This window comes from Arachis ipaensis, chromosome B4, assembly GCF_059453495.1.
Source record: "Arachis ipaensis isolate K30076 ecotype BB chromosome B4, ASM5945349v1, whole genome shotgun sequence".
Taxonomy (NCBI): Eukaryota; Viridiplantae; Streptophyta; class Magnoliopsida; order Fabales; family Fabaceae; genus Arachis; species Arachis ipaensis.
Genome location: NC_142439.1, coordinates 142,841,413 through 142,895,835, shown reverse-complemented (window position 1 = coordinate 142,895,835; position 54,423 = coordinate 142,841,413). Strand labels below are relative to the sequence as shown.

Sequence of the window (54,423 nt, the reverse complement as noted above, 5' to 3'; positions counted from 1 at the left end):
AAGGCATTCAGTTGCAAAAATTGTAGAAGCTTTGTTGAAATGATATAATCCTGATATATTCAGTTTAAATAAAATAGCTAGGCCAGTTGTTGAACCTCTATATGCAATGTATGCTGTCAAGGAAAACACCATAATTTGTCATTCTCTGAGTCCAAATTAGTATATGGTGCACCATTGGAACTTGTATTTTCGGATATTTGAGGACCTGCCCCACTGACAAGCAGCTCTGGGTTCCGTTACTATGTTGTGTTTATTGATGCCAAAACTAAATACACCTGTCTTTTCCTTCTCCAAAACAAATCTCAAGCTCTTTAAGCATTTATCCAATACAAATTGTTGACGGAAAACAAGACTAATCATTGTATCAAAACCCTTCAAACAGGCAATGGAAAAGAATTCTTATCCCATAACTTCACCAAGTTCTTGATAGAAAATGGCATAGCACACAGATTAAGCTGCCTGTACACACACCAGCAAAATGGAAGTGCCGAACGAAAATACCAACACATCACCGAAATATGATTCACCCCCTTATCTCAAGCCTCCATGTCTTTAAAGTTCTAGGATGATGCATTCCTCACATTAACCTCACTTATCAATTTACTACCCTCCCCCAACACAGGTATGAAGTCACCCTTAGACGATATAGGAAAAGGGGTCGACGATATTATCCATCAGTCCTTTATGAACTACAAGGAATGGCTAGGTGTAGATCCCTTTTGTTGTTGATGGCAATGCCGAAGACGACAAAGGGATATCTTTTAGTGTTCCTTACATTGGATGCGTTCCTTTAATCTTTCTAGTTTGGTTCTCTTTGTAGTCTTCTAATGCTCCACTTGTTGTGTTGAGCTTTGTCTTTCAAAAAAAAAAAGTCACCCTTCGAACTCATCACCAATAAACCACCAGACTACTAGTTTCTCAAGATTGTTGACTGCTCATGCTTTTCTCAACTAAGACATTACACCAGCAATAAGTTTGAGTTTAAGACTCATAAATGTGTCTTTTTAGGATACTCACGCCTCACAAGGGGTATAAATGTCTGTCTCCCTTTGGAAAATTTTTTATTTCACGACATATTTTGTTCGATGAGTCTGAATTTCCTTATTCCTCTTTGTTTGCCATTAATACTTCCCAACCATGGGCAATTGTTCCCCATACTACACAACCCATCCTTATCGCAGTCCATCTTAGGCAACCATCTTTATCCCCTGTGACAGCACCTGCACCATTGTCTCAATCCTCCTTTTTACCAATCTCCTTTCCTCAAAGTCAGGAACCTAATGCTAATTTTATTTGTGTTGATATTTGTCCATTATCTATAGATACTGGTTTCTGTACTTCTACTATTGTGTTTCCCTCTAGTAATATAGGTTCAGCTAATGAATTAGGAATTAGAGCTGGAAATGTCCCGGGCAGCAACACTTACAATGTGCATCCCATGATAACTCGCAACAAGTTGGGAATCTTTAAACTCAATACCTATGCAGCTAATGTTCAACCTTCGGTGGTCGATCTGTCTCAAGTGGAGCCCGAGTCTGTGGCCCAAGCCCTCTCTTCTCCAGACATGGAAGCTCATTGCGGTTGTGCTGGAAATGGAGCCCATTGGGTGCAGATGGGTGTTTCAAGTTAAGCAGCATCCGGATGGCCGTGTTCAAAAATATAAGGCACGTCTTGTTGAGAAAGGTCTTTCTTCAGCGAGAAAGCTTTGATTATGATGAGGTATTTAGTGCTTGTTTGGGCACCATTATTTTGATAAAAAAAGGATCTTTTTTCAATGAAAAAATATTTTTTTTATTTTTTAGCGTGTTTGGCAAATTTCGAGTAGTAAAAGTAAAAGCACTAGAAAAATCAGAAAACATCTTTTTTGAGAAGTTGTAATTTACATCTTTTTTTAAAAGATCTTTTTTCTTTAAAAAAAGATGTTTTTTATGTAATAAATAAATAAATAAGTACTTTTATATTGTTATATCCAAACATAATTGATAGATAAAAAGATCTTTTTGTATGAGATACCCAAACATAAAATTACTTCTACTTTTCCATAAGATCTTTTAAAAAAAGATAACTCGAAAAAAGATCTTTTCTTAGAAGTTCACCCAAACAAGCCCTTAATCCTGTGGCTAAGCCTGCGACCGTCCGAATTGTTTTAACTGTGGCTGTGTCTCATGGTTGGATGGTGTGGCAGTTCGATTTCAATAATGCCTTCTTCAATGGTAATTTATTGGAAAGGGTCTCTATGACCCAACCCAAGGGATATATAGCGAGTGCTGGTATGGTGTGCAAGTTAGAGCGAGCATTGTACGGGCTGAAGCAAGCGCCTCGCGCTTGGTATTTGAAGCTGAGCAGCACGTTGAAATCTTTTGGGTTTGATAGCACAACCTCAGACCCTTGTCTCCTTGTCAAGCACTCTTCCTCGTCCACTATCTATCTTCTTACTTACGTCAATGACATTCTCATGACCGGGAGTGATCCAAGGGAGGTGAACTTTATTATTTCGCGATTCAATAGTGTTTTCACACTAAAGGATCTTGGCGAGGTTAATTTCTTCTTAGGAGTTGAGGTAACTAAAATTGTTACAGGGTCACTGGTGCTTAAACAGTCCAAGTACATTCGGGATCTTCTCAAAGAGAGTTGTAATGTCAAATTCTAGACCCATGCCTACATCGATGGTGAGCAATCTTCGACTTGATTTGTCTAGTCCTCCATTTGATAAGCCCTCAGTGTATCGGTCGGTTGTTAGTGGACTCCAATATGCCACAATCACTCGACCAGACATTACATTTGCTATGAACAAAGTGTCCCAGTTTATGCAAGCACCTACCGAATAGCAGTGAAAAGCGGTAAAACGTATTTTGTGCTACTTGACTGGCACTATAGAGTTGGGGCTTGAAGTACACAAGAGCAAGGATTTTCGGTTGCTGACATTCTGTGATTCTGACTGGATTGCTGACCCCGTTGATAGGAGGTCAACGACGGGGTATTGTGTCTATCTGGGTGCGAACCTCATCTATTAGTCTAGTTGGAAGCAGGGCTCAGTGTCAAGATCAAGTACTAAAAGTCTAAAACTGAGTTCAGAGCACTATCAGATGCGCTGACTGACATCATTTGGGTGCAGAAGTTGCTATATGAGATGCCCCTACCTCCCAGTCCAGTTCCAGTCTTGTACTGCGACAATCAAAGTACTATTCTCATGGCCAAGAATTCAACTCTTCATCGTAGGTCGAAGCACTTCGAAATTGATCTTCACTTTGTTCGTCACAGGGTCACTCAGCAACTTGCCTATGTTGTGCACATCCCTGCCCAAGATCAGATAGTAGATCTGCTCACTAAGCCAGTTTTTCATGATACTTTCATTTGGTTTCGATCTAAACTAAGGCTGGTTACTCAACCACCCTCAGTTTGAGGGGGGATGTTGGGTGTAGTAGAAGAAGATAGAAGAGAAACTAAATCTAATATGGTTAGTTAGTTAAAGGAGGGATAAGTTTGTTACAATTAGTTGATTAGTATTGATAAGCTGAGCTGACATTCAATTACAGGTTAGTTAGAGAGTTAAGCTCTATGATGATATATAAAAAGCATTACTTCACTATAAGAATTAAGCACAATCATTATTATGAATAATACTTCCATTTCTGCTCACATTTTCTCTGAACTCTCTCCCATCTTGCTCTGCTTCTGATCTTATTCTCACTTACCTTCATAGTCTCTAATATCTTTCACAACACTACAAGAAATTTTTGGAATAATAATCAATTTAGCAATAAAAAAAGAGGAGTGTTAGGGGGCAGCAACTTTTGTGTTTTGTAACCATCAATTGATCATCAATAGTCTTTTTAATGGTGTGAGATTACATCCAATGGTGGGAAATTACTCACTTTTCTTTTGATGGTTAAGTGCTGGCCAGAAAACACAAAAGTTACTGACCCTAGACTTTTCCATAAAAAAATTAGTAATCAAATTAGCAACTAATAACACGCGAATTAGTTGCTACCAAAGACTGAAAATATAGTTAGTTAATATTTGGCGACCGTTTTAAATAATCGTAATTTATTTAGCAGCCAATTTTTATAATGAAGTTAATGACAGAATTAGTTTGTCATTGCCTTGGTAATCCTTACTTAAAAATTAATTGGTAGATAATTGTAATTTAACAACTAAAATTTTAACAACTAACGAATCGATTCGTAAATCGATTGCTATTTCTATAATTTCTTCCGGTGCAAGTTCTATCTTGATGCAATATGCTTGCTACCTTAAAATAATTCACATAATAACTAGATATCATGCAAGATCCTTAATTTGCATTATCATCATATCATGTCACTCTACAATGCAACTTGAATTAATTTGCATATACTTATGGATGACCATCTTCCGAAGATTAACTATATGACAAGGTGTTAATCTATAAACCGTGAATTATATATATCTTTGAAATGGCATATATTCTTTATGAAAAATACACACGATATTTACCCACTTCACTTTATCACTTAAAAGAGTGAATTGATGAGCACTAACTCATTGTTCTCATCACTCCCTTGATGCCAGTCACATCTATCACTGCGTACAATTGCCATTTGCCACACTAAAATAACTAACAAAGAGCTAGGATGTTTTATTCGAGTTTAATTTTGATACGCTGACAATATAAAATATTTTATATAATTATATAATTATATCTATATTTTTTTAATAATTATTTATGTGATTAATATAAAAAATATTTATTTTTACTAATATGATATTACATAATTAAATATATATATATATATAAAATTATTTTATATTATCAAAATTAAATTCTTTTTATATTGACATATAAAATTTTTGTTTTCTAGTCATTAAATTATTATGCTCAAAATATTTATCCCAATAATCAATATGTATACCAAATATGGATGGTTCGATTCTCACCTTTATTATAGAAAAGTGATAAAAGTTCGGACCAATTTTCATGAGTTGGTGCCACAAAAAAAAAAAAAATTCTATTACCTTACAACATATGGCTCCGTTAATTGGGCTACTTATTAATTTGGTTTTTAATTAATAACATATCTTTTCCATTTCACTTTCAACGTCCTGGCCGGTTTTAAATCTCAAACGTCGTCTTCATCATTTCACTTTCACCAATCATCATCCTGTTTTTTTTTATCCTAATTTTCTTAGCTAGCTTCCCTCTTAATTATTTACAAAAGAATATAGAATCAATTTTTAAGATTTAGAATTTATAATTTAAAGTATAAAATTAAAAATTTATAATTAAGGATTTAAATTTTAAAATAAAAAAATAATTTTAAAAAATTAATTAATATTAACTGAAAAAAATTGACTCCATAACATTATTTTTGTTTATAATTTATAAGTAGATATAACGATGCCCAAACCCATTTGTCAAATCCTTTTGGCACACTTTAAACTTGCTCTTTTGCATACAAACAAATTTAAATAGCTGTATTATTTTTCAAATTCTAATGTATAGAATTAAGAAAAACACAATCTAGGTGTATGATGAATATATAAGACACAAATCATTAATTATTAAATTTATGATAAGGAGTTTTAAATTTTCTTGACAAAATCTAAGTCATCTGTTCTAGCTAGTACTTAAAATAAATCTTAAATTTAAGTTTAAATATTTTAAAATTAAAGCTAAGTAAGGTATAACAATAAAATGGTTAAAGTTAATCAAAAATAAAAAATAATAAAAAATAAATAAAAATAATAAAAAGTAGGAACGAAAGTGGAATAATTGACATCATGTAAATTATTATAGAGAGTAAATATACTTTATTTTATTTCAGGGCGTGTAATTATATATTTTGACTATATATATATAAAATTAAAAGTAATTTGTGTTATTTAATTTGAACAGTCCCAAATTGCACAACTCATATTTTTATATAGGAAAATGAATAATGTTATATGTACCATTTATAAATAATATTTTTTTTTTGTATATTTCTTTTTATATTTAACACTAAAAATAATTAATAAAGAATAGAAAATGATAAAAATTTTGTCTTTTATTCTATGCTCATCGATACAAGCATTGATGGTGGAAGAATAAGAAGAAATAAAGCCAAAACTTTTTATTAGTCCACATCGCCGTCTATTATATTCTTCCCTTTCCCAAATCCCAATTCATCAGTGCTCTCTGTCTGGTGATCAAGGGTTCTATCATTATTTGATTTTGGTAGTAGTGGAGATTAAGGAATGGACGGAGGTGCAGAAATGTTTGTTGGGAATTATAAGTTAGGAAAAGTGATTGGACATGGATGTTTTGGTAAGGTTAGAATTGCTCAACATTTACCAACCGGTCATAAAGTTGCTATCAAGATCCTTAACCGTGACAAGATCAACCAAATCAAAATGGAAGACAAAGGTAGTACTCACACTATTCTATCTCTTCTTCCTTATAGTCTATAGATATGAAACTTGTAATAATAATAACTGATTTTTGGTGCAGTGAGAAGAGAAATAAAAGTTCTAAGAGTGTTCATGCATCCTCACATCGTGCGGCTTTATGAGGTTGTAGAAACTTTAACTGACATTTATGTTGTTATGGAATATGCCGAATCTGGAGACCTCAATGATTACATAATAATACAAAAGGATAGGTTGCCAGAGGATCAAGCTCGCAAATTTTTTCAGCAGGTAAATATATATATAGGATTGTATATTATATAGACTTCAATTTAGAGAATTGGATCGAACTTTCAGTTGGATTTGATTAATTGGTATCAGATCAATTCTGTTAAAAAAAAAATAGTTTCGCAGTTAATCGGTTAAAAAAAACAATCAAAAAATTAGTTAACCAGTGAAATCGATGTAATTTTCTAGTGATTAATCGATTTAAAATAATTGTCATCAAACCACTCGTCTCAAAAATTTAAGTTAACGAGAGAAAATAATATGAATGGTTATATCTCTAAATTTTTGGAGTTCACTAAAGATTAAATTCTAGATTTTTTAGACATAGAACTCTAAAAATATTAAATCACAAAAAACCAATATTTTTAAAAAATTATATATTTTATACAATATATTATTTATTAGAATTTAATTAATTTTTATGCACTCTCAATATAAAGTAATTTTACACATGCATTCAATTACGTAATACCACATCAGTAAAAATAAATATTTTTCACATCGACTACGTAAATGGTCATCCCAAAAAATAAATGTGATTGTATAACTGTGTAAAATACTTTACACTATCAATAAATCAAAATTAAACTCTATTTATTATATCTAGTTCCATTTCATTTGAATCTTAGTGGATCTTTGAATCTCTATTTCTATCAATCTCGTGATTGGTTCGATTTCAAAACTTAATTATTATATATGAATAACATTTTTGTTTGTGGTTATATGGAAGTAGATAATCTGTGGAGTGGAGTACTGTCACAGGAATATGGTGGTACATAGAGACCTGAAGCCAGATAATTTACTTTTAAACTCTAAAGGTAATATCAAAATTGCAGATTTTGGGTTTTGCAACATCATGAGAGATGGTCACCCTCTTACTACAAGTTGTGGAAGCCCCCTCTATGCAGCTCCAGAGGTTTGCTTTACTTTCAAAATTAAACTTCTTAGCAATTTAATTTCTTAGTTAGTAAATGATATTGTCTCATTACTTTTTGAAAAATATATTTGACACAGCTTTAATTCTTTGAAATGTATGCGATCTCAATTTATTTTAAGTGGTACATGAATGTATTAAAGACTAAAATATTATTATATATGTTATATGTGTAAATAAAAAATAGCTATTGTACATTTTTATATAAATATATAATTATGTTATGTGTGTATTATAAATTAACTATTAACTAATTAAATAATGTAAATACATATAGTGGATGATTCGATAATTTATTTTTTGTGTGATAAATCATAGTATTTTTTATTAATACATGTGTTGTTTTATATATTTTTAACGTGAACTTAACATCACTACAAAAATTTTTAGCTAAACCAGTATAACCCGTGTGTTTCTCATTAGAGATAGATTAGGTTGATATTATAGAAATATTTTAACAAATAATAAAATTAATATTAAATATACATTTGAAGGAATAATTTGTTGCTGACTTGCTGTTGTTATTAAATCTTGAGTGATTATTAATTATTTTTCTTTTTCATCTCATATTTTCTTTAAAAATGTTATTTGTACATTAAAATCAGCTACTAATATATTTGTGTATAAATACATGTGTAGTTTAATTTATTTTCAATGTGTATTTATATTTCAATATATATTTATATTAGTAGCTAATTTTAGTAGCTGATTATAGTGTACACTTAGTATAACTTTATTTTCTTGGTTACACTTTTATGAACATGCAGGTTGTGTCGGGGAAACAGTATGCAGGACCAGAAGTAGACGTTTGGAGCTGTGGAGTAATTCTATACGCTCTTCTTTGTGCTCACCTTCCTTTTGAAGATGACAATGTTCCAAATCTCTTTAAGAAAATTAAGGTAGTATATCTACTTTCTTTATGATCATAGTAATTAATTAATTAAGTGGAATAATAATAATAATAATAATGTTGTATCTAAGTTATTTTCCTATTATATAGTAGTCATATTTTTGAGAATCTGAATCCAAAAAATCACCTAGTTTGATTAAGTTAATTAAGAATCGGTTATCACATCGATTCAGTTCAAGGTAAAAAATTATTTAAGAATTGATAAAAAATTGAAAAAACTGGTTAAACAACTGTTTAATCAATCGAATTGGTATAATTTTTTAGCAGTTAATCAATTTAAAATAATAAATCATAAAAACTTAATTTTTATAAAAATTTAAATATTTTATATATAAATATATTATTTTATTATATTTAATTTAATTCTAATTAAATATTTAAACCATTGAAATTTTAATTTGACCAATCTGATTATCGGTTAGATTTTCAAAACATTGTATAACATAGTTATTTGAAGTAGGGGTGTAAGTTACCGAACCGAACCGAAATTTACCGTAAAACCGAGTCAAAATTTACAACAACTGAATAGAAAAACAAAAAAATCGATTTTTTTTTATTTTTTTTTCGAATTAAACCGATCAGTTCGGTTTGGTTTTCGGTTGGCTTGACAAAAATCGAACCGAAGAAGTGGCTTAGTAATGCATTGAAATGGAAATTTTAGACTTAACAAATGTGTTTGTTTTATGTTTAGTTGTTGAAATTGTGTTGAATTTGAATGTAATGTAATGTTATTTCAGTTTATTGATAGTTTTGAATATCATTTTACCGAGATTAATTTTCTATTAATTAGGATTTAAAAAAAAAACCGACCGAACCAAACTGCTTTTAATTCGGTTTGATTGTTGCACAAACAACAAACTAATTGATTGGTACTCTATGAAAATCGAACAAATCGGTTTAGTTGGTTTTTAGTCCAAAACCAAACCAAACCGAACCGATAACACCCCTAATTTGAAGCATGTAATTATAATTTTGATATATAGGGTGGGATATACAGTGTTCCTCGTCATGTATCAGCTGGTGCTAGAGATTTGATAAAAGGGATGCTGGTGGTTGATCCAATGAAAAGGTTGACTATACCTGCCATTCGTCAACACCCATGGTTTACACTTCATCTACCTCCATATTTAGCTTTTCCACCACCACCTCATACCATCCAACAACAAAACAAGGTTTCATCTCTTTACACATTTGTACATTTTATTGATAAAATCAACCAATTGATATCATGATTTTGTAGATTGTTGATGAGGAAGTCCTTCAACAAGTGGTGAATAAAGGATTCAACAAGAATCAATTGGTTGAATCACTTCAAAACAATATACAAAATGAGGGTACTGTAGCATACTCTTTGTTATTGGACAACAAGCTATGTGATTCCAATGGCTACCTTGGACCAAAGTTTCAAGAATCAATGGTGAGCTTAATTGCTTTCCGAATAATAATTTCTTTAACATATCAATTATGATATGTTTATAGTTTACTAATGAGTATTAGAATTGAGATTGAATGAGTTTTATTCAATTCTAAAAGCTAGTTCAAAGAGTGAGGATTGTCTTGAACTTATAAATTATACAGAGACTATATTTTAGATGTAAAACTTGTAATAATCAATTGCGGTTTTGTAATGTGACTTGTTAGGATTTGGATTTTAACCACATCCTTTCAAGGGAAGTTGTTTCTTCAGTTGTTGGTCCCTGCTCTTCAAGATCTATGAACAATCCAAGAGTATCATTGAGACCTCAGTTCTCTGTTGAGAGAAAATGGGCCCTTGGGCTTCAGGTAAGGGCTTTACAAACAATAATTATATTAAGAATTTCGCTACGGAGCCAATGGAATATTTGTACAATGTGTATAATGAGTTATTTATTCAGCCTAATATGAGTTGAAAAATAAACATTTAGAATAAAATACTACTAATTTCTCAAACATAATACACCCATAGTCCCATACTATCCAGAATAACCATCTGGGTACCAAGGATAATAAACATCTGATATCCTACTGAATCGAACATCCCTAAACCCCATTGTACACATTGTACAGATACTCCATTGGCTCCCTATACTTCCTCTTATATTAAATTGATCAGTTATAATATTGTTTTTCATATCAAAAGATGGCAATCATAGTTAGTAAATATCATACTTGTTAACTAATTTGAATTGGTATAATGGTTAATTCATCTTTAAATAGAGTTCTAATTCGCGACGAATTAATTTTTAACCTGTAAGGATGGAAAATACTGTGAAAAACTGAAAAAAAAAAAAAAACAGACTTTATTCTGAGTATTTTCTATTATTCCGACTTTTGATGAAATACGAAAACTCATCAGTTTGTATAGCAAACAAATTATATAAAGAATGGTATTTGCAAAAATAATTTTGATTTAACTACCTTGTAACCTAAAACAAGATTCATGTACTTATGTTTCAGAAATTAACATTATGTTTAATAAATTGTGACAGTCTGGTGCCCATCCTCGCGAGATAATAAGCGAGGTCCTTAAAGCTCTACGAGAATTACAAGTTTGTTGGAAGAAAATTGGGCATTACAACATCAAGTGTTTGTGGGTTAATAATCATGACCTTGGAGATTATGGTTCCAACAATGTTGACAATTATATTGCTACTTCCTCTGCTTCAAATGTCATCAAATTTGAAGTGCAGGTAATTAATAATAATTTGCCCTTCTAATCAAATTATTTTAATTTCCATGACATTATTATATATTCTCATCATTATTTATCAAACAGCTTTACAAAGCTGCAGAAGGAAAATATCTGCTTGATCTTCAAAGGGTTCAAGGTCCACAGCTTCTTTTCTTGGATCTTTGTGTTGCCTTCCTTGTCAAGCTTCGTGTCCTCTAAAGTCTAAACTAATAATTTAACTTACTTATTTACCTTCATTCACAAATATAAATCATAGGAAGATAGATTGAAATATAAATCATAAAATTCGAAACAAGTGTATGTTTCGGTATGAGACTATGAGTATTATATAAATAAAATAGCAATCGTGTTAGGTATATACTAAAATCAGTTATTAATATATATAAAATATATATTAAAAATAAATTAAATTTTTTATATATTTATACATAAATATATAATGACTGATTTTAGTTTATACTTAATATTTTTAATAAAATAGTATAGTCTATGATAGTGGTCAATAATCTTTTGACCAATATGTAACCAATTGATAAAAAAAATGTGTGCAATATTAGTTCAGTATAATAATGTGAATGTAAATTATACTCATGGATGTGTGTAAACATGTGTTTATTATAATGGATTGTCCAAAAATTAATCAATTATTTGAAAAAAATTATTGACCTTCTAAATATTTTGTAAATATAAATGTAAATCTAAATTTTGTGCCCATCATTAAAGAAAGTAGTAAAATTGCATGGAGGTATGATGAGGGACAGATGGTAAAGCCAACAATTTCAGAACATAGCTAAGTTTTTAATTAGTTCCTACAGCTTAAAACTTTATTATTATATTTTATACAAATAATCATGACAATAGATTCCCTAAATTTAATTTTTTACCCGATAAAATCATCTATAACATCTTTTCATCACTTAATCAAAGTAGCTATACCAAGTTATGGGTTTTATGGTGAGAAAGATGCTCCTATAAAGATGCGTAAAAATATTTATGTGTCGCATTATTATTGGACGTATTAATGTATCGGTAATTTTTGAATTTCTTAACAAATTAGAATAAAACCAATTTTTTTTATAACAATAACAATAAACCTAATTGTTATCAGATCCGGTTGAACCGACCAATTTACATAATCCACTAGATTATGGATTTTTTTTTTGTTTTTTTAAAAAATAAAAATCAGGGATATATTTGTCTTTTTATCAAAAAATTTAAACATGATTCGATTTAGATTGTGTAAATTAGTCGGATCAAATTGGGTCTAATAATTATAGTGCGGACAATTGAGTTTATTATTGTTGCTATAATAAACCGATTTTGTTCTGGTTTATTAAAAAATAAATTATTAACCGGTTTAATAAAGATGTCCAATAATATTATGACACATGTAAACGTCTTTAAAAAAAAATATTTTTAGTGTCTTTATCGAAGTGGTCTCCTTATGGTGATAAAACAAAAGGTATTTGTGTTGAGTAAATAGTCAAATTCGTTTTTAAAAGATCATTCGTTCTCTAAATTAGTTATCAAAAGATTTTTTTAATTGAATTCATCATTTATATATTTTAAGTTTGTCTTATTGATCTGACACCTTCAGACTTTAATATATCTAATAGTCATAATTGACTGCTAACATAATAAATTTATACAATTAGATTAAATTAATTCTAAATTAAAAAAGACCTTAAGATATTGAGCAAAAGAATTAATATGATTAATTTAAAATTTTTGAAAGACAAATTTAATTAAAAAATTTTGTCAGAGCCCAATTTAAAAAAAATAATCTTTTAGAGACAGATTTGACCGCTTAATCTATTTCTGTTAGTCACGTAGAAATTAAAGAATAAGTTAATAAAGCTTCCGAAGAAAACCATGGGCTAATGAGGAATAGCATCGTCTTTTATTTATTTAACTTTTGATAGAATTACGATAGTGGAAACAGATAGCAAGTTGTTGATGCTTGCTACTACCATGAAATAATTGACATAGCAAGATCCTTAGAATCACTTTATGGGTGGATCCTAATACACAACCATTCATGTCGCTTTACATCTTACTTTAGCATATATATCTTCCACCTTCCTAATATTAATTCTAAGCATATGCTTCTTGGCTCCGAAAATCTCTTTCAAGAAATAAGGGTTTGATTAGATAAAATTACATTAGTTTCAAGTTTTATTATACGTTTAGCTGTTTTTCTTTTCAACTTTACAATTTAACCCTCTGCTCATCGTTTACACTATTCTTAATTTCTTACACATTCGTTTTGTAACATATAATACACTAACACACACATTTACCTTATAGTTTAAATTTGATCACCATAATATTGTTATGGTAAAAACTTAGGTAAAGTCGAGTTCATGTGAAATTGATAGTTGAGAGCCATTAGATGATTTGACTGATTTGACTCAATTTTCATCTAACAGCTCTTAACTATCAACTTCACGTGAAATCGACTGCACCCGAGTTCCCACCTATTATTATATATCTAAGTTGAACATAACTACTACCTCCAATTCAAGTGTTGATAAAAGTAATTTTAAAAAATATAACAAAAAGATGACAAAATAATTAATTGTTTAGTACTTTTGTTTCTTATATAACTACATGACATCATATAAAATTGTCGCTTAAATATTTCTGTTAGTTTTAGTTTGAAGAGAAAACTAAAATTGAGTTATTTGATAATCATTTCTTTTTTTTTTTCATTTATCAATAATTTTCAGAGTGTATTTATCGTTTTTAAAAATTATTTTTATTATAATATAATATTTTAAGGTATAGATTTGGTACAATTTTATTTTTATATAAGTATATCGTTATGATATTGTTAAAAAAGGTAAGAAAAAGCAATAGAAAAAATATTTCTGTCTATTCAAATTATATGTAATAATATAATATAGAAGGATGTTTATAGGTGTTAAGAAAATCGAAATAATAAAGACGTAATATTTCGTAATAAATATTCAGATATGCTAAATAATACTAATTGATCTAATTGATTATAATTATATTCTAACAGATATAATCTAATTTTTAGATTAGATATAAAATTGTAGTTGGTTCAAGAGTATTCTTTTTAGGTATTATTCTAATTTGTATTATATTTACGTAAAATCTAACGTATATTCTATATTGATTTATCTATCGTTAATACATATTTTTTATCTTTATAATTTTTAGATTATTACTAATTTGAGTGGTTTAAGTTTTTGGTGACTGGTGAGTACATCTCCATTCTTATGTTCCAATCTTAAAAATCTATGTTCCACGACAGCTAAAGGTATTAAGGTAATCCTAATTTCACATTTGAAACATATATAATATGCTATTAGAAAAGAAATATGCTAGCTAGAAGCTAATAACATTGTTAGTGAAAAAAAAAAAAAATAAAAGGAGCCAAGTAGGGATTTGTGATTTGTGATTTGTGATTTGTTAGGTGATTGAAGTAGCATGGTATGATTAAAGTGAGGCATTATTGGCAGTGTTCGAAGGAAACGCAAACATGTTTTTGGCGTATTAGCAGATTGCCGGGATGCTGACGTCATCATCTGTCATCAACGCCAATTCCTTCCCTCCTTCTTCCGCAATTCTTCTCTTTCCCAATTCTCTCTTCTCTCTCTAAAATATTAATACGATTCCCAAATACTCTCTCTTTCTCTCTCTAGGGTTCCTCTTTCTCTCTCTCTCTCTCTGCGGCAATCACACTCTCTCCGGTGAGCCTTCGCTCTTCTCCAATTCCCCTTCTTTCCTCTACAATTCGAATTCAATCTCATTCTCCTCCTACTTTTCTTTTACACTCATTCCCCCTTCGTTCCTTTTCTTTTCTTATCTTCGTTTTAATTTCTCACCGTTTAAGTGTTTTCGATCGAGCAGGATTGGCTACTTTTTCAGATTTCAATCGAATTGATTGGCTTCTATGCTTATGAATATTCTTTTTTTATTATTTTTTATGTTATTTAATTTTGGGAATGATTTTTAATTATTTCCGTTTTTTAGCTAAAGTTATCAATTTTTGTCATGAATTGATGATTGATGAGACATTACTGACCTCAGGTGTAGAAGATGTTCATTCGTGTGTGTGTGTGTTGTTATTTGTTTTTTTAGCTGGTTGGTAGTTGAAGTAGATGGCAGCATATGAAATCTGCTGATTTTGAAATTGTTGTGTCTTCACTACACTGTTGAAACAGAGTACTCAAAGGATAGTGGTTCTGAATTAAGTCACCGGAAAGGGGCCTGCCTCCTTTTACCGGCTTTAGGTGTGCCGTACATCAGTAACTTGTTGTTGAAGCACCCTAAAAGTCCAGCTGGGTAGCTTGCTAAGTGTGATGTTTGATGGGGTAACATGCTCCGAATACTGGGAAACATAATTAGTTGTTGAACTTCTGCGTTGTTGACCGCTTGATTAGCTTCAGATTTTGTTAATTAATCATCGAGACAATTTAGTAAAGTTCTGTACAGTTTTGCCCATGATCCTCATTATATGCTAGCATATTTCTTTTGGTACTTTCTTTACCTTTATTTTTAATGTAGATTAAAAAAATGGATGGAGGCCGTGGTGCTACCGGTGTGGATATGTTTCTTCCAAATTATAAACTTGGAAAAACACTTGGCATTGGATCCTTTGGCAAGGTGAAAATTGCAGAACATGTATTGACCGGTCATAAAGTTGCCATTAAGATTCTTAACCGTAGGAAGATAAAGAACATGGAAATGGAAGAAAAAGGTTTGTGTTGTTTTCTCAACAATAATCTCTAGTATTCTTCTAATTTCGTTGCTTCATATTATTTTCAATTTTCCATTACCATCTTTTGTTGGATGCATATGGATTTATGGCTTGAAGAACATCTGGTATTCCGATAATAAGTGGCATTGGTATACTTTCTAACAACTTTCAGTTTGAAGAGGAACTTAACTGATTTTCTCAAGCTTTAATTAAAAATTTGCATGCTTGGTCAGTCTTGTTAATTAAATATGCTTATCTTGAATCATTAATTCCCTTTTCTTTCTCCAAATTTGTTGCAGTGAGAAGAGAAATCAAAATTTTAAGACTGTTCATGCATCCTCACATTATTCGGCTTTATGAGGTTGTAGAAACTCCAACTGACATCTACGTTGTGATGGAATATGTGAAATCTGGAGAGCTCTTTGACTACATAGTAGAAAAGGGCAGGTTGCCAGAGGATGAAGCCCGCAATTTTTTTCAGCAGGTATGATTGTCTACTACTAACTTTGCTTATGTTGACTTGTTGAGCTTGTTGCAAACTTCTTACATAATCGGTCCCAAGCCTAGATAAAAGAAAAGGGTTGTGTTAGGCTGTTGACAACCAACGTAAAAGTTTGTTGAATACTCAAATTCCAATGACATGATTGTGTATTAAGTGAACTTGGAGAGCCTTCTTTTGTCGCAGATTATATGAGTTTATTTCTTTTATTGGAATCAGATAATCTCTGGTGTGGAGTACTGTCACAGAAATATGGTGGTTCATAGAGACTTGAAGCCAGAGAATTTACTTTTGGACTCCAGGCGCAATGTCAAGATAGCAGATTTTGGCTTGAGCAACATCATGAGGGATGGTCACTTTCTTAAGACAAGCTGTGGAAGCCCTAACTACGCAGCTCCGGAGGTTTGGAATTCTTTTGATTTCAATGGCATAGATGATATCGATCAATCATAATTGTTTGCTTTTTAAATTTTATTTTCCTTTGCTTGTGATTCTCATTTCTTGGTTTACACTGATAATAACAGGTTATCTCTGGGAAATTGTATGCTGGACCTGAAGTAGATGTTTGGAGCTGTGGTGTAATTCTCTATGCCCTTCTTTGTGGCACCCTTCCTTTTGATGATGAAAACATTCCAAATCTCTTCAAGAAAATAAAGGTATTGTTGATATTAAATTCATTTATGATTAATTTGTATTATACTTTCTTCATTTTCTTTTTGATGACTGTGAAAGGGATGATAGTATACTGCTGCTTGTTCTAAATTTATTTTAGGATAAACCACAAAAAATGCACCCGAATTATCTTAGCGCTGGCAAAAATGCCCCCGATTTTTATTATTGACAAAGATGTCCTTAGATAATTTAAAAATGTGCAAAAAATGCTCAGTCATGATAAAAAAACTTGCTTTGTTAACGGAAAAGCGTGACGTGGTTCACTTACCAATGTCTGAGTTTCACTTGTCACACAGGAAATTCCATTTGTCACATCACTCTTTTTCGTTAACATAGAACGTCTCAATTCACGAATGTGCACTTTCGTCACGTTTTTAAATAATTTGAGGATATTTTTGTTGATAACAAAATTTGGGAACATTTTTGTCAGCAACAAAATAATTTGGGTGCATTTTTTGTTTTTAATCACTGGTTTGTGCTTGGCATGTTTCTTATGATTTGCGATCTTGCTTGTGATCCACAGTCATTTGATCTACTTGCTCTTCTGATCCATAGCTATATCTTACAAGTTATAGTTACTAGTTAAGGCACACTCTTGTAACCTTTGAAATAAAATTTTGTATTTTGTTCTATATTAATATACTTAAAAAATTTCTCTGAGAAATGAGAACTACATAATCGGAATCAGATTTATTCCTTCAAGATGTAATCCTTGAAGACATTTAATTACAACATACCTTTTATAGGGCGGGATATACACTCTTCCTAGTCATCTCTCACCTGGTGCTAGAGATTTGATACCAAGGATGCTTGTGGTTGATCCTATGAAGAGGATGACCATACCTGAGATCCGTCAACACCCATGGTTCCAGGCTCGTCTTCCTCGTTATTTAGCTGTGCCACCACCAGATACAATGCAACAAGCAAAAAAGGTTGGTTTGTACATCTTCGTTATGCGCTCTCAGAATACTTTTTCAATTTCACTCTCCTGTGATATTTCTACCTTGGGTCAAAGCAAACCTAGCTCTATTTCTTATTCCCTGTATTTAAACATAATTTATGCAAAATGGTGTGGTTTCAAGCCTTTTGTTACTACACGAACCACGTCTTTAGTGTTCTGAATTTTTTGAGTTTCTCGACATAATGAGTTCCAATTGCTTTGTCACTATGTTTCCAAAAATGTTGTAATTTATGCAACAATAATTGTGGATATTATAATTCAAGTTAGGTGATATAATCAGTCCAAAAAGTAAAACTTGCCAATATGTTTTTTGTAGATTGACGAGGAGATCCTTCAGGAAGTAGTGAATATGGGATTTGACAGGAATCAGTTGGTTGAATCACTTCGCAACAGGATGCAAAATGAGGTTTGTACCTTTCCGTTACTCCTTGCATATATAATCCTTATTTAGGAATTTATCTCTTAATACCATTTATTTATTTCAGGGTACTGTAGCATACTATTTGTTATTAGACAACAGATTCCGTGTTTCCAGTGGCTATCTTGGAGCTGAGTTTCAAGAGTCAATGGTTAGTGTTTTGCTTATGATTTCCTAACATTTCAGTAGTGGTCTTTCTGTAACGAATTAATGATGCATAACTTGTCTAATTAGTATCCTAGACATACCTCTAATCTAATGTTTGTGCATGTATTCCCATTTGATCTGGGTTGCATGATATATACCATAGGAGTATTTGAGCTTAGTAAATTTTAGGCACCTTGACTTGCTTGCTAGGAAAATGAGAGGTGTTGCAAGGAAGATAAGGGATCCATTAAGGTTAAGGGGAGGGAGAATGTCAACAAAAGTGATTGTGAGAGAAAGGGAGTTGCCTCTGGACCTTGTTTATGTAATTTGAGTCCTTCTCAGTATTTTCCGTAATTTTAATGAGGTTCCTATCAGCAAACCATGTGTATTTTGTCTTTCTTGCCTGAACAATTTCATAATTAATAATATATTTCTTTTGCTGGTTTTTCCTTTTCAAAAATGCATCCTATACTAAACTCAGAAGTTTTGGTTTTACAATGTGACTGCTTAGGATTCTGGTTTTAACCAAATGCATCCCAGTGAAGTTGTTTCTCCAGTTCTTGGGCACCGCATTTCCAGCTATATGGATAACCCAGGTGTAGGATTGAGACCACAGTTGCCAGTTGAGAGAAAATGGGCACTTGGGCTTCAGGTACACTGTTTACACATATATATTGTTTTCGTACTGGAAGTAGATTCAATCAATGAAATGCTACGATCACCAGTGATGTTCTATCTATAGCCATTCGAGTGGAAAACTATTGTCCTCTGGGCTCTGGATATGCTCATTTAAGACATTGTTGTCTAACTTCTTGTCAACAGTTGTTGCCAGAGATATTGATTGTTTTGGTTGTTAATAACTGTCTTCTTGTGTAAATTGTGACAGTCTCGTGCCCACCCTCGTGAAATAATGACCGAGGTTCTCAAAGCCCTTCAAGAATTACATGTTTGTTGGAAGAAGATTGGGCACTACAACATGAAGTGCAGGTGGGTTGCTGGCATTCCTGGTAATCATGAAGGGATGGTTAACAATCACTACTTTGGAGATGATTCCAGCATTATTGAGAATGATGCTGTTTCTAATACTAATGTGGTCAAGTTTGAAGTGCAGGTAATCTACTCAAGAACCATAATCTCTACTTTATTCGTCATCATATCGGGTAAATCTAGTGTTTTCTCCAGGAAATTCTCTAATTCTTGATGATCTCATCTTTTGTAACAGCTTTACAAAACTCGGGAAGAAAAGTATCTGCTTGATCTTCAAAGGCTCCAAGGTCCACAATTTCTCTTCTTGGATCTTTGTGCTGCTTTCCTTGCACAGCTTCGTGTTCTCTAGAACACAGAGCTTGTAAACTTGAGATGCGTCGCATGTCGCATCTTGCATATGAATAAAGCCTGCAACGTTGTACATAAAAAAGTGACATTTTCAGTCTTTTTACTCTATCTTCTGTTCATACCCCTGTTTTTCTGTGGGAAATCATTATTTCGAGCCAATCCAAAATATGGGATTGACTTGGTTAATAGTGGTGTTTGACTAGGTTTCCCTTTCTGATGGTGAATCTAATTTAATCAATGTAGTGAAATATTTAACTATCTGTATGCTGTTCAGCCTAGTGTTGTAAATTGCTATTTGGACGTGGAAGCAGAAGGGTGTGCCCCTTTAGTCTCTAGGGTGGGTCTAAATGGAACTTGCCTATCTAGCCTCTTGTTTTTACTTTGCATGTAATTTCAGATTAATCTGTCTACATTGGCTGTAACAGTCTTGTTTATCAGGCATTAACCAAAGTCTATATTTTCTAGATACATGCTGCTGTAGCACTTTAGCATTTGCCTATATTTGTGTCAAAACATTAGCCAAATATGTTATATTTAAATATAGAAAAATGTTGGATGAATTAAGTACTTTTGTAATTAAATTCTAATTAAATTTCTAAAAGTTACTTTTTTATTTTTTGAAACTACTGGGTTTTTTTTTTTCAAATGATAGAAACATGGAAGCTTAATGAAACTAAACAAAAAAAATTATAATAAATACGGAATTTTTTCGACCAAAAGTACAAATTTTTGAAAAAAGTTAGAAGTATTTAGATAAAAATAAAAAAATTGCATTTCTTTTTCCTCCATCCTTTTTAACTACATCCTTTTCTTTCTCTTTCTGTTTTTCGCTTCGTTTTCTTTCTTGAAAAGAGAAAGAAAAGGGGAAGAAGCAAGAATAAAAAAAGTGAAGAAAAAAACTAGAAGTAGAAGAGAAAAAGAAAAAAGAAAAAACAAGCAGCAGCAGCGAAGAAGTATTATCAGAGATGAATTGGGAGTTTCTATTTAGAATATTATCTGTAAGATTATGTATTGGTGTTCTAAAAGATAAATTGTCTAAAATGATAAGCTTGTGTTCGCAGTTCACTTTGGTTTAACCTTCAAAATAAGTGGAAATTATTTGAAGAATTTATGAATCAACGATAGAATATGAACTTCTATCTTCAACATAGAAAGATCAATAACTTTATTCAGTATCCAAGACTAAAAACATATCTTGTTCTTGTCTTTGGTTTGTAGATTTATTTAGTCAATTCATTTATCATTACACTAGAAAATATTTACTCATTTTGATTACTACATATCAGCATGCTCCAAAGTTACTGAAATTAATAAAACTAATTGTAAGTTAGAAAATATTAGGGAGATCAAGGGAGTTCCAAAACAACAAATCTCCATCAATAGATTCCTTCTCCTTTTCCTTTTCATCTTCCTCCTTATTAACCTCATTTTTGTTCTTGCTGCAAGCCTTGTTAAGTTTGCTAATTTGATCTGAAATTCCTGTTCTACTCTTTATGTTCCCTGACTGAAGCTTCAACTTCAAGCACTCATAATCATGTATCCCATTGAAGGCATAGAGAGAAGCTGAGAACTTTCTCTCATACTTCATTCTGTTCATTATAGCTTTCATCATTGAAGGCTCATCATCACCATCATAGTTCTCTGCCTCCACAGGCTCCTCCATCTCTTCAACAATCTCAAAAGGAGAATAACAGTAACTTGATGAAACAATAGCATTCTCATCCAGGAACCTGAAATCCTCAACAATCATACCTTCTTCTTCTTCGATTTCTTCCTCATTTTTCACTCTTGAATTCGAGTCAATGCTTGATGTCTGTGTTGCATCCATTTCTTTCTCCCTTTTGGCATCTTTCTCTGTTAAACACGATTCAAAACTACTAGTGATGCAATCAATTTGTTCAATATTATCACTAAATTCGTTGTTGCTTGCGCTACAAGCTTCAGGATCATAAAGGAAATCTGCGAATTGATCAATCGAGAAAGCTTTCGACTCTGCTCCATACACATCAGCTTGATGATCTTGTTGGTGAGTAGTACTAAGATTAGAACAAGAGATGATATTATTCTTTGCTTTAAGCCTTTGAAGGAGGAGATTTGCAATCTTTGAGGAAAGAGCAGGATTTGAGGAAGAATGAGGATAACAAGGATCAAAGTTGGTTCGAGTATTGGATCCGCGGAGGATCCAAGCTGCTTCATCATAGGCTCTTGCAGCTTCTTCAGCAGTATCAAAAGTTCCTAACCAAACTCTGATCTTCTGAATGGTATCTTTGATCTCAGCCACCCATCTTCCTGATGGCCTTTGTCTCACACCAACAAACCTCTTTCTTGATCTTCTTGTAGATTCTCCTAATGCTGCACCTTCTTTGATCATTTCATGCCATGATTCCATGTTTTCTTCTTCAATTGCTTCAGCAACCTTTCTCTTCCTTGCCATTTTTCTTGATCAATTACACTATTTTTCCTACTTGGAACTCTTGGAGATTCTTGGTTTTATTAGGTGTATATGAAGGTGATTTTTTGAAGTGTTGAAGCTTGGTTGCTATGGTTTAGTTTGTGATGGTTTTAGCCTCTTATATATAGAAAGGGGTAGTGACTAGAGAGTAAGCAATAGTTCAGTGATTTTTTTTAGGACTTGAATTTAAAATCTTTAGTTAAGAGATTAAGATATCTATCACCTTAACTAATGTTAAAGTTACTTATTTTTTAAAATTTATCTGTCTGTAGACACATTCTGATTCTTAATTTACTCGCTTAAACTTTGTAATTGGTGAAATTTGTTGGACCATGGCAAATATTATTTTTAATCTCTTTTTATAATCCCATTTGAGAATTTAACCATATCTTCTTACCACAGACTAATGGGCACGCTTGAATTGGTCATTGCCCATTGCTTTCAATCTCTCTGATAAAAACTAAACATGTATGACAAATAATTTAACTATGCATGCACATTAAATTAGTTATCAAATTAGTTATTTGTATAAAATACATATGAAAAATATATAAAACTATATAAATATATGTAATTAGATGTTGACTATTTTTTTTGTATATAATATTTTTAAAAATAATTTATTTATTAGTAAAATAATTTTCATCTGTGAGAGAGAAGATTTTGTTATGAAATTTTATTTCTCTAATTTATTCTACATGCTATTAATTAATTAAAATATAAAATATTATATATAAAAAATAAAATAGATTAAGAAAATAAAATTTCTTAATACAATTTGTTAGAAAAGACAGCAATAAAAACATCCAGAGTAGCAAAATCCTAACGCCAATAGAATGAACTAGAAAGCATAGCAAGCTAGCTGCATCTAGCTGGAATTTGGCATTTGGATTCAACCTTAAAGTACACTGGTTATTATATATTTCTATCATTAGTTATCTTCTTTTGACTTGGTACATCTTATGTAAGTCGTCAATGCCTGTAAACAAATTAAAAAAAAAAAATACTACACCTAATTCTTGTTGATGCTTATGTATCATTTTTCTTTGAAATGTTTAATTATGCAAGTTAAAGGGGAAAAGAAAAGAAATTATACAAAATAATAATAATAATAATAAGTGTAAATAATTAAAATTCATCTAAGAATTTTCTAGTTGGAGATGAAGCAAGTCTCTTTCAAACCGAAGCTAGGTCCTAATCATTTTAAGTTAATCTTAAATACCCTGAAAGAAAAATGCTTTTGTTGTTGTCTTCAATGATTAAATTTCAGAGAGACGATTTCAACAATGCTCCACAGAGACATATTGTCCATATCCAGCCACAACATTAAGTCTGCCTTTGAAAGAGAGAAATTGAGAGAAATTAAATTAAATTTTTGCATTGTGTTTGAGATAAAATGTACTGAATTAGGTTATGTCTCATTATTATATTTAATTTAAAATAAATAAGGAGATTGAGAAATAGATTTAAAATTTAAAAAATTAAATGAAGATATTTTTTTGATAAAAAATATTATTAAAATTTCAGTCTCAGTTTTTTAAATTTCAATCTCTGTGTCCTCATTTTTTGGAGATACCGAAAAAACTGAAAATTTAGAGACAGAAACTGAAACTTTAGTTCTAATATCTAACTATCAAAGACAATCCTGAGTCTTAGTCTCCCAATCTCAATCTCAGTTTCCTAACAAAATGCTACCTAATAATTCCAGAATATAAATATATTTTATTTTGCAATGTCGTGTCATCCACTACATTGATCAATAATTATATGCTAAATTCTCTATGGAAAAATATATCATTCGTTATGGATTGTGACATTTCTGGACCAACTTAGGAAATACTTTTCTTCTTGTATAGTATTGCCGATGGCCGTAGGCTAGAATAAACCGTGGCCAAATTTTATGAAAAATTCATTGAAAATTCTCACAAGACTAGTTCTGTAAATTTTTTGTTTAATAATTAATAAAATGTATTCTCAATTTGATAATAATATAAGAGTGAACTATTTTGTAAAAGAGCACCAAATTTTTAACTATTTACACCTATACTGTTGCACATAAATCATATTACATTTTCAAATTAAAAGTATTACTCTATTTGTAGAAACTCTTTATATGCAGTTATCATTGAGAAATTATATGCATGCAGAATGACAGAATCAAAACTGGAACAGCTGTTTGCATTGCAAGTGGATGTTATTAAAATTTGAACAAATTGAGTTTTATATTATCATATAGTTTTACATTCGAGGCAGCATTTTGAGTAGCCAAATGGCTTTTACAATGAAGTTCCTACAAATGATCTTTTTTTATATATATAAATATAGAGTTCTCTTCTATTAAATATATTCTTGTTTAAACGATTTCATTTGGAAAAAAATACTTATCTGCCAAAATATTATCATATAAAACATTTACTAGAATTATTTAATGAACTATGATCAAAACACCTTAAATTTTTAAACCAGTCATAATTTTTACCAACAAGATTCTATGAGAAGTTCAAAACACCTCATATTCTTTACAAGTAAGCATAAATTCTGAATCTATGAAAGGAAGCTACAAAATTTAAGGCACATTATTGCTAGTTCTACAAGCTCCACAAATCTATCTGCTAAACTCTCTCTCTCTACATTGTTAGTTCTGGTTGGTTGCAGCCATTCAGTTCCAAATTGATGGCATCGTCATAGTGAACCTACTATGTGATAAACTTTTAAGCTTCTGATGAACTTTGAAGTAGTGGAGACCTGTGTTTGTGACCAAGAAACATTCCAGAATATTTGATTGGCATCAGAGCTGGATCCTTATATGCATTGGCCAACTTTTCATAAAATTCAGACATGTTTTGATCTTCTTGATCCTGTCTGTCCTTCTTGATCAAACACTGCAGCAGTACACATAAGTTCCATAACAATTCATTAAAAGAAAATTAAAAAAGAGAGAATGAGGTAACTTAGAATGAATCATCAGCCAACTTACTTCGGCCGGATAGGCCTCGAATATAGGAAGGAATCTTTTCCGGCAGTACTCATTGAACAGAAATGTGAGAATTGGAAGAGGAAGAGTCAAGCCAGATGCTAAAGGAAGCTTTTTCAGCCCAAATATCCCTATCACTATGATATGCATCAGCAACAATGAAAAGATTGTGTAGTTGTGCACTGTAGGCCAAAATTCTCCTCCAGTTTGATACTTTGGGACATACACATTTAGAAGCTGTTGCAGAAAGATGATTAAAACCATTAGAATGTTATTTGATTGCATTTTGTAAAGGAAAACAAGCACAATCTGCGAACCTGGTTGCGGTAAATGATGTATCCAACACAAAAGTATACTACGAGAAATGGCAGTATCAGTGGAGCAAGGATGAAGTAAGTCACACCAAGAAGTCCAAAGAACAGAATCCTGGGAACTTCTCTGTGGTAAGGGATGGATGGCGCCTCAAAGTCCTCGTAGCTTTCTCCTCCAAAAATTCTATCTATATAGTTGTAGAAAAGTCGATCCGATTGAAAGAGTTCCAATGCTATATTGGTCCATCCAGATGTTACAACATATGCTATGAAGAATGATGCCTGCAATGGATAAGACATAAGACATAAAGATGCCTTGTAGCTCAAGTAATACAGAGAGCTCAGAATGTTGTGAGATAAAACTTGTCATTCTTCTCACCTGTGTCGGTACAGCTTCGGCCAATACTCTTGGAAACTCTTTAGGCTCGAGAAAGATGTTCAAGCGATAGAGCGCGGACCCTGATAGAACATTTGCAAAGAACAAGTTCCATATGGTAAACCATAACACTTTAGTACATGCACTTTTTTGTATTTGACTCCATGAGATGTGTCCTTGCAAGGATGAAAGAATAATCATAATTTGCGGAACCAAGGACAAGAACAAATGAAGAATCTGAATGGGAAGGTATCCTGTTATAACTTGGGTCACAAGTGCTCTGCAAACAAATATTGGTGGTGCCAAATGTTACTGATAAAACAACCAAAGAAATCCAATCATCAGAATATTACAAGTACTGCTATTAATTATTGATGTGTTTCTTTTGCATGCTTATGTAAACAACAGCTAAGTCTTGTCTTACCAGGTGGAGTCGGCTACAGAGATCAAAGGACGACCATTTAATTGAATCCATTTTGGCACATTTTAGCAGATAGATATCGAATTCAAGATGCAATAATTTGTAACTTACGTTCTAAGTATATCTTTCAGAGCAGGGAACATGGTTTCCAACTGATCAAGATGTGTAAGACCTTGTACTAGTGCAACTGGGATCAAAAACAGAATGGTAAGAACAATGAAGGCTATAAAAGCCACCAGCTTGCTGATCCATCTTCTAATAAACGTGACAGAAAAGAAAGGCCAATAAACATCGTGAGGCTCGGGAGCTTTCTCGGTTATCCAGTTAGTTGGATTGACGCCTCCTTGAATCTTCAAAGCTGTCGCCGCACCAAATCGCGACTTAAATGAGACAAAGGCAGCTGGAACTTCCTTTTAATATAGTTATGAAACAAGTTTATGTATTAGATATTTCAATTAATAAGCATGAAAAATAATATCTAGAGCCAAATCTAGTAGACACAAGTCAAGGCTAACTACACATCTAATGATGATTTGGTTTAACCGCTTAAGTAAATGATTCAATGAAATTGATTGCTTTGTTGATATGTAAGGTTTAAACCGGAGCAGACATGATAATCACCTTTCCTTCAATTGAAGACTGCTCTATTCTCACATTATCTTCTATGTCTCCCAATGTTTTTTCATACTGATCTACCATGTCAACTTTTTGTCCGAATATTCCAAAACATCCGTCACGCCGATACCTATTTGGAGAATTATCTTTATGTTTCAGTTGGGTAAGCCTTTTATACAGTCTCTCTGCATCAGTCTTCATGGAAATAATAAACTGTTAGTAGTTAAAAAATTACAAGTAACATTGAAAGAAAGAATTGAGATTAGGTAACAAAAATTAAGTAAATCATTAAAGAAACATCTTAGAACTCCAAGAAAACACTTACAATTAGAACTTGAAGTTTGCTGCTGCGACGGACAACTGAGTTTGTAAGATAAGTAGAAGGATGATACTCCATGAAGAAGCGCTCAACCGTCTCTTGGCAGTTGCTTTCGGGTGGAACTGGAATACCTCGGACTAATATGGTAAACTGATGAGGCTCAGGCTTGGCTGAAAAGAAGCATGCAATTCTCTTTGATGAAATATATGCATATTCCTGCATATGGTTTTAACACCAACCATGAAAGTCAAACACCAGAGGTAAAATCAAACAGCATGCACAAAGTAAAGAAGACTCAAACAATAAAACTTACATGATAAAGAAGAATGCAGACAACTGCAGTGAAAACATATGCAGCGCAAAAATGGATCCATAACCTTGAGAAAGGCCAAATCTAGCGATCAGAGATCCCATGTTATGGCTTAGGTAAAAATTCAGTAAAAGGAATCAAATTTTTCATATACACCCAATGAGATTTCCTAAGATTTGATGTGCCTAAGAGACAAGACTATGTATCATGATCAACAATATTTACTTACCTCTTTGAACCATTGTTAACATTAGAAATACTGAAGGAATCCAATGACTTGTTTGGAAAATCAGCATCATCACGAATCTGAGTCCCCATAAAATTAATTGGAAGAAGAATGAGTATCCCAACAATTCCTCCAAATGTAAATACTTTTACACTGCAGATCAGAACACCATAAAAGCAAAAACAACCTTACACTGCAGCTATGCTTGAAGAATAATAGCATTGAGTTTGGTAATTAAGAAAACTGATTAATTTAAATCACCTAAAGACAAATATGCGCATGAAGACAAAAGCATCTAGGCCTGCATTTGAAATAAGTTCATCTTCAGAGGGCTCCCATGCTCTTCGCATCCAACCAGCCGTAGGCCGCCGTCCCAAATTGAATTGAGCACCCTCTGGAAGTTTATCTTCGGAAACTAAGCGCGATGCATAGACAGGAATATTGCCAGGTTGCTCCCTCAGTATAGAGTATAAGGTGAAAAATATAAAACACAAGCTAAAGTTAATTCCAACTGAAGTTAGAAGAGCTGAAAGAATCATTGTTGAAATCTGGTTCAGAACCAGAAGATCATCAATTTTTTGCTCCCAATATCTCAAGTATAGTCCTGAAATCAAATAAAATGCAACTCTCAATAGTTGATTTGAATTTATAAGGAATTAATATGAATATACCATTAATACCTATTATAGGACACCATTCATATAAAGTAATTAATTAGGGTTCGGTGTATGATCGCTTCAATAATGTTTACCTCTAATTAAGGTATTGAACTATTGAAACCCTTTCACTCATAAAGCATCCACGCATCACTCACAACATTATCAGTGCTAGTTATCCAAATCTAATTGCTTGGATAGGTATATGGAGGCAGATCAAACCACAAATTCCCATGAGCTACACCAATTTATTCACATCCAAAGATTACGGGTTTGCTCAGATTAAATTGGAAGAAAATTAACCAGATCCACATCCAATTAGTGCAATTAGAAAGACACATTAACTTTGTAACTTTTTCTACCTAAAAACTAAATCATGCATTTTAACATCCAAAGATACACATTTACATCACGATTCTGGAATATGATATAAGATTATTATACACATTGCAGAGTTTGGTAGATTCATAAGATAAAAAAGAAAAAGATTATACAAGATCAATAGTAATCATATAGAAATTGAAGATTTCCAAACCTGGTTACGAAGGAAAAGAGAGAAGCATGACGATGATGCATGGGGTAGAGTTTGTTGCATATACAGTTAAGGAATAAGAATAAGAAGGTAGATTGAAATGAAAAACACAAGGAGTTCCCGGGGCGCTTTTTTTGGTAGAGGACATGAAATGCACGTCCACGTGTTGATGCATGGATTCAATTCTTTTCACCTTACACACAATGCAAGCTAAGGCTACTCCTTCTTCGCTCAGCTTGCGTAACATGTCATTGATCAACACAAATAATATACTATTGAAATTTTAAAATATTTAAATAATTTTTTCTTAAATAAGTACGAAGAGAGTATGTCATTTGAGTTATATCTCATTGACAAATAAATTTTTAGTACAGTAGAATTTAAAAAATATCTATTTAATTCTACTGTTAATTAACTATATTAAATCTGTTGAATTAATAATAAAATTAAAATACAATTCTTCAATTTTTTTTTGCTGAATCAAAACCAAAAAAAAATTATTATGATGAAAACTTAATCAAAACAAATGAACTATTTTTCTATTAAAAGAATTTGAGCACAATTCTTTAAAAAAAAGCTCAACATATAAAGCATAACTATAAAAAATCGATAATTTTCTTGAAGATCCAATTTCTTTGGACATCCTCTCAACTCAATTTTTCTTTTCTTCTCCTTTTAGATATCAAATTAATTTAGGGAAAATTACACTCCCCTCTCCTGCGAGATGTTAAAATAACACTTCCCTCCCCTCTATTTTATAAATGTACATTCTCCTCCCTTCTAACTTTTAAAAAACCTCCTCTTTAATCCATTTTAAACTTTTTGTGTTAACTAATGTTAACTTTATCCATTTTTTAAGAAAAAATAAATTATTTTTTAAAAAAATACCTATTAGTAAAAATTTTATTTTTTATCATTAAATTTTGCTTACCAAAATATTCTTTAATAAATTATTCTTTTATTGATTAAATTGTATTTTTTAAAAAATTTAATAATTATATAATTTCTTTTCTAAAATACCCTTCAATAAGTTTTTAATTATTAAATTATAATTTTACCAAAATTTTCGTTAACAATTTTTTTATATTTTACTATTAATTTTTCGATATCTATATATATTATTTTAATATTAAATAAAAAATTTTAGTAAGATTATTTTTCAATATTAATATATATTAATTGTTATATATATTAACAGTGGTAAGATTTTTTTATTTAATATTAAAATAATATATATTGATATAAAAAAATTAATAATAAAAATAAAAATAATTGTTAACAAAAATTTTGATAAAATCACAATTTAATAATTAAAAAAATATTAAAGGATAGGTATCTTAGAAAACAATAATTTAATTATTAATTTTTTTAAAAGTATTTTAATAAAAATCAATTTAATCAATAAAAAAATAATTTATTAAAAATGTATTTTAGTAAGTAAAATTTAATGATAAAAAATGAATTTTTTGCTAATAGGTATTTTTTTAAAAAATAATTTATTTTTTTAAAAAAATAGATAAAGTTAATATTAGTTAACACAAAAAATTTAAAATGGATTAAAAAAGAGATTTTTTAAAAGTTAGAAGGGAGGAGAATGTACATTTATAAAAGAATAATGCTAGGGGTTAGTAACTTTTGTGATTTGTAGCCATCAAATAGCTATCGATGATGGTTTTAATAGTGTGAGATTAGTGTGAAATTTTATCCAATGACTCATTTTTTTGTTGATTATATGCTGGCCAAAATTCAACAAAGTTGCTGACCCCTATACTTTTCCTTTATAAAATAGAGGAAAAGGAAATGTCATTTTAGCATATTGGAAAAGGAGAGGAGTGAAATTTTCACATTAATTTACTGTTGTCTGTCATTAAAATGGCTAGGCCTGAAATCCAGAATGAGATAAACTCAAAACATTTATTAGAGAAAAAGAAATGTAAGAAAAATAGCACACGTGGAAGGTAGGTAGCATAGAATATTCCAGGTGTAATACTCTAGTAGTACTTTTCAGTTAACACCTGAAACTGAAGAAGAAAGAAACCATGCACATCATCATCATCATCATCATTTTCATCGCCCACACTTCCGTTTCCATCCTTTCAACTTTCAACAATTAAGTCAACTAAAAGTCTAAAACAATACCTTACTGTCCTCCCTCTGGAACCTTCGCATCCTTTTCTCCGCCCACCTCAGCTGCGTCCTCAGTTTCACGTTCCTCTTCCCAAATTACTTTCCGCCGATCCTGCTTTTTCTCAATGTGTTGATCCAATTAGGATTTCAGTTCCAGTTAATTTCATCTTCTGAATTCGGTAAAGTTGTTATTAGAAAGGATGAGTAGCGTGTTCGAAGGATATGAACGACAGTACTGCGAGCTTTCTGCTAATCTATCAAAGAAATGCACTGTAGCTGCTTCTCTTGATGGAGGTAGGTAGTTAATTAAAGTTCTTCTTCATCCTTTTTTTTCTTAATATATTTTATTAGAATAATTCCTTTACGTTTCTGATTTTTATTGATTTGGTTATGTGTTTGGTACTTCTAGGCGAATTAGCTCCATTATTTTATTTTTTTTTAGCATCAAATATGTGAGATGTGTTTACAACAAAATAATTGATTTTTGAAAGAATAAGCCACAATATGGTTGAATGTTTCAAAAGTGTATAGAATCTAAATTTCGTAGGGTACCTGATAGGGTATTAAATTTAAACCTCTGTATGTAGGTGATTTTGTTATACTTATTTCACGAGACAAATTGCCATACAAGAAAAGTATTGGATTATAGAATATTCATCATAGAATGTCTTAATTTCAAACTGGCAAATCATCAACATGTTTTAATCTTATGAACAATAGGAGGAATCAATGAAGTTTGTGATTTTTATGCTAGAGTAATATATTCTGTTTCTGTTGAATATGCAGAGCAAAAGAAGCAAAAGGTTTCTGAAGTAAAGACTGGAATTGATGAGGCAGAAGCTTTGGTACTCTCACCACTCTCGTTTTACTTTTTCCTCTCTTTTTGGTTAAAAATCTGCCTTAATTTCTCATATTCTCTAAGATTCGGATTCCATGGTGTATCTGAACTTGTAGATTCGAAAAATGGACCTTGAGGCAAGAAGTTTGCAGCCGAACGTTAAGGCCGTAGTTCTTGCTAAGTTGCGGGAGTATAAATCAGATCTGAACAATATTAAAAGCGAAGTTAAGAAAATTGTAGCGGGTAACTTGAATCCTTCTGCTAGGGATGAGTTGTTGGAATCAAGCATGGTATATGTTGTGACGGTATGATTCATTTTTGACATCGCTTTACACATGCACACACATTTCAATTTCATGTGAAAGTCACCATTATGATGCAACAATTTGGAGTTGCAGCCATTTATGTGTCCCTTTCAGTAAGTATGGAACAAAGTTAGTTATCCATAGCATCTTATGTCCTTATACTGAGCTTATATCGAACTTTCATTTCTGAACACTGCTTTTCTTGGATTGGCGCTGTCAAATCTGATGCCAGCTGCTAATGTGACTCTAATAGGCATCAGCTGATCAAAGAGAAAGATTAATGGCATCAACTGAGAGGTTGAACAAGTCTGGTGACAGAATTGAGGAAAGTAGAAGAACAATGTTTGAGACAGAAGATCTTGGGGTTTCTATTCTTCAAGATTTGCATGCACAGCGACAGTCTCTACTGCATGCAAATAACACGGTAGTGTTTAACTTTCTTGAATAACTAACGATTTGTCTGCGTTTTTTTTTTGGTAATAAGTTAGGAAAGCTTTCAAGTATACCGGTATACCGGTGTTTCAGTAAATTTTTATCATTGATCTTAATTATATATATTATATATATTTTTTATAATTAAGATCAATGGTTAAAAATTACTAAAACACTGGTGTACTGGTACACTTGAAAGTTTTCCAATAAGTTATATTTTAAGAACTCTACACCCTGAAATAAAAGCTTAGGCAGTATTTTGACTTTTATCTCTGGGATTTGACTCTCATGTGGCATTTGTATAGTGTGTTTCTAGTTTCTTAACTTTATTTGGGGTTGAAGTATATGCTCTTCTGTCTATTGATGGTTATGTCATCTCATGCAGCTTCATGGAGTAGATGATAATGTAGGCAAGAGCAAGAAAATTTTGTCCAACATATCAAGAAGGATGAGCAGGAACAAGTGGATTATTACCACCATTGTTATTGTCATGGTTCTTGTTATAGCCTCGATCCTGTACTTTAAACTTTCTAAGTAGCCAATGCAGGCCCAGTTTTCTTCCCTGGTCGTTGAGTGCTTGGGAAAAGATGCTATGTTGGGCAACGGTATAAGAAAATTTGGTGGCGTTTTCTTCTTTGAAGTGTATGATTATTGACGAGAGTATGCTGGTTTTGTAATATATGAAAATTTGCTTTCTTTTTTGTGTAACTAGTGTCATATCTTTCTAAAATGGTATTACTCTTGTAATATCATTCCCCCAAAAGAGGTTCAAAATTATCAAATTGTTTTCACTTGCCAGTTCCCAGCTAGTTTTCCACTTAATAATGTGCCTAGATTTTAATACATCGAATTCAGCAATAAAAAAAAGATAAATTTCAGGTTCTAGCTTCTACTTATCAGTGCAATAAAAAAAATTAAAAAAAATAAATAGATAAAATCAACAATTCTCATTTCGATGAGTTTCAAACAGCATGAACAACTTTATGGCGGTAACATGCATTGATTTCTGAAAGCCTTCAATAGTAAGGACAATCCAACAATAATTGCAACAAAACTATTGCTTGTTCCTGGCTAGTATTTACAATAGTGTCAAAAATCAGGAATTTGGAAGATTCCCTGTGGACAAATCTGCAGCAGAAATGAACTAGAACAATAAACTATTTGCATATCATTAATTGTGATACTTATGCTGTTAACTACGTATAATTAGGAATTAACTATGCATCAACAATATATTGACTGCTGTAGCTTTCATGCATCCACCCAACTACAGCCAGGAGTTTTTCTTGCTCCACTGGCTAACATGGCTTCCCTCATCTCGTTCGCTTCAACCGGTCGGCCGGCAGCAACATAGATGTCACGGAGAAGAATATAGTATCCCCCTTCATCCGGCTTCAACTCCAATAATTTCTTTATAACCTTCTCTGCTATTTCTACATCACCATGAATCCTGCAAGCACCAAGCAGTGCTCCCCAAATCACATCATTGCAGGGAATAGGAATGCTTGTAAGGAGATCATATGCCTCCTGTAGCCTCCCGGAACGTCCCAGCATATCCACCATGGCACCGTAGTGCTCAATCCTTGGTTCAATTCGATACTCTCTTTTCATGCTCTCAAACAGCCTAATCCCTTCATCAACCAAACCCTTATGAGTATATGCAACTAAAAGCGCCAGAAGTGTCACCCCATCTGGCACAACCCCAGAACGAATCATCCACTCAAACAACCCAAATGCATCATCGGCATTACCATGGTTTGCGCACGTAGAAATCATTGTGTTCCATGTGATCAAGCTTCTCCTCCTCATGCCGTTGAATACATGCCACGCCATCTCCAAGCATCCACACTTCCCATACATATCGATCAGGGAATTGCAGAGTGCAACCATCCACATAAACCCATTCTGCTCTATGTACTCATGCACCATCCTCCCTGTCTCTATGTCTCCCGAATTTGTGCAAGCCGAGATCACGCTCACCATGGTAACCTCATCCGGCCTCACCTCAGTATGCCTCATCTCCCAAAACAACTCCAACGCTTCCTGTGGAAGCTTGGCCTGGGAATACGCGGATAACATTGTGGTCCACGAGACTACATCCCTCTCAGGCATTTCATCAAACACCCGTCGCGCAATTTCTAGCTCCCCTGCTCTTGCGTGTGCTACAAGTAAGCCTGACCAGGATACAACATCAACCTCTAATCCCACTCTTAAAGCCTCCTCAAACACCCTCCTTGTCGTCAAACTCATCCCCTTTGCTGCATAAGCATGTAACAATGCATTCTGCACATAAAGGTGGCAGCAAAATCCGGCCTTCAAAACGGCACCGTGTACTGAACTAGGAAGGAGGTTGGTCTTGGAGGTGGATTTAAGCAAGAAGGTGAAGGAAAACCCATCTGGAAAGATACCCTTTTGGCGCATAAGGTTAAAAAAATAGGTGGGATACAAAGGGATGGAAGTGGTGTTGGAGTGGCCACGGATCAGAAGGTTGTAGAAGAAGGTGGTGGTTGGTTGAGGCATATGATCAAACATGCGGTGGGCATAGGACAAGTCCCCGAAGGGCGACACTGCAGCGAAGCGGAAGAGCTTGGCAAGGACGAGGGGATGGTGATGGAGGGAGGCGCAGAAGGCGCGGGCATGGAGGACCTTGAGGTCTCGCATGGAAGTGCAGGTTTCTGCCATGTGGGCAAGTGTTGATGCAAGTATGCCATTTTGCATTGTTTTTGAGGTAATATGGTTAGTACTCTCTATGGAGGATTGGAGGATAACTGATTAACTGTAACATTCTCAATTATTAATCATGTTTGGGGAAGACACTGAGGTCTTTAGTTGTTGCCTCTTGTTATATTTTATAACAATATGATTGCAGGCTTGCAGCATTCATGAAACTGGTAATGATTGAGTTCCAAGTTCACAATTACACTGGAACTATAGGAACTATTTCTTAATTAGTTAATATTAGTTAATTTTAGAGTTTAAATTTAAAATTTAAAGTTAAAAATTTCTGATTAAAAATAAATAAAATAAATTTAAAGATGTTAGCTAATGTTGGTTAAAAAACATTACCTAGCATTACTGCTTCAACAAGTGCTACCTTCTTCCCTTATAAAACAAGGTGAGTTCTATGGTGCCTTTGTTATGGTGCCTAAATTGCCTAACTTCCCTTTTAAAGTAAAAAATAAAATATTTAAAGTAAAAAGTAAATCATGTAAAATTTATTAAATATTATTTATTTACCTTTTTTAGTAACTTAGGTACAAAGTGATAGGCACCATAGCATTCACCATAAAACAATTGAACCGATTTTCATGTTTTCTTTTTTGACAAATACTAACCAATTAAATTCTACTCGATGATACTATCACAAAACTTTTTGTACTAAACAGCATTGTATCGACTTATTCTAAAGTAATTCATATTTTAAATATAAATTACTAAGGCAATTATTAGTCACAATCCTATTATACATACTGACTTTTTTAGTAAAATTAACCCTAATCCAACAAAACCCACTTATATAATGCGCACGTGAAATCACGTCATTCTTTTTCGTGTTTCTTTTTCTTCTTCTTCTTCGCGTTCCTTTTCCAACGTTTGTATCCCACGTTCCTTTTCTTTATCCTCCTCCTCCTTCTTTTTCTCCTTCTTTGTGTTCTTCCACATTTTTCTGCGCGTTCCTTTTTCTTTTTGTATTAACCAGCATTTGTATGGATTTATTCTAAATTAATTCATATTTTAAATATAAATTACTAAGACAATTACTAGCTAATGGGGCTATGTAAGTACATCTAATTAGGAATTCTTGTCCGTGTATATATAATATATTACATAGCAAAAAATTTACTCCCTTTAGGAAAAATTTCATCTCACAGTGAAAACATCGACAAAAAGAAAAATATATAAAAATAGAAAAACCTAAACTCTATTTCATTGTACATTGTAGTGTCCAATATTTTCTTTTTATGACACGAAGGTATACAAACACATAATTTGTGTCCTTCTTAAGAGGTGGTACACAAATTTTGGGACATACACACCACTTTCAGCAATATTTTTCCAACAATATCCTGAACGTAGTTTCAACGGTGGTAGGATAGTGGTTATGATGTAAAGACAAAATTGACATTTTAGTAGAAGATTAATTTGTGTATTGTGTCCTGTTCTTCATTACCAAGCAAGAGTAGAAATATTGTGTATTTTGTATCTATGTACCTAGCATCTATGTCTTTGTGTCAATACCTCATCTCAGGGTGCGCACTAGACAAACGCAACCCAGGCTAGCAAAAGAATTAAAGAATTTTGGTGTTAAGTAACTCTGTACTCAGAGGACCTTCTTCCTCACAAAGTATAACTTCAAATGCAATAGTTGAAAACCAGCCACAGACAAGCAAACCAATAATGAAAGTAAGCTGAACGTAAACATCTTCTTGTTCGTCATTTTGTTAAGTTCTTGCATCTGTTCTTCCCTACAAAAGACATTTGGGGAAAACACTTTCATTATGATGAATAAAATTAGAAAGCCACTAGAAGTGGTAAAATAATGAAGTGTTTGGATAATGTGAACGAGATGTTATGCTCAGATCTCATTGCTGTTAATGTACCCAAGAAAAATAAAAAGGCATAAAATAGAACCTTATTATCTACTATGTAAAACAACTTCCTTCCTCACCTTGCTTAAAACTTTCATGTCAAGTTGCTTATTTGATTGCATCCCTAAGTGCTTTCTTGGTAGAACAAAAACAAAACTAATAGTATAACAAATGTAGGGAACAACATGGATCACTATTGTAAGTATAGTTGATAGAATTACAGTGCAGTTAAAATGGTCTTTCAGAGTGTGTATGCACAATGTTTGGACTAATATGCATAACAATATATTTCATATAATTTCCATAAAGGAATGTTTAAAGCCAAAACACCTTTTTCATACAAAGTTTTTAAACATAGAAACATTTTATAGAAAACCAAAAAATGCCAAGATCAATATGCTTATAGGATGAAGTCATGAACATTAATACCTTTTACGAAGATAAAGCATCTCATAGTGGATGTTCGAGAGAGTATCAAATAACTTCTTCAACTCGAGTTCCATTGCCTAAGAAGAGGAGAACCAACAACACATTAGAAAACATGCAACCATACAAGGCTACACTGATTATTAAGCATCTGGTATAGAAATGCCAGATATTTCACTGCATTTTAATCAGTCATAACATAAGAGAGAACTAATCATGCTGACTTGAAAGAATTCCAAATGATCCCTCTCCAACCAATACAATACCAATCACACATATACATGAAATGCTAGCTCAAGGAACATCAAGTATGTTTGATTTCCCTGCTCCAGTCCCCGAAATCAATTTCATCACCTCAGAATTGATTCTGGATTCTCTCCATCTTGTCTGGTTTAAATCCAGGCTGTGTTAGAATCAATTCTGAGAGATGGAAAGATAGTTTGGATGCTATCAAACAGAAATCACTATACATTAAAATCAACTCTAACTACATCAATTCCTAAGGGATCTATTCTGCTTCCTAGAATCAATTCCATAAAACTAAAAACAAATTAGGTACACTTACTTCAACATGTCCTTTTTTAGCAACCTTGGACCAGTCTTTGATAGCGACCCCACTTTTCCAGTCAAAATCAATGATCAAAGTTACAGCCGGACTGTGATCAATTGCCCAAAAACAAGCGGTGTAGTCACCAGCCTCTTTGGAATTAAACCAAAAAGTACCAGAATCCACTGTTTCAGCATAGTGATAACTGATCCCTCGAGGTGAACTCACCTGCCCCAACATTGCAAATAAAACAAAATATTATTATAACAATAATGCTATATAAACAACTCACATTTGTATTTTCGTCTACTACTACTACTACTGTTTAAATCAGGTTTTCTGAGACAATTTGAAAAGAAATTAAAGAAAGAGAAAGAAAAGAAAAAGATCATGTCCCAAAATAATCACTTTCTTTTTTCTCTTATAAGTTATAACCTTCCAGATTAGTGATTACTACTACTCAGGATGTAATTAAATAATCTTAGCTATGTTAAAAAAATTGATCATAATTAAAATGCTTCTCAGCAAAAAAATTAAATAAAATCTTGACGTAAGTTCAAAGAACCGCAGGTACAGAATCTGAAATTGAAGATATACATGAAAAAAAAGAAAAGTAAAGGCTAGGGTTTTGCAATTGAGTGAAGGAAGAGCAATACCCTGACAGTGATCTTGTGAGAATTGGGTATGGGATACCCTTCGTTTGGGTTAACAATGATGTAATTGCCGACACTCATGGCATTGTCGCTGATTTCCTCCGATATGCACTTCGTGTGCCCCGATTTCAGCTCCAACTGCACCGATTCCACCAAGCTGCAAAGTAACAACGAAGGTGCAACAACCACTATAAGGAGAAGAAGATGATGATGATGACGATGAATAGAATTCCACATTTTGTTGGGGAAAAAATGGATTGAATCTTCCGCTCGAATTTTCGAGGTTCGAGAGAGTGGTGATGAAGAGTTGAACGGCGGGAATCGAAACGGCGGGAGCCAAGCGAAAAAGATTTTAGAAACCAGTTTTTTGAAGCTAACCGTCAGCAAGAAAAGTTATTACCCAACTATTACTTCTTTTTTTTTTTTTTTTTTTCTCTAAGCAGAAGGCTTTGACATTTGATTATATGTACAATATGTCTTTACTTAAGAAAATTTAGATCACGAAATTAATTTTATAAAAATGATATTCGTACACCAAAATCAGCTATTAAAATTAATTTTTAATGTATTTATATATAAATATATGTATAGTTTAATTTATTTTCAATATGTATTTAAATTCTAATATGTATTTTAGTGTCCACGCAGCATAGTTCTTAATTTTATACTCATAAAAAATAATCTCTAAATGCAAAATTAATTTTGTTCAATTGATAAGTAAATTTATCGACATTTTTATTTGATTTAAAGCAAAAATTATAAGTTATGATAACCTAATAATTAAATGACGTAATAACCTATTTGAATTAGTTATGTGATCGGCTTATTCTTTCACTTAAACAAAGGTCAAATGTCTGAATTTTGCTTTGTATATGTAACAAAAGACCTTTAAATAAAATTTAAATTGAGTCACCCAAAAAAAAATAGAATTTAAATTGGCGCTTGACCTGGTAACTGGTAAGATAAAAATACCTTTAAATAGAATTTAAATTTATCCTTGACCTGTCAAAAGGGTGCAACAAAAAAAAATTCTAAATTTATAAAATTCCATCTATTAAGAAATCAAATTAAATTCTTTAAAAAACCAAATTGAGTTTTACACATTAGGTTTATATGAATTAACAATTAAAATTGTTATAGTAATGTTTAACTATGTAAATAATATTTACAAAAATTTTAGCTAAAATTTAGTAAAAAATATTGTGGTGGAGGTAGGATAAAAAATAAATTGAAAATTTTGATAGTTCAAGACATTCAAATGAGACATCATTCTTCCAAAATAGCACAACAAAACATTAGGTGATCAAAATCATTCTTCCAAAATAGCACAACAAAACATTGGGTGATCAAAATTCAATTGATTCGCTTATACATGATAATGAAAACAGAACCAAGAAGACGAACAACGAACACTAAGGTAAGTGCACATAGTGCATACTGCCTAATTGCCTTTTAGTATATTATATGGCTTCCAAAGCTTGCAGAACATCAGCCTTCAAATCCTCAAAATCTTCAACTCCAAAGCTGAAGCGAACCAAGTTGTCATTAATACCATACTTGGCCCTTTCTGACTGAGGAAGATCCCTGTTCCACAACACATGAAACCCTTAATATACATCAATAACCAAACCTTATCTTAAAATAATATTTCATTAATTTGACACCAAGAAGCTTCAAGCAAAAGGAACAATTAGAAGGAACGACAATGCTAGTATAATCTACGATATACAGTGCATCATACACATAATATATTAACCATTCAAAATACGCAAGGGATAAGTGTTGATCATTAATATGACAACTTAAAGAACAAATTCAAATGAGTACCAGTAAGACATGATAGCAGGTTGATCCACAATGCTCTCACAGCCTCCAAATGAGGGTGCAATATATGGGATTTTCAGTGCATCAACAAATTTTATGGTGGTTATTAGATCTCCATCAATCTGCATGATTAGCGATGGAATTATCAGTGTTTGTCAATAAGGTTATTAACACCACACAATTATAGAGAATGTTATTACTGGTTTCAACCACAGATTTGGATAGCAATCATCACCTCAAAACTGACAACACCACCAAAACCAGTCATCTGCCTCATGGCAAGCTGATGTTCAGGATGACTTGGCAAGCCTGGATAGTACACGTGCTTCACCTGCCAATGTATTGTTTTATTAACGCCAGTTAACATCAAATGCAGAACTTAGCATGTCGTTCTAGAATCAGTTATATTATATATGATTATAGTAGCATCATTCCGGATTTGTGAAACACTAAAGTGTCACATATAATTATATGTGTAATTGTATATGATGATAATTACACACTATACACGCAATAAACAACTTATCTGAACTTTCTTTTTTACAAGAAATGAAAAGTGAAATAACACAGGGAAGAGCCGGTGGAAGAACACATACATATTTGCTTCCGGCGTATGAGAAAAACAGTTATAAAAAGAACAATTAATTAAAAGAACACGACAGATTCGTTGGTTTTGGGAGAAGAAAGGATGCCAAATATTTATGGCAATGTGTTTTTATGCCATTGTATGGTGGATTTGGATGTAGCATAACTCATGCATCTTTAATACAAGGGTTTCCGGCAAGCAAAATTTCTCGGCTAGGATCAAGCCAGACGTTGTAATATCAACAGAATCATACCTTGGGATGTTCCTCTAAAATTTTGGCCATCCTGAATGCTGTTGAATTCTGCTGCTGTACACGAAGATGCAGGGTTTTCAAGCCTCTAATGAATAGGTATGCAGCATTCTGTGAATACATTTGCACTATGTCAGGGAAGTTATCAATTACATATTCTTCACTGCAAGCATACACCACAAACTAGGGCTCTGCACTGAAGAGATGACTAACCGGATTAAGAGTACCACCCAAAACATGATGCAAAGTACGAACTTGTGAAACCAACTTATCTGGACCACTAATGTAACCACCAAGGACCTGAAACAAAGGGAAAAAATTTCCTTGATGCTTAATAATGAATATATAAAATGTACAATGTCTGCATCGATGTCTACCACCAAATTGGGTTTGAAAGAGCAAACTAACTAACATCATTATGACCCCCAATGTACTTTGTTGCAGAGTGCAAAACAAGATCAGCACCAAGGGAAAGGGCCTTCTGGTTCAAAGGTGTTGCAAATGTACCATCAATGCAGACCAAAGCCCCTTTTTTGTGACAAATCTCAGAAACCAGCTTAATATCAACACATCTGAGGAAAGGATTGGTAGGAGACTCGGTGAAGAATAGAGACACCTGCACAAATGCACAATACAATGTGAAGTCTAGAACATCAAATAATTCCAAATCTAAGATAGAAAATCCACAGAAGGAGATCAACTATTCTCTCCAACACTAACATTGTTCTCCTCCAATGCAGATTCCAAGGCTGCAACATCTGCTGGATCTATAACAGATGCCTGCTCATCAAATTGAAAATTTATTAGAACTATAAATAAGATATTTACAAATCTGAGAATAATTATGAAAGCAAAAAAGGCACGTGCTCCCCGTGCAAACAACTTAAGCAACCTTTACAATCACAGCGACATAAAATAGCAAAACAAAATACATTCAGATCTCCAAATAAGTGTGATCATGCACCTTGATTCCCATCTTTGGAAGCACAGTCTCAATGAATATTCTAGTCTTCCTGTAACAATCCGTAGTGGTCACAAGATGTCCCCCAGCTGGAACTAGTGCCATCAACAAAACTGTGCTTGCACACATCCCAGACGCCATTATCAAAGTTGATTCGGCCCCCTCCAGTGCACTGGTTTATAAAGATAATATACCTCATTAAATGCCAATAATAACACATTAACATGTAAAAGCACTGCAAGATCATGATCGAATCAAACACACAAACCTTAACTTCTCCTCTAAAACTATTGTTGTCGGATTTCCATATCGCCCATATTCAAAACTAAATTGGCGTTTCTCCTGCAACAAAAACAGATGACAAATTTATCAACCCTAATAATTGAAAATTTTTCTATTACATAATTCTTTCAACATGAAAACTTCATGAAGTAGAATGAAGCTTTGAACAATTGGAAGTATAGTACCTTGAAATCAATGAGATCAGCGGTTTTCTTAAAGAAGTAAGCAGAAGTGTTCACCACAGGGGTGGTAATTGCATCAGTTACAATACCCCTACCTAATCTTTCAGCTGCATAAAGCCCAATGCATCACCAAGTAATTACATTAACAACAACATCAAAGCATCTTATACATTATGTAAACAAGTTACAAAATATTATCAAACATCATTATAGAAGCAAGCTTGATTGAAAATCATATATAATAATCACAAACGATTAATATTACAAAATGAAAACTGAATAATTATACAAAAAAGTGAAAGAGAAAAATGTTCACGTACCGGCATGAATCGCCATGCTTCCATCGGATTTCAAAAAAGAATAACTAGAACTATCAACCGAACCACTGAACTGTACAGGCACAGCTCCGTTTCCGCCAGCACCGGCGGAAACGTTATCGTCGGCGGCGATCTCAGCTGAGATCGCCGCCGAGGTGGCGGCAGCGTCAACGGCGGATGCCGCTGGAGCGCTGCCGCCGGATGAGTCGGCAGCTGGTGCATTTGACCAAGATGCGGCGACGATCTGAGCGAGGCCGATGTTGCTGCAGTTGCGGCGAGCCTTGGTGCTGAGCTGGCGATGGAAGTTTGGAGGGAAGCGGAGGATGAGGGCGGAGGGACCGTAAAATGCGGCAGAGTTGAGGCGGCGGTTGAAGGAAGGCGGAGGTGCGGAGAAGTCGGGATTGGAGCGGCAGTTAAGGGCAGAAAAAAGCTTGTGAGAAGTTGGAGCTGCCATCTTTTCTTTTTTCTCTTTTTTTTTTTTTTCTTGTTGTTTTTGGATCTTTGTTTTTTGGGGAGAAGGATGAAAATTTTGGTAAGGTTGTCTGAATTGGAAGAAAGTAAAGCTTATTATAGAAGGGTTTAGGGGTGGTTGATGGAATGGATCTTAAGTTTGTCGCTATTAGCAGCCACTTCTACTCCAACTTGTCACAGTGAATCACACACTTGGATTCTGACTCAAAACTCAGCGCACTACTATTGCAGTATTGCCTTTGAAGTTTGAACAAGTATATTAATTATTAAATAAATAAATATAGCTGTTGCATTTTGATTGGCCATTGTTTAGGGATAATTCATCTTGATTTTGTGCTCTCTCCAAAATAAAGTACAATTTTTATTAATTTGTATCCTAAAAATATAAGTTAAATATATCATAAAAAAATATTTTATAAAAATTATTATAAAAATTATTTTTTATATTTGCAATATATTAAATATTAAAAAATTTATTATTATATTTTTAAAATATATTTTTAAATACAAGTTATTAAATCTAATAAAATAATAAATATAAATAGAATAAATAATAAAATTAAATGTAAGTATTTATATATATAAAATTTTATTAACTTAATTTTAAAAATACAAGTTAATTTTAAAAGGTATTGTTTTATCTGTTTTAAAAGTATTTTTAATTTTTTTAAGCTAAAAACATAATCACATAAGAATAATATTGTGACGAGAAAATTATATTTTTATAATAAAAAATATTTAAAAAATAAACACATTATTTTTAGATATAATTTTTTTTTTAATTTAGTTATAAACATGAGTTTTTTTATTCAATTTTACTCTTCATTATAAAAACTTTTATTGCCTTTTTTATTTACCAAATTAAAAATAAAATAATTTTACTTACCAAAACTATAAAAAAAAAATTACTAATCCAACCTGACTCAAAATTCAATTGATGCCAACCATCAGAAAACTGAAATTTTGTTGAGAATTTTATATTTCTTTATTTTTTAAAGAAGAGCATTTGGTTGAAAAGGATGGAATAGCCGCCAGCTAAGTGATACTTATTAGGGCTGCACACGGATCGGATTGGATCAGATATAGCCTAAATTTTTATCCGATTCGTACTGTACTTATCGGATCGGATCGGATATGATATCCACATTTTTTTATGTCGGATCGGATTGGATAACAGATATATATGCATAATTCAAAATTATTATTTTAAGATTCTGTTTGGCTGTTTTTACAAAAAAATATCCATAAAATTCATTTTTTATCTGTTTAAGCATATTTACTCCTAAAATATTATCAATAATAGTTCTCTTAAATAACAAAATAATAACACAAGATTTAAGTTTAATTATTCTAAATTAAAGTACAACATAAAAAATTAAAAACAAAATATCATAAAATTTATAAAATAACGCACTAAAATTCATATCACATTAAGGTTTACTTTCTTAAACTACGCTATTTATATGTGATGTGTGGATATGCGAATTTGCGGATCGGATCTGCGGATATCACTGCCGAATCCGCAATCCGATCCTACCATAATACAGATCAGATTGGCTCTGCGGATCGAATAATATCTGCAAAATTCATATCAGATGCGGATAATTACCGCGGATATGCGGATATTATCCGACAGCCCTAGATACTCTTAAGCCTTAACCTAAACTAGGCACAAGTATTAAAAAAAAATGTATTACTCATGTAATACTACAAAAATATTAAAATAAAAAAAATATTTTTAAATTATTATACTTTTAAATATAATAATTACATTTATTTATTAAAAATTTGATTAATTAATATACTTCAAGAAATATAAAAATTATAATTAAATAATATATTTTAAAATTGTCTTTATTTATAAATATGAGCACTAAAATAAAAATGTTTAATTACTCTGTTGGTCTCTATAGTTTTATAAAATTTTTAATTAGGTCCTTATACTTTTTTTTTTCTTATAATTGAGTCTTTGTACAAAAATTTTTTTTAATTGGGTCCTTATACTTTTTTTTTCTTTTATTTGGGTCTCTACACTATATTATTTTTTTAGTTGGTCCCTATAAAATTAAGTCAATTACTGCCAAGAGGAACCTAATTGAAAAAAAAATTGATGCAGGGACCCAATTAAAAGAAAAAAAAGTATAGGGACCCAATTAAAAATTTTGCGAAACTATAAGATCAACAAAGTAATTAAACCTTTTTATTTTAGTGTCTCATATTTATAAATAAATACAATTTTAAAATATATTATTTAATTATAATTTTTATATTTCTTAAATCTAGACTGATTTAATCGTTAAAATCTCTTATAAGTACTATTTTCATCTGACTCAAAAGTTTCTGTCCACATTTAAAAAATCATACCAAATAGTTACAAAGTTAATTATCCATTAGTCAAATTTACCACTAAGTTGAAACGTGGCGAAAAAAAATTTGTGTCCTTATTAATCATGAAGTGAAAATTTGTTCTACAAAGATCTAACTACATACACATTTTATCTTCCGTCTCCACTTCTTTTACTCATTTTTTTCTTTTGGCAAAACCCTTCTCTTCGTAATTATTCTTACCTACTAGCAAGATAAAGACAAATGAAGATTACAATAGCGTAAATATAAAGCATATTTAAAATATTATTTGGATAAAAAAATAAAGCCATATTGATATTGTTTTAAAATATATGAAAATTTTTAAGTAAGTAAAAAAAAATTGCTATTAAAAAAAAGAAAATATTATAAAAGTATTATATTATATTATTATTCATAAATGATGCTGTAAAAATATAAATATAAATAATGCACTAAATTCTTATTATTTAACTCAACTGTTAAAAATTAAAATAATAATATTTTATTCTATATTAAATTACATTACATTACTTTTTTAAACACTAATGATATTTTTTTATTTTTTACACTAATTAATCATTTAAATATAATCTATATTTACCTTATATTTATAATGGTCTCTATTTATTTTATCTATGTAGATGTACGAGTAAATTGCTAGGTTGGATAGAGAAAGAGCAACATATTTAAAGAAGATATCAATAATAATAATAAAGTAATAAAAGTGACTAATTTAGGAATAATATGTTATGCTGTTATTAAAAATTTTTATTCTAAAATAACAAACATAAAATACTTTGTTTTTTATATCTGTATCATAGAATATGGAGTAATTGCAATTTTACATGAAATTTAAATAATTAAATAGGACTATAAAAGAGAAAATATATAAAACAAAAAATTCTTATCAAGATTGAAAAAAGAAGAAAAAGTCCTAGTTGTTTCATTCTCAAATTGTCAATTATTGTTTTTAGAATAGAATTTTCGCCACGAGTAGATCAAGTGCACTCGAATTTTGTTATCAACAAAAATAATCTCAAATAATTTAAAAATATAATAAAAAAATCCAACATTAAATATGTATTTTCAAAAAATATCTTAGAGATTGAATTATTTTGATGCAGTTTTTTACAAGTATGATTAAAAAAATGAGATATTATTATCCTTAAAATTTGGTAATTTTTCTCTAAGTATATATTTTTTTGTGATTTTTTTCAACAACCAATAATATTTTTTAAAAATCACAAAAAATATATACTTAACGAAAAATTACCAAATTTTAAAAATAAATATATCTCATTTTTTTAATCATACTTGCAAAAAAGCGCATCAAAATTCAATCTCTAAAGCATTTTTTGAGAAATACATATTTAATGTTGGATATTTTTGTCGTGTTTTTAAATTATTTAAGGACATTTTTGTTGATAGTAAAATTCGAGTGTATTTTTGTCGGTGACAAAATTATTCAAGTGCATTTTTGGTAATTTACGCTTTTTTGAAATAATGTTGCTAATTTTCTAAAATAATAGTTGGTGGTTAATTTGAATGATTCTGTTGAATGTTTTCTAAGTTATTTTGTCTGAGTTAATTTTTTATGGATAATTTTTGTGGGCTATATATTAAAGATGGAACAACCACAAAGTGATCAAAGATGGATAATTTAGTTATAAATTTTGATATTTGAAATTGTTTATGAACTTTTAATGATAGATTATAGATAATTTATTATGCGAAATTGTGAAATTTTGAATTTTATTTACTTAAAAATATTAAATTTAAATATTTAAAATTATATATTAATTTTTTAATAATTTTATTTTATATTTAATTGTACCGTTGAATTTTGGTTGAACTATTAAACCAGTCATTCTACCAATTTATTGATTAGATTGGTTTATATCTCGCAACCTTGATCTAATTCGGATTACAAGAATTACAAGTAAAACTATTGAGGTTCAAAGCTGATACAGAACTCGAAAATTGATCAGTCAAACCAAATTGAAAAATTGATCGATTTTTATTAAAGCTAATAAACAATGCCATTTCTTCTTTACTTCTCCACTGAACTCTTTCTTTTCTTGTCGTTAGTCGTCTTCAGTCGTTCACTTTCAGCGTTCTACCCTTTCACACTGTGTTGTGGAAGGTTGTTTAGTTTAGGAGAATAAGAGAGAGAATAAGTTACTGCCGCAATATTTTCTAAAGCATGAGTTGCTACGCTACTGCAATATTTTTTAACCAATTACTATAGACGACGAGATGAGCACTAGAATTAAAGAAAGCTATATTTGAACATTGGATTAAGTTTGAAGCTCAAAAACTAAGCTTTTTTTTTTTCTACTCATTTATAAGATATATTTTTTTATGAAGGAGCAAATTGCAATAGGCATTGGGGGGAGAACTTTTGTAAAGAGTAGATATTTACAGAGTGTTTGAAAATCCTTGGAATTCAATTTCCATTATTTTCTTCTAAAATTAATTCCTATCTAATTGAGTCTGATTTAAAATTTTATTATATTAGAATTTCACTTAAAATGTAAAATACTTAAAATATTCATGTGACCTAATTACTTTTCTATGTACTCATTCACTCTCATCAAAGTTTTTCACTTCCCAAAGTCACCTCCACTCTTTGCTTCATTTTTTTTATCAATCTATTGAAACAAATCCGTCGTTATTTTCACCAAATTTTTAAAGTTGTAATAACACTTAAAGATTAATTTTTAGTTCAACCAGATTGTATAATTGTTCCATAAAAAATTCTTTGTCAAGAAAGGTTTTATCCATATTTTAAGGTCATTTTAAAAAAATAATATTCATTTATTATTTTGTTATATATTTTTTGTATTTTTAAATGGTCATATCACTAATTTTTGTTAAAATTTTTAGAATTGTGTCGGTGCTATAAATGGAACATATATTCGTATTAAAGGTTCAAAAGAAGATGTGTCAAAATATAGAAGAAGGAAAAGTTACGCGATAATAATTAATAAATGTATTGACAACTTATATATTTGACTTAAAATTCTCCTATGTAATACCTGAGTGGGAAGGCTTGGCTTCAGATTCACGAATTTTAAATAATGCACTAAGTAAGGAAGATAATCAAATTATTTTTCAATGTATTAATTTTTTAATAATTTTTTATTTTTATTAAATATTCTTCTAGTATTAGTTAAGTAAATAGTTTAAATTCTATTTTTAAGTAAATTCTGCTTAGCAGATGCTGGATATCTGCTGAGGTATGATTTTATCACTTTATATCGAAGTACTCAATACCATTTAAAAGAATATTCACGACACCCTCCTGAAAATCTAAAAGAGTTATTTAATTTAAGACATTTACCACTGCACAATGTAATTGAAAGAACTTTTGGGATTGTGAAAAATAGATTTCCTATCATAGCAAAGATGACTAGATATAATGTAGACATTGTGAGCATAGTTGTTATAACTTGTTGTATTCTATATAACTTCTTAATGAATTTTGATCCATAGGAAGAATTTATTACACAATTGAAAGGAATCTCAATAATAGTGTGCTTGAACGAAATTTAACAAATGTTGAAATTGTTAGAAGTGAAGATGGCGAATGAGAGAAATTTTGAGAGACTTTGTAGCTGCACAAATGTGGAACGATTATATTATTGAATGAATTTTAAGTCTTTTTAAGAGACTATATTATTAAGTATTTTTGTAATAAATTTGAGTTTTATGTATCATTTGAATTATTACTTGTTTATACAATGACCATTAATTTATATATCGTTTGATGTTTATTTTTAACATATCATATTTTTAATTATTTGTGCATTTTATGATATAAATTTGTTATGGATATAAAGATAGATAACAGTATGAATACTAGGAAAGTTATTGATGTTGAAGGAGGAAATGAACCAAATGCATATTTTAGATGGACCAGAGACATTGATGGTTTGTTACTTAAAGTTCTCAAAGAACAAAAAAAATAAGGAATAAAAGAAAGATAGAGCATTTTTAACAGAAGCTTATAAAAAAACAGTAGAAGAAATCAATGAAAAATTTTCTTTAAGTATCAATAAAACCAAAGTATAAAATCGTTTAAAGATTCTCAAGAAACAAATTAAAAGGTACTAGCAAAAGAATTAGTACTCAAAAGTAGAATAGGATGGAATGAAACTGTTAAGACAATTGAGGTTATTAAACTACTCTTCTACCTTAGTCTATCTTAGACCATGACAATAATAAAGAAGTCTTGTGGCCCACAAATTCAACCCAGCAGAATACATAAATTCAATTACAATTTTAATCTTTATTATCTTATCTATCTCTTCTAATCCAATAACAATTTCTCTTTCTATATTTTCCTGTCTCTTTAGACTCATTCTCAGCAGCTTTAGTTTGAGCCTCAATCCTAGCTTTCTCAACAAAATCAGCATCAGATTTTTTCTGCAAATGTGAGTTGTGATGGCCTTGTCTTTTCAGTTTATCAGCACCAGATTTGTGTACACGTCCTCTTGATCCTTTGTGCATGCCTCTCGGAATCACTCTGAACGTAGGAATAAAAGTTGGTGTGTAACAAATTTTCGGAAGTCTTTGATGTGGCTTGTTAGACAAGGTATCATTTTCTTGATTCATACTTTTTCCAGGATCTTGTTCACACTTCAAACTTCTCTCAAACTCTTTTCATTTACCCTCAAATATTTGGCTGAACTCTATTGCAATTTTATAAACTTCATCACCACGGGCATAGTATATCATGGAGTTACACAAGGTCAATCTGACATCAGCCACAAAATCCTCCATGAAAGGATAGCTATTTGACTCGAGCTTGTATTTAATTGTGCCTAAATCCATGAGATGTGTTATGATATCAAAATAATCAGGAATTTGGAACAAAACAGGATCCGCTGGCTGATTGAAAAGCCATCCATGTTTGTGAGAGGACAAAACATTGAGAATGGTAGAACATTTGCGAGATGCTTTCAAATCCATGGTCCTCCTCATCTTCTGCTTCTTTTTCTTTCGTCACTCTGTACCTCTACTCCTCTCTTGAGGGATGCAACTGCCTTCAATATCACTCATTCTCACGAATTTGTTCACAACGAGCTTTTTCTGCTACACGTTCTTTTTCTTCTTCTTTAATAAAACTGTGAAAAAATAGGAAAAAAAAAAGATAAAAAATATTATACTTTGTATTTCTTTAATTGATTGAATTGAATTGTAAACTATGAGAATAAAACTAAATATATAAGGAACAAAAAATAATATCTGATTTTATTCTCATTTAATTCTAAATCAAAAGTAATAATGACTTATTCAATTTAACATTTATAACAATAAATGAGATCACCATTATATAAGTCATTTAATTTGAAATAACATAATTTGTGATTATAATCAATATATGTATTATCGACAAACAAATTAGAAATTAAAATAATTTCTTAACAAAATACACCTTTTTGAACAAAATAAATAAAATATTTAATTACAATACTTTTTTAAAATTAATATTTATTTATTAAATTAAAAATAATATATAAAATAACATAGTTTAGTACTTTTTTTTAAGTACTCTCAATAATAAGATTATTATGTATGAATTGTTGACCATTTTTGGACAAAATAAATAATAATAATAAGAGTATTATGAAATTTTTAGTATGTTGAGCTCGCATATACATATATATATATATATATATATATATAGATCAGTTATGTATAAATCGAATTAAATAGATTCGATTTAATCACATATGAAAACAAACACTAAATCGAATATATTTTATTCGAATCACCTTCTTGTTCTCGAATCCTTCTAAATCGAAAATCAAACTCATTTGGTTCGATTTACATGCATTCATAAATCGAATGCAGTTGTTTGTTACATGTAATTCGAATATAATTCGATTTAGTACTATTTTTTGTAAATCAAATTTAAAATTCGATTCGATTTATATAAAAATGTATCTTGGGACATTCACGAAGCAAATTTTGTTCTGAAGGATTTAGGTAATTTTAGGCTGCACTTGGTTTATTTCAGTAATTTACCCAAATTTTTATCATAAATTATTTCTTAGAATGAATTACTACTAATAGGATACTGACTAGAGATTATTATCAACAGTTATTGCTACTTGGCACGCTAACTTGGTCTAATGATGATATATATAAATGATACAAAAAATAGAAATATAAAAATTAATATTTTTATATTTTATTTAATAATGGTATATATTTTTTTTAATGAAGGTATATATTTTTTTTATTTAAAATTAAATGTACAACACAAACTATTATTAAATAAGTACATAATCTAAGTATAAGTATACTATCAGTAGTATTTTAGATTATGGAAGAACAATATTATTTGGCTATTTGGCTATGGTTGTGAACTCTAAGAAGCTTTGTGGACATTTAAAAATTTATTTAACTAATATTTTATTTTATTTTTCAATTTATTTTAATATTGTCTTAAAACTAGAAAAGTTCAAGTGTTCTGTGAATATGATTTGATGATTTTTTTGTATAACTGTGGTAAAAATTTAATAATTAGACTAAAATGAATATAAAAGTTTTAAATTTAAGTATATGATTAGTCTCTTATATGATTTTGAGTATATGATTTTGTTTGTCAATCTTATCAAATAGACAGAAAAATTTGAGAAACATGTGAAGATTGGATAATATCAAAATTCTTTGCTTTTCACTAATTCACTATTTTTCTTATAAGTATTTTTTTTTATGTTAATAGTGATCTTTTTTATAGAATTTAAAAATGATATTTAATCTCATATAATTTTTTTTTTAATTTTAAAATTTATATATTTGATGATGATGGTGTATATTATTACTACTAATTTTGTAGGGAGTATTTTTATCTTTCTATTTTTAGATACTGTATAGCATTCTTTTATGGAAGAATTAAGCAAATAAATAAAACATACCGTCTTGATTGTTATTATGGTAGATAATAATTTTTTTATTTTTATGAATTTATTAATAATAAATATTTAAAAGAAATGTATTAAGTGATCAATTTTTTTAATTCTCTCAGTATGTACATTTTTTTTAATAAATACAATTTTGATATCTGCATTTTCTTAACAATTATATACAGATTTATTATTTTTGTTAATTAAAAATTTAATTATTTAATTAATAAATAACATTTGTATTTTTATACGATATAAAAAATATTTAGTATACGAATAATATTTTTTTATATATTTTATAATTTAATTAATATAATTAATCACTATTTTTCTACTAAAATATTAACATTTTTTTTTAAATGATACACGATATATTACAATACATAATAGTATTTGTATTTTATAAATTTGCTTAATAATGTATGATTAAAAATTAAAAAACTAACCTCAATTATTTAAATTATACTTATAAATTATAATATAATTTTTATATTAATAAATAAGTACTAACAAATTTTTATACTGAAATAATATTTGGCACGGAAAACCCGGGTTTTATACTAGTATTAATAAAAATAATAAAAAAATAAAAAATAAATTGTGTTTCTTATTATTAGTATTTATGTATTTTTTTTGTTAAAATAAATATAAAATATACTAATTCAATATTTTTAAATATAATATATTTATTCATATCTTATTTATTAAATATAATTTTATATTTCTATATTTTTGCCTTAATGTCTCATATCTATAAACACACTACCTTAAAATATGTTATCTAACTATAATTTTTATATTTCTTTAATCTAGACGGATGTGATCATTAAAATCTCTTAGAAGTACTCTCGGTCCACAATTAGAAAATCATACCAAATCAATACTGCTAAGCATATGTCATTCGACACACTTGCCATAAATATCTGCCTACTATATATTAAATAAAAATGACAATGTTAATTATCTATTAATGAAATTTACCACTAAATTGAAACCTCGCCAAAAATTGTGTGCTATTAATCATGGAGTGAGAATTTATTCTACAAAGATCTAACTACATACACACTTTATTTTTCGGCTCCACTTTTTTTACTCACTTTATTATTATTATATTTTTTTTTGGCGAAACCCCTCTCTTCATAACTATTCTTGCCAACTAGCAAGATAAAGACAAATAAAGACTACAATGACGTAAATATAAAGCATATTTAAAATATTATTTGGATAAAAAATAAAAACACATTGATA

General features: G+C 30.9%; 7 protein-coding genes and 1 pseudogene across 9 annotated transcripts; 3 read left to right on the top strand and 5 right to left on the bottom strand.

The window, feature by feature from the left end:
* Nucleotides 1-6,073: 6,073 nt before the first annotated feature.
* LOC107635354 (SNF1-related protein kinase catalytic subunit alpha KIN10-like) lies at nucleotides 6,074-11,522 on the top strand. Its single transcript, XM_016338819.3, has 9 exons — nucleotides 6,074-6,385; nucleotides 6,470-6,657; nucleotides 7,388-7,570; nucleotides 8,356-8,487; nucleotides 9,482-9,670; nucleotides 9,739-9,915; nucleotides 10,140-10,280; nucleotides 10,967-11,167; nucleotides 11,254-11,522. Exons 1-9 carry the CDS (start codon nucleotides 6,217-6,219, stop codon nucleotides 11,365-11,367), a joined length of 1,494 nt encoding a protein of 497 aa, XP_016194305.1. The 5' UTR covers nucleotides 6,074-6,216; the 3' UTR covers nucleotides 11,368-11,522.
* Nucleotides 11,523-14,490: 2,968 nt separating this feature from the next.
* On the top strand, nucleotides 14,491-20,398 carry LOC107635353 (SNF1-related protein kinase catalytic subunit alpha KIN10). The gene is made up of 11 exons (XM_088483069.1): nucleotides 14,491-14,888; nucleotides 15,706-15,898; nucleotides 16,198-16,382; nucleotides 16,617-16,799; nucleotides 16,922-17,053; nucleotides 17,816-18,001; nucleotides 18,347-18,436; nucleotides 18,516-18,599; nucleotides 19,107-19,247; nucleotides 19,482-19,706; nucleotides 19,818-20,398. The coding sequence occupies exons 2-11, from the start codon at nucleotides 15,715-15,717 to the stop codon at nucleotides 19,929-19,931; spliced, it is 1,524 nt and encodes a 507-aa protein (XP_088339195.1). The 5' UTR covers nucleotides 14,491-14,888; nucleotides 15,706-15,714; the 3' UTR covers nucleotides 19,932-20,398.
* Nucleotides 20,399-21,257: 859 nt separating this feature from the next.
* LOC107638144 (ethylene-responsive transcription factor ERN1-like) lies at nucleotides 21,258-22,364 on the bottom strand. The gene has a single exon (XM_016341313.3). The coding sequence runs from the start codon at nucleotides 22,362-22,364 to the stop codon at nucleotides 21,258-21,260; it is 1,107 nt and encodes a 368-aa protein (XP_016196799.1).
* A 2,603-nt stretch (nucleotides 22,365-24,967) lies between these two features.
* Nucleotides 24,968-29,168, bottom strand: LOC107637303 (hyperosmolality-gated Ca2+ permeable channel 2.3-like). The gene is made up of 11 exons (XM_016340733.3): nucleotides 29,126-29,168; nucleotides 28,196-28,538; nucleotides 27,938-28,087; nucleotides 27,712-27,775; nucleotides 27,405-27,614; nucleotides 27,086-27,274; nucleotides 26,576-26,874; nucleotides 26,047-26,323; nucleotides 25,674-25,949; nucleotides 25,360-25,593; nucleotides 24,968-25,264 (listed from the first exon to the last, which is right to left on the bottom strand). The coding sequence occupies exons 2-11, from the start codon at nucleotides 28,471-28,473 to the stop codon at nucleotides 25,094-25,096; spliced, it is 2,148 nt and encodes a 715-aa protein (XP_016196219.1). The 5' UTR covers nucleotides 28,474-28,538; nucleotides 29,126-29,168; the 3' UTR covers nucleotides 24,968-25,093.
* A 1,921-nt stretch (nucleotides 29,169-31,089) lies between these two features.
* On the top strand, nucleotides 31,090-33,519 carry LOC107635352 (vesicle transport v-SNARE 13). Its single transcript, XM_021122044.2, has 5 exons — nucleotides 31,090-31,543; nucleotides 32,036-32,094; nucleotides 32,204-32,392; nucleotides 32,646-32,816; nucleotides 33,210-33,519. The coding sequence occupies exons 1-5, from the start codon at nucleotides 31,450-31,452 to the stop codon at nucleotides 33,360-33,362; spliced, it is 666 nt and encodes a 221-aa protein (XP_020977703.1). The 5' UTR covers nucleotides 31,090-31,449; the 3' UTR covers nucleotides 33,363-33,519.
* A 285-nt stretch (nucleotides 33,520-33,804) lies between these two features.
* LOC107635350 (pentatricopeptide repeat-containing protein At5g48910 pseudogene) lies at nucleotides 33,805-35,742 on the bottom strand (annotated as a pseudogene). Its single transcript, XR_015880571.1, has one exon. The product of XR_015880571.1 is annotated as a pentatricopeptide repeat-containing protein At5g48910 pseudogene (transcript).
* A 921-nt stretch (nucleotides 35,743-36,663) lies between these two features.
* Nucleotides 36,664-39,415, bottom strand: LOC148569495 (transmembrane emp24 domain-containing protein p24delta7-like). The gene is made up of 4 exons (XM_088483577.1): nucleotides 39,043-39,415; nucleotides 38,405-38,614; nucleotides 37,843-37,919; nucleotides 36,664-37,290 (listed from the first exon to the last, which is right to left on the bottom strand). Exons 1-4 carry the CDS (start codon nucleotides 39,274-39,276, stop codon nucleotides 37,146-37,148), a joined length of 666 nt encoding a protein of 221 aa, XP_088339703.1. The 5' UTR covers nucleotides 39,277-39,415; the 3' UTR covers nucleotides 36,664-37,145.
* An 896-nt stretch (nucleotides 39,416-40,311) lies between these two features.
* LOC107635351 (cystathionine gamma-synthase 1, chloroplastic) lies at nucleotides 40,312-44,144 on the bottom strand. Of its 2 annotated transcripts, XM_088483576.1 has the most exons (12): nucleotides 43,656-44,093; nucleotides 43,445-43,574; nucleotides 43,128-43,231; nucleotides 42,929-43,002; nucleotides 42,664-42,832; nucleotides 42,420-42,479; nucleotides 42,112-42,315; nucleotides 41,913-41,999; nucleotides 41,703-41,810; nucleotides 41,099-41,194; nucleotides 40,867-40,985; nucleotides 40,312-40,623 (listed from the first exon to the last, which is right to left on the bottom strand). In XM_088483576.1, exons 1-12 carry the CDS (start codon nucleotides 43,893-43,895, stop codon nucleotides 40,500-40,502), a joined length of 1,515 nt encoding a protein of 504 aa, XP_088339702.1. In that variant the 5' UTR covers nucleotides 43,896-44,093; the 3' UTR covers nucleotides 40,312-40,499. The 2 variants fall into 2 exon arrangements, with proteins under 2 accessions (XP_088339702.1, XP_016194301.3); XM_016338815.3 differs by having other exon boundaries at nucleotides 43,445-44,144.
* Between the last annotated feature and the right edge of the window lie 10,279 nt (nucleotides 44,145-54,423).

Coding starts and splice junctions, on each gene's coding strand:
- LOC107635354 (XM_016338819.3), top strand. CDS start 6,217: ATGGACGGAGGTGCAGAAATGTTTGTTGGGAATTATAAGTTAGGAAAA. Junction 7,571..8,355: donor CCCTCTATGCAGCTCCAGAG/GTTTGCTTTACT, acceptor ATGAACATGCAG/GTTGTGTCGGGGAAACAGTA. Junction 11,168..11,253: donor TCATCAAATTTGAAGTGCAG/GTAATTAATAAT, acceptor TTTATCAAACAG/CTTTACAAAGCTGCAGAAGG.
- LOC107635353 (XM_088483069.1), top strand. CDS start 15,715: ATGGATGGAGGCCGTGGTGCTACCGGTGTGGATATGTTTCTTCCAAAT. Junction 15,899..16,197: donor CATGGAAATGGAAGAAAAAG/GTTTGTGTTGTT, acceptor AATTTGTTGCAG/TGAGAAGAGAAATCAAAATT. Junction 19,248..19,481: donor AATGGGCACTTGGGCTTCAG/GTACACTGTTTA, acceptor AAATTGTGACAG/TCTCGTGCCCACCCTCGTGA.
- LOC107638144 (XM_016341313.3), bottom strand. CDS start 22,364: ATGGCAAGGAAGAGAAAGGTTGCTGAAGCAATTGAAGAAGAAAACATG.
- LOC107637303 (XM_016340733.3), bottom strand. CDS start 28,473: ATGATTCTTTCAGCTCTTCTAACTTCAGTTGGAATTAACTTTAGCTTG. Junction 28,088..28,195: donor ATGCGCATATTTGTCTTTAG/GTGATTTAAATT, acceptor TCTGATCTGCAG/TGTAAAAGTATTTACATTTG. Junction 26,875..27,085: donor AGTCTTCAATTGAAGGAAAG/GTGATTATCATG, acceptor CTATATTAAAAG/GAAGTTCCAGCTGCCTTTGT.
- LOC107635352 (XM_021122044.2), top strand. CDS start 31,450: ATGAGTAGCGTGTTCGAAGGATATGAACGACAGTACTGCGAGCTTTCT. Junction 32,095..32,203: donor TTGATGAGGCAGAAGCTTTG/GTACTCTCACCA, acceptor CTGAACTTGTAG/ATTCGAAAAATGGACCTTGA. Junction 32,817..33,209: donor TACTGCATGCAAATAACACG/GTAGTGTTTAAC, acceptor CATCTCATGCAG/CTTCATGGAGTAGATGATAA.
- LOC148569495 (XM_088483577.1), bottom strand. CDS start 39,276: ATGTGGAATTCTATTCATCGTCATCATCATCATCTTCTTCTCCTTATA. Junction 38,615..39,042: donor CTCACAAGATCACTGTCAGG/GTATTGCTCTTC, acceptor ATGTTGGGGCAG/GTGAGTTCACCTCGAGGGAT. Junction 37,291..37,842: donor ATGCTTTATCTTCGTAAAAG/GTATTAATGTTC, acceptor TGTCTTTTGTAG/GGAAGAACAGATGCAAGAAC.
- LOC107635351 (XM_016338815.3), bottom strand. CDS start 43,895: ATGGCAGCTCCAACTTCTCACAAGCTTTTTTCTGCCCTTAACTGCCGC. Junction 43,003..43,127: donor CTGATCTCATTGATTTCAAG/GTACTATACTTC, acceptor TTTTTGTTGCAG/GAGAAACGCCAATTTAGTTT. Junction 40,624..40,866: donor CCTGCTATCATGTCTTACTG/GTACTCATTTGA, acceptor GTTGTGGAACAG/GGATCTTCCTCAGTCAGAAA.